Raw genomic sequence first — 72,089 nt, 5'->3', positions numbered from 1 at the left:
ATTTTGGACCTGTCAGAATTGACAGATTTATAGAAAATCGTGTAGTGTATGATAGGCACAGACTTTGATTGTTTTTAGCTTCAGACTATTTCAACCTGTCGGAGAGAGTGTTGTAATTGTTAAAAACAGAATTAGATTAGTTGTCTATTGTATTAAAAATAGAATTATATTATTTAAATAAATAAAGAGAAAGTTCAAAGGAACTAAGAAATAAAAAATAAATAAAATAAAAAATAAAAGAATTTTAAAAATGAAAAGAATTCAAAGAAATAAAATATCAGTTTTAAATGAAAAAACTAAACTTAAAAAAACAGAAATGAAATTTAGATTGAAGTACAAAACTGAAATAAATGCTAAATAGAAATATAAAAAAACTAATACAATGATAAAAGGACATGACAAAATCGCTAAAAATGAAAACTGAGAATAAAAAAAATATTCAAATATGTTCAGATTTTGAAAATTGTGTACTGTATTCCAGTTTCAGGATAACTTTCCATAAAATCTAGCTATGATATCAGTTATTCCAATAGGTTTACGGCTAACCAGGTAAGCCACATTCAAATAAAAACATTCAAATCAAGAGGATAAATCAAAGATTTTATAAGCTTTTCTGTGAGCAATGGCTTTCAGCAGGGCCGGATTTACTCATAGGCATTCTAGGCACGTGCCTATGCTTGCTCATGCAGGGGGGGCCCAAACACGATGAAGAGATATATAATATTTTTGTTATACTATGGGCTATCTACAACAGTAAAAGAACCAAAATCCCAGAAGACATTGAGCAAATAAATATAACAAACAATAGGGTAAAAATGACAAACTATTTCCATGTCTTCAACCTTTTTTATGTACGGAAATCACGCTTTCTTTCTCCCAGTCTCTCTCACACACGCACACACATAGACATGCCAATTTGTTTGAATTCTCAAACAAATTAAGAACCTACATTCGATTTTTATTGACTGAACGCAAGTGCTTATTGCGATAGAAAACACTGTAACGGTTTCCACTGATTAAGAAATATTTTTGTTTGCTTGGGTGGTAATATTAGGCCTATTATATTAATAGGGAAGGGGGCCCCAAAAATTATGTCACGAAAAGAGGTAAATCCGGCCCTGGCTTTCAGTCAAATCCGTTCAATTGTAGATGCTCTTCCATGTTTGTAGCCAACATTAATACATATAGTGATGGTTGTTAAGATTGGTTGGATAAGACTTGCTGTGGCCTGTGAATGGAAGAGACAGTAAGATGGTTTGTGGACTTCTTAAACTCTCATGCCCTGGTTCTTATTGTAATTCTTAATGACCAGAAGATATGCCTAATAGAATTTGGTCATATTATATACCATATTTAATTTGATGCCAAGTTTTAAAACCCTTTATTTTAGTTATGTTCACACTGACAGCAATTTGCAACAACTTAAAGTAATTAATCTCCAACGAGAGTTGAATTACTCCAATGATTTCTGAAGACATTGCTGAGAGCCAGCTCAGCTTTCATTCAAATGAGAAGCAATGCAGATTTAATCACTGTCAGTAATTAATGAATAAAGCCGTTTAAGCAGACTGTATTTCCTTCCCTTTCCCTTTTGTTGTATAAAAAAAGTCATACATTACGATTTATAGTTTTTAATGTAAAGTAATTGCTGCTAGCCTCAAATATGGCTGCTTGCCCTGGACTTTCCTCTGTATGTCCTCCTGCTACTAAACCGCACTGTTCTTTCCACCTCCGTATCCCACAAATCCTCTGTCCAGTATGGCTGCTGCTTCTGTGTGGCTGAACCGCGCTTGTGCTTCTGTGTGCTGGTGTCACAGAGCTGCTGATTAATTTACCTAAGTGTAGTTTACACTCGTATATTGGCTTACTGTGTGAATGTCAGGTATAGAAAGGCCTGTTTTGTGCTCTTGGAATCATATTGAAGAATATGTTCCTTTCTAGGCGCAGGCAAAAGTATGAGCACCCCACAGGACTTGTTCCGAAGCTCAGGTAAAGTATTCCTGACGCAAGCATGACTTACACATCGCTCCCTCACGCCTCCGAGCCCAGTGTGAGAGAAATGCCTGGGTTCTGAGAGCTCGAGTATGAATCAAACACAAACTGTATGGGTGAACAGCAGAGCTCGCAGAATTCATTTCTGAATGAGGATTAGTCTAGTTTAAGAAGGGTTATGTAACTGTGGGTCTGCAGGCATCAATATTTAATATGCTGCAATGTTTATTTTTATACTCTGTCCATCTAAGTTCTATAAATATCTCACTTGAGCCTCAAATGACCAGGAATATTACTTTTTAACATAGTACATTTGTTTTCTTAATATAGAAAGGATCAGTATCTGTAGTATAGCGATCTTTATTTTCCTAAATGTTCTGATTGTATTCTATTAGTTTTGTGAAAATTTCATACATCACATATGTAGTTTAAGTCTGTGTGAGACTTTTTAGGGTGTTGTGCAAAAGAGATTTACACTACAGTTCAAAGGTTTGAATTAATACTTTTATTCAGCAAGGATACATTAAAGTTTATAACATGTTATTAATGTTGCAAAATATTTTCTTTAAAAAAGCTGCCCTTTTTACTTTCTATTCATTTTAAAAAATCATGGTTTCCACAAAAATAGTAAGCAGATGTTTTCAACATTGATAATAATAATAAATGGAGCAGCAAATCAGCACATTAGAATGATTTCTGAAGGATCATGTGACACTAAAGACTGGAGTAATGATGATGAAAATTCTACTTTGTCATCACAGGAATAAATAAAATGTTAAAATATATTAAAATTAAAAAATATATTTTAAATTATAATATTTCACAAAAATGTTTTATTTATTTATTTATTTGCAGTATAAGATAAGAAGCTTTTGAACAATAGTTTATTTAAAGATCCAACAGAAAGTAGGTTATTTGAGCCTAAATGGTCAGATTGGATTTGAAGTCTCTTTTGTAGTCATTTGAGAAATATATTGTGTTACTAGCTGTGTCTGAATTCACCAATTAGTGAACTAAGTGGCATTTGCTATGTAGTCACTTACAACAAGTGAGTGAACCATTTCTTTCACAGTATATCCATGAACGTGTAAATACAGTAACCACAATGAGATGCCATGATGAACAAAACCTCCAGTTTCTGTCCTCACTTTCCACTTTCCACTTTGGAAAGTCCTCAGCTCTTGCAGAGGAACGTTTCTTAGCATCATGCTGATGCTTAAGTCGTTACTGTGGCAACCAGTATAGAAACAAGGAGATCCAATTTCAACAGTTCCAATTTGACAGTGCAAACAGTCAGTAATCAAGATCAGTAGACTTGAAAAACAGTTTGTAGTTGGGTGCAGTGTAAACAAAGCATAATTTTTGCTGTCCTGATTGGTGTCTGATTATGTCCATATTGTCCACCCGCACACAGACTTTCCTGACGGACACCGAAAGTTGGCTGTCAGCACACTGTCCCTGGCCAGTGGCACGTCGCCAGCTCGGAGCCCCGTAAACGGTGTAGCCGGAGGTCAGCCGCTGTCCCAGAGAAAGAGGTTGCTCAAAGCGCCTACGCTGGCTGAGCTTGATAGCTCCGACTCGGATGTGAGTGGGTTTTATATCTTCTATATTGCAAAAACCCTGCCGAAATATTCAAAAAGACAAAATACGATTGTTAACCGTCTCTTTTTCCTACTGTAGGAGGAACAAAACACTCGGACGTCTGACAGCAGCTCCAGCGTATCCGCCTCTCTGGTTGAGGACACGTCTCCAGAGTCCGTCATGGCCAAAAAAAGTAAGACCCGTCTTGAAATATCCAGAACTTTTTATTCAGTCCAATGAAAACCTGTCACTGACTGACAGTTCTTCTTCACCTCAATTTTTGTCTTCCACTTTGTCTTTTCCCAGCTCCTCCGCAGTTCCTGCCCATATCTTCTACCCCTCAACCTGACAAACGCATCGCTCCACAGAGGAGGCACTCCATAGAGAAAGAAGATCCCACCAGCGTACGGCCTTTCCTGCCTCCGTCTCGCCAGAACTCCAAATCTCTGGTAACTGCAACAAAACCTTCCTTTAGCTCCATGCTTCTGCCTACAAAGTTGTTTTTCCTTGTTGAACAAATCCCGGGACAGTAAATGAGGGTAATTTAGTGTTGGGCGGTCAATTGGCTGCAGGCTGTGGTCACACTTAACTGTCCTGAGTCTTGTGAAGGTATAATTAGATTCTCAGGATTCTGTCTAGTGCTGCAGCACTGCAGGTCTTTAGTGTGGAGAGAGAGAGAGAGGGAAATAAAGAAGAACTTGTGCTTTCATTTTCAATTCAGAAGCCTAATCAAAGGCTAATCTATGGCATACAGCAGTTTTTAATGTCATTCACATTCACACATTGACGATACAAGGAAACATTTTCAGTGAATAATGACTCGAATATCTTAAAAGAAGGGCAGTCTTGATAGATTACAGCTTGTTTTTGACTAAATCTTACATGAAGCTTCATTTATGAAGAACAGACTACTTCCGATTTAGACTGTATTTGGTCTTGCCTAAAAGGACTGTAACTGATCAATGTTGATTGCAAAACCTCTGAGGTCTTTGAACGGTTGTAAATGTAATAATCACAGAGCTCTTACAGGACAATTATTCTTAAACATTTCTAGATAGCGAGCGATACTGTAGTTTTATTGCAGTATAGATAGAGAGCTGTAACCGCTCTGCTTTCCTTGCCTGCCTTACACTGAAGCTCTCTTCGGACAACAAGGTAAAGCACACCATATTCCACATTCTCATGCCCACAGATTCTGGTACATTATGTTGGAGGAGTCATTTCATCACTATTTCGTCTGCAGTGGCTTTATCGGTCTTCCAGCAGGGCGGTTGCTTCATGTGTGTGTTGCACAATGTTGCATGGCCAGTAGGGAAAGCTGCTGAAGGAAATGGCCCACACTTAAATCACTTCAGTTACCCGTCATCAGAATGGTTTATGATCGAACGGAAAAACAGCTTCGCTCAACAAACTTCCTCCTTTTGAATCATGCACAAGTTATGTGCATCATTCAAACAATGCTAGATTTAGATAAGTAAGATTTAGATAAGAAGGTTTAATAAGTACGGAATAGTGCAGAGATAGCAGGTCAAATTTGCTAAATAATAATCATAATAAATAGTTATTATATTATATTTATTATATTATATTTAGTGCTGTCAAACGATTAATCGCATCCAAAATAAGTTTTTCTTTACATAATATGTGTGTGTGTGTGTGTGTGTGTTTATTATGTATATATAAATACACACACACGTGCATGTATACATTTAAGAAAAATGTTATATTTCTATATTAAATATATTTATGTATATGTAAATATATGTAATGTAAATATTTTCAAAATATATTCTGTATGTGTGTGTATTTATATATACATAATAAATATACACAGTACACACATATATTATGTAAAGAAAAACTTATTTTGGATGCGATTAATCGTTTGACAGCACTAATTATATTATATTATATTATATCAGTATTATATCAGAAATATCAGTGAAGAGTGATGCCTCATTTTCTTTTTCTTTCTTTTTTAAATTTATAATTTATCAATTCAATTAAAGATGTCCTGTCTGCTTTTTTAAAATAGTTTTTTTCTGAGCTTTGTCATTTTTTTAAATTAAATTTTTTTTTAAATATTGGCTTAGTGTTTGTTATATTTAGATAATATCTAAATCGTCGGTCATATTATATTATTTTATTTTAGATTAGATCAGATCATATTATATTTGTATTTGAAATACCAATGGAGAATGATGCCTCATATTTTTTTTTATTATTATTTATCATCAATACAATTAAAGCTATTCCTTGCTTTTTAAAAATAATTTTCAGTGAACTTTTTCCTTTTTCTGGTTTCTTTTTTAATACTATCTTAGACTTTTTGTCCCTTTAGAATATTTTTTACAGCATTTATTTAACATTTACTTATTTGTATAACATTTAGGGAGTATCAGTGACACTTTTTGTTTTTGTAAATGAAACTATACAGCAGTTATTTTCCAACAAATGCCAAAAAAAAAAACCCAATGTTGTTTTCTTTGGTCAGGCTCACGCACTAGGCAGCGGTCGTGCGGTACGTCCCATCAAACTACATATTACTGATACTAACACTGGGTGACAAGGGGCATAAAAGCCAATATGAGTCTCTTATTCTGTAGTTCACAAGACATGATGTGTCTTTTTAATAATAGTTAAGGTGCTTGAAGGTAAGAATTAGAGAAGTATTGGCTTTTATATGTGCTTGAATCAGTGTGACCTTTAAAGTTGGGTAAGGACTAGTCCTGGGGCGCCGTGCATTGTTTTAGCACAGAGCATGAACATTTCTACTCATCCTTATATGCAAATTTTGCCTGACCTATAGAGGTGAAACTTGCATAACGACATAAACAGACAGTTTACCATTCCTCATTAATGAATTAAATGTTCAGCTCTGTCTCCATTGCCATTGTGTTGTGGGTTCTGTTGTGTGTTTTGTTTGGCAGAAGGTGTAACCATTATCGCGATCTAGCATGTAATGGTTTTTCCATCCCTCATTCTCGGGTGTGACAGCATGGCATGTTTAAATATGCAGTGTATACTTGGCATGTTTGTGAAAGTGATATGTTGGTTTCAGGAGGAGTTCTGCTACCCTGTCGAGTGCCTGACTTTGACCGTAGAGGAGGTGATGCATATCAGACAGGTTCTTGTTAAAGCAGAGCTGGAGAAGTTCCAGCAGTATAAAGACGTCTATAATGCGCTAAAGAAAGGAAAGGTAAATGTACTCTTCACATTCATTGCCCACTCTACATGTATAGCACTATATACATTAGCCCAAGCTTATGTTTTGGGATTGTCTTCTTGTTTGGAGCACATGATGCTGTCTATATAAGCAGCTCACTAGGTTTTGAACATGCTAGGTGTGTAAGCAAGTGTTTGATTGTGTAACCCTTCCTCTCAGCTTTGCTTCTCATGTCGGACGAAGAAGTTCTCGCTCTTCACCTGGTCCTACACCTGCCAGTTCTGTAAGAGGTGGGTGGAGATTCTCATTTCAGACTTGAAATGAAGAAAGTAAAGTGATGTGCAGTGGAATCATATTTTTTCTTCTTTTCTTCTCACAGGCCTGTTTGTTCACAGTGCTGTAAGAAGGTAAATGTTACGTCCTTACCTTATGTTCACCAAGGCTGTATTTATTTGATCAAAAATACAGTAAAACAGTAAATAATATTACAATTTAAAGTACATGTTTTGTATTTGAATCGGTTTTAAAATGTAATTTATTCCTGTGATGCAAAGCAGAATTTTCAGCAGAATTTCTCCAGTATTCAGTCACATGATCCTTCAGAATTATATTGAAACATATTATCAATGTTGAATTTTTTTTTGATGAATAAAAACAGCTTTTATTTGAAATAGAAAGAAATCTTTTGTAACACTTTAAACACTGACTTTTGATCAATTTAATGCTTCCTTGCTTAATAAAAGTATTAATTTCTTATTGACCCCAGACGTTTGAACAGTAGTGTGCTTTTTTCACTTTGCTAATGACCTCATGCCCTCTCATCTCAGATGAAGTTGCCCTCCAAGCCCCATGCCAGCCTGCCCATCTCCTCTCTGGGCCCCAGCATCCTGCCCAAAAAGGAGTCTGCAGCGTCAGCCGCGACAGAGAAGCCCTCCTCCACATCCAGCCACAAGCGTCACAGCCTTCAGCGCACAATGTCCAGGTGAGCTTCACAAATGATGAGAGAGTCTGTATCGTTTGTACCAGGATTCATAAGGGAGATGCAGAGGGTTTGAGAGCATTAAAACAAGCATTAACATTAAAATAAACAAATGGGACTGTTTGTGAGAATGTAGTGTCATTTTCACATTCATATAATTTCCAACATTTTGGTGGACCAAAGTCTACAACATTTCACCAGAATTGCGCCAGAATAAAAGCTTGAATTTGAAATGTTAAAAGCTCAATTGTTTGAGCCAGTGTTATTTTGCTATCATTGAGATACTATACAGCATTTTATAATTTGAATCCGTTTTTATTTTTGTATTTTCTGTTTTCATTTTAATTTGAGTAATTTTGTGTGTTTGTCATTTTTATTAGTTTTTAAAAATATGTCTGATTTCTTTATTTCCATTTTAGTTGTAGCTATTTTAGTACATCAGAATAAACGAAATAAAAAAGAGCAAGATTGCTTTGGCAACTATTTAAATAACATATTATATTACAATATTTATTATAAAACATTTCATTTCAGTTAACTTTATTTTAAAATAATAAAAATGTTTTTATCATGCTTTTAGTTTTAGTTAACTATGATAACCCTGGTGTGAATGTTTGAAAGCGAAAAATTTAGGACATACATATTAGTATTATAACTTGTAGTGTAAAATTAAAATTTTATTACATTTTCTTTATTTTACACTACAATTGTAATTCACAGCGACAATGTTTCTGTCTTAATTTTTTTGAATTAGAGGTAAAACATTATTAGTATTATTATATTACATTATATTATATATTAAATTTAATTGGGTACCTAAAACACAAGAATATAATGTAGACCGAAACACAACTAAAAAGAGGATTGAGGTCACTTTAAAGTTCAGATACAAAGTTAAATGTTTATCATATCACAGTTGATATATGACAAAATAATCAAGTCATGCAGCCCTTTATATAAATAAAACTCAAATAAACAATCAAATAAAACCCTTACTAAAAGTTTTACTCTCATTACTTGTTTTTACTTTACTTGCATCAGAGAACCGTAAACATGTAATTGTGTCATTTAAATGATTGAAATATTTAATACTTCAAATCAAATTGGGTTCTAAAGGGTTCAGCTGACAAAACAGTTTGTGAACTCTTGATCTGTAGCGTGGTAATGGCTGCCAGGAAGATAATTTCTTGTGACGATTCCTCTCTCAGATCATCAAAGCACGCTGAGCGCTCGTCCTCCAAAGATGGGCTGGAGCTGCCGGAGCAGTTCACAGAGGACTGGAGCAGCATGGAGGTCTGCGTGGACTGCAAGAAGTTCATCAATGACATAATCAGCAACAGCAGGCGCAACCTGACCACCAAACGTGCCCGGCTGCACCGCAGGACCCACTCCGTCTACATGTCCAACACCAGCTCTTCCAACTACAAACCCTCAGAACGAACTATCAAAGAGGTTTAGGATGTTACATACTGTATGAAAAATACGCCCACTTTTGTTAGCTTTGTAACGTTCCTTCAATACCACTTCTTTTCCATTTAAAAAGTGCCAGAGGTGAAGGAATAAAGCCGTCCCTCTTCCAGCATGAGTCCTTAAGCACCAGCCTTCTCAGGAAAAGGTTTCTTCTGTGATTAAAGCTTTGGAATGTAGTTTAACACACTTTAAATTGACTTTGACCAGACTTTTCTCAAATGAACACAGAATGAAATGACAGTGTGATAAAAGATATCGCAAGGCTGCTTTGATCACTGAAAGACACAAGGCCTGAATGTACATTTTTCAATGGAGCTCAATTGTATGTGAATAGTTGCTGAATGCTCAGCCTAAATGTAAATAGGCATCCAAACTGACTTATTTTCCCCTTTTACGAAGTACTAGTCGATTGCTGAAAGACCAAGAGACTGTAGATTTATTCAGCCTCCGCAACAATTCAAGATCAAGTCTTACCAAATGTTTTTCTGATTGTTTGTTAAAATTGCTGCTGTGATTGTGACGTGATCCAAACGAATGCCGCTTTAGATAATTACAGAAAGTACTTACAGATAAATATATTTTTCCTGTCTGATGGCAGTGTTTTTGAGATTTTAGTCAAAGATGAAGGTCAAGAAGTGTTTTTTAAGAGCGGATGCTGAAAGCTGTAGTGTTTCTTAAAGTAGTGATCGGCTGTGCCAAACAAATCTCCACTATCTGAGCAATATGTGTCTTGGACCTGATGTACATAGTCAATAACATTTACCGGAGATGGTGACGGCCCAAAGGGGGGAAGCCAGTTCTCTCTTTTATATAGGAAGTGACTTTTGTAGGATATGTTTATGTACATGCTGTATATCCGAATCTCATCTGATCCACTTATCTATTAAAATAGGCTCTATTGTTATAAAGTGCTGATTTATATGATTAATAATGATTATTTTATTTTTCAGTGTCAAATGTTGCTTTCTTTTCATGTTCACTCAACAACTACAAATATTTTGTTATTTTTCAGCTGCACATTTATTTTGACGTCTTAAAACTTTGTAAATTAATTTATAATATATTATTAATTACCGTTCTGTGCAATGAAACACCCCAGGAGACTTTAAATATGAAGGTACTGAAGTCGTGTCAGGGTTTTTGGAAGGATTGTTTCTGTTTGTCCTTAAATTAAAAGAAAATACACACACACTTGGTATATGGTATACAGGCCTGTTCTTTTGTTTTGTGCAAAACTGACTGTACTGCCTTCCTCTGAAGAATGATTGGTGTGCATGATGAAATCTATGATTTTAAAAAAAAAATAAGAACTGAATTGCCAATAAATAAAGCATCAAATTTGAATATTTGAAATTGAATTTGATTTTATTTCACACTCCTCATCAGAACTGCATTGATATGCCAATGAAGAATTTTGTGCTTGCATTTATCTCATATGATGAAGATAACATTACTATGATGTATTAAAACATTTAAATTAGATACCCCAATGGAGCCATAAAAAAAGGCCTATCATCTGTGAGGATGTTAAGGACACCGGCAATTTAACATTATTTGCAAATGATATGAGATGTATTTAAGCTTCAAAACAATGCAAACTTCTCTACATATTCATGCCTTAACATGTAGCCTTTAATAATAGCCACATAATGTTTTTGTGACAAACTTATGGAGGAATAGACCAGGTTATACAGTGCGTTTAATGGATTGTACTGTTATTTAACAACAGATAGATTATTCAGATGACAAAAGTTTTAAATTTTAAATTGTGAGCTTTGAAATTTACGTAATCTAGTACTTTGATATAGTGTCATTGTAAAGACTAGTCTATCCCTCATAATCTCGTTTTTACCCGCGTTAAATTCAATATGGCGTCTAACCTGAGGCCTGTTGTATGGTTTCTAGGGTCTTTGGACGTTTGGCTTTGAAAAAAACTAAACTAAAGATTTCTGCTTATGATTTTGACATTTGACTGTCTAAATAGAGGTGAATGCTTGTCCCAAACTAGTGGGAAAGAGACAGAACTGCAATTCTCCACTAGAGGGCAGAAAAACATCACTTTCAACAGCTGACTAAAACTTCTGGCAAATTCCACATTTCTTAAACGGTTATGTATCATTTATATTTACATTTATTCATTTAGCAGACGCTTTTATCCAATGCGACTTACAATTGGGAATACATCAAGCGATTCATCTTAAAGAGGCAAATAGACACAGGAAGTGCTCGTGATACCAAGTTTCAAGCGTTGTTCAAATAAGTACAAGCTAGACAGGGAAAGATTAAAGAAAGGAAAAAACAAAGGGGTTATTTTTTTTTTTTTAGGATGAAGTCAAATAGTGACGAAAGAGATTAATTTTCATCTGTCGCTTGAAAATTGTCAGGGAATCAGCATTCCGGATAGGGTTTGGAAGATCATTCCACCAGCCAGCCAGCCATGTATCATACATAATCGCTCTGTAATGTTAATAAAAATCGTGTTAGTAATTAAAAATCTCTCGTTCCTTCTAAAAAAAAAGTAATTTTGAACAAAATAAATAATTATTAGTATAGTACATGTTTTTTTCTGCACATGTTGTGTGTGGTAAACTTTGTTCAGTTGAAGATTCTGTTAGGTCATCCCGGCCCAGGAGGACAGATTTGATATCATTACGTCATCGCGAATGACGTCAGTACGTTAGGGCGTAAAATAACAGATGAACCGGTTTTTTTAACCGGTTTATTGAAACGAACTGTCCGAAAGAACCGGTTCGCGGAAAAGAACCGGACTTCCCATCACTATGACAAACTGCTTCATTGTGCACTTTGACCCTGCTTGTGGCTCCTTTTCCATTACATGAGCAGAACATGGTGGTTATTGTAAAATGTTTGTGAAAAATTTAGTAAAATTATTAGTTTATTTATAAAATACTGATTTTTATGAGCTGTTTTCGTTCATTTCAGATATGCATAGCAATACCCATGACATTCAGATCAGAAATACAATTGCACAACAACGTAATATGTCCAAAATACAGTGCATAATTACTTAAAGTCTCAATATTTTACTTTTGATTTTTCTACTTCAGTTTAAAAAACACCACTTATCAATAAACTTCTGAAGACTTTTTTCAAAAGGCCTAATTACATAGATCATGCCGACTTATTTGCAAACAAACACATTCCCGCTGAGGTTCAGCTGAAATGGTTCAGCTTAATGGGTTTGAGTCTATGAGAGTGGACTGTATACTGAGATGATAGTGGCAAAACAAGCCTGTCCTGCAGTCTGATTGGTGGTTCCCATGACAACAGTTGTCAGAGGCTATCTAAGCTTGAGGGGTGTACTTTCTATCTAAAAGCTTGGGGCTAAAGTTAGTGGTGAGTTTTAGCTCCAGACCAGCTGTGCTTCCGATTATGCTGCCTCTCCCGCGGTCAGGCCCCTTTGTTATGCTCAGTATGTAGGCTAGTTGTTTACTTCTTGTTGCGTCCTGAAATGACAAAGTGCAGTGAAAACTAAGCTGAATCGATCCGTTTTAGAAATGAATAGCTTAGAAACCCTTCAATATTTCTTTCATTCAGTAGTGCAATTCAATAGAAAAACAGAGATGTCTTATATACCTCATTTTTGGTTTAATCATGAAAGGTAAGGTCAGCAGGCACAAAGTAAACCGTTTCCAAGCAGCATTAAATACTAGGAGGCAATGGACATCTTGACTGAATGTATCTTAAGTGATGTCAAGGCTCTTCAAGCCCATATTTTTTATTTGATAATGGAGTTTGTGGACAAGAAAACCTCTTCAAACCATAAGCAAGTGCACTTTGAGATCAACATAATGCAGCAAACACAAATCATTGCTAACAAGCACTTCCTGTTTCTGATTGGTGGTTCCCATGACAACAGTTGTCAGAGGCTATCTAAGCTTGAGGGGTGTACTTTCTATCTAAAAGCTTGGGGCTAAAGTTAGTGGTGAGTTTTAGCTCCAGACCAGCTGTGCTTCCGATTATGCTGCCTCTCCCGCGGTCAGGCCCCTTTGTTATGCTCAGTATGTAGGCTAGTTGTTTACTTCTTGTTGCGTCCTGAAATGACAAAGTGCAGTGAAAACTAAGCTGAATCGATCCGTTTTAGAAATGAATAGCTTAGAAACCCTTCAATATTTCTTTCATTCAGTAGTGCAATTCAATAGAAAAACAGAGATGTCTTATATACCTCATTTTTGGTTTAATCATGAAAGGTAAGGTCAGCAGGCACAAAGTAAACCGTTTCCAAGCAGCATTAAATACTAGGAGGCAATGGACATCTTGACTGAATGTATCTTAAGTGATGTCAAGGCTCTTCAAGCCCATATTTTTTATTTGATAATGGAGTTTGTGGACAAGAAAACCTCTTCAAACCATAAGCAAGTGCACTTTGAGATCAACATAATGCAGCAAACACAAATCATTGCTAACAAGCACTTCCTGTTCTTTCAGAAGTCATGATTTCATTTTTATCATCAAAGCTTTTTTGCTACAAAGGGGAAATAAGAAATAAAATACATGGCCAAAAGTATGTGGACACCACAGTTCATTCATTTACCTGTGTGTGTTTGTGTACACTGTGTTCCTATTTATTATGTTTGATGATCTCTATTCAGTTTTCTTAAAATATTAATTGTCTTTATGCCTTTTGCAAGACATTCATGCTTTTCATCTTCAGAAATATCTTCCTTGCATGAGAACTGTGACTTACTTAGGGTTTTTCATTTAGCCTAAGAAGAACTGACAAGCTATTTAACAAACCTGTCTGAGATTGATACCAGTTATCTAAAAAAAAAGTGAAATAAAACAAACTAAAATCTGTTTATTATTAATAATAATAATAATGTTTATTTTATTGAAATCCTACTGATATGTAACTTACATAATATGGAACACAGTGTATGCATGTATATGTATCTATTAGTTGTTATTATAATTATATATAGCCTAGTCACCTAGTTTATTTTGTCCATTGACCAAGTTTTATTACAGATATATATAGCCTACCTTTTTGTCATCAGACAAAAAATAAATAAAATAATATAAAATAAATCAAGCAATATATTTTGGTCATGGAAAAGGCTAAGAAGGCAATTGTCAACTAGCAGCTTCAGGTAAAAATGAAACAATTTTAATTAATCACATTTAATTATAGTTTAGTTCAGTATTAAGTTTGAATCAGTTTGTGAAAATGACATAGATCTGGATCACAGACATAACCCGTTTAGTGTACGGATTAATTGTGTATTAATTTTCACAGACTGTAATGTTGTATTTCTCCCATAATTAACCCAGTAATTAGTTTTTAAAATATACAGTAGTCAACATTTGAAGTGGATCAAAAAAGTTAATCAAAGTTGTCCTAAGATAAGAACCACTGATCTATAATGACTTCTAATGAATGTTCTCTATTATAGATCAGTGATAAGAACACATTTTGGTTTTAGGTTTTAGGACAACTTTGATGAAAGGTTTTGATCCTCTTCAAATGTTGACTAGTGTATTTTTAAAAAGATTTTTTAATATATGATAAAAATTCATAACTATACTTTGTGTTATATGGCCCTCATGATACAAAAACTAAGCACTGCTGCAAGGGGCTTTCTAAAGTTGTAAAGTTAATTGTTGAAACATGGTAGTTTATTGGTCCTCAAGCAGGACCTAGAAAACCTATAGGCCAGTGCTTTTGAACCCTGGTCCTGGTTGTGGCTTAAAGGGATATAGCTGCAGCTGGAAAGTAAGAATAAAATTAATTTGCTACCTATTAGATTGTGTTTCATTAACTTCTACACCTACCCCAACCCTAAACCTACCCCTTACAATAATACAAATACAGTAATTATTGTTGTTCAGGCATGACAAAAATTACACAATATTAATGTGCGCATGCCCAGTAGCCGCAGCTGTATCCCATCTAGCCTTAACCCCTGGTCCTTGGGAGCCACCACTCTGCCGATATTAGCTGTGTCTCATTTAGAAGGCTGCGCCCTCCGGAGGTCGAATCCTCTGGAGGTCGCATCCTCTGTAGGATGCATATACGAAGTGTCCTCAACCAAGAATTAAACGAGACGGCCTTCGTAGGACAGGCGGAAAAGGAAACGGGAAGTATCACGTTGTTATGCCAACACATTTAGAGCATCGTTGCGCTCTCACACTACTTAAATGAAGGAAAATTATTTCTAAATTTGGAAAGTAATTTGAAAAAAAAAATGCTTTTACCTGTTTTATTTTGTTCAATGTTTGAGGAGCTGCAGCATACGTACAGCAGACATCTGTTAAAGAAAAAAAGGAGGAGGATATTAAGAACAAAGTTTATCCGTTTTTACCCGAGGCAATTTTAAGGTAAGTTGTAAACATCACATCTGCGCTTGTGTGTACATCTGCCGGCGCCGGCATTTTTCAAATTAACAACGGTTGTTTACGGCGACGCAAAGAATTGTGGGTTATCTGTAGCAGTGAAGGATACACCTCATGCATCCTCCGAATTCCTGTGAAAGAAGGTCGCATTCGGAGTGTCCTACTTGCTTTTCTGAAATGAGACAGCCTCCATGACGTATGAAGCCTTCGAATGCGACCTCCGGAGGGCGCAGCCTTCTAAATGAGACACAGCTATTGTCTCACTTATTAAACACACCTGATTCAGATCACCAGCTCATTAGGCGAAAGCTCCATGAATTCAGCTGAGTGTGTCAAATAAGGGAGACATGCAAATTGTGTAGAGCAGAATTGAAAGGGGGTTGCCACTGACCCAGACAAACCTCCAGAGGGCCAACAGTAAGTCTTAAACTTATTTATATGTAATTACGGTAACTTGCTAAAATGCTAATAGTTGCTTCTCAGTTTAGGAAGGTCTTTGAATGCTGTCCCTAAAATAAGGTGGGACCTTCGCGTCAAAAAGGTTGAGAATCACTGCTGTTGATTTTTTTATTATTATTAACATTTTGCTGATGGAGCAATTGGAAATCCAAAAAGCATATTTGATTTGAATATAATCACCCTTGTACATCTATAAAAGTTTACCCCAGTTAATTTCCATGTTCCAAACCCCGAAATGGGTTCATTGTCATGCTGGAACAGAAAAGGGCCCCATACTGAAAATGTTCATCTCAGCAGATTGCATGGCTGTATGCTTGATTTTATGCATCGGTTAGATATGTGTGTGTAGCAGAAATAGTAAACCATGTTAATTAGAATCAGGTGCCCACATACTTTTAGCGTGCATGGTACATCAAGCATTTCATGATCCATTAGGTTCGTTTTTGGCATTCGTTAATGACATAGAACTGACCACACACCACAGCTCTCAGGCAATGTGCTCTTCACTTCACCGATTACTTCAACAAACAGTCATGTCCTTATGCTTGTAGATTTTACACTGGCTAAAAAGATGTCATATCCAATTATCCTGTTATTCCAATTAAATTCATGCTAACAAGCAGGGTGCGAACTACGGGGGAGCTAGAGGGAGCTCGGCTCATGTTTAGTACGTTAACTCAAAGATTCGTAGAAAAAATATAAACGCTGGACTCTGCGGTTGAGTAACTTTAACCGTTGTTCATGTGAACTCAGACAGCCTGATGCTTTGTTTATAGACTATTTGTGGGTGGCTGTTTGTTGTTTCACCTATCAATTCGTGTCGATAAAGTATAATAGGGTAAATCCTGTATAGTGATTTATCCTATATAGTGCTTGCATAAAGCAAGTAGTGCATACACTTGTAGCTGTTATGTATCTTTGTAAGTCATTGCAAGCCCCCCCCGTAATAAAACAAAAAACAAGTGGGCTCCCCCAAAGTCCACGGTATAGTTCGAACACTGCTAACAAGGCACTATTGACTAAAATTTGGCTGCTCAAGCCATTCTGAGAGAAGGAGATCATGATGAGAAACATCTGTCTGAAGATTTTCGGGTCACAGTTCTGCAAGGACAGCTGTACATTGCATAAGTCTGCCATTTTGCTCTGAGGTCCTGGGCTCACTCCCTGAGGTCCACTGTGACACTTGCGATTGCCAGCTCAAATCTCTTTTGATTTAAGACGGCACAGATGCTGGCGAGCACCAGCAGCATACCATCAAAGCCACAGCTGAGATGTACTCAACCCACAAACGAATGCAACCTTCCTCAGATGGTTTCCAGTCTCAGCTGTGGCCCCATATTTCTCATTTCCCTTAATGAGCAGGGGAGCGAACGGGACGCCCAAGCAGAGATGTTGTGTTCTCTGAGCAGTCATGGTGGGTTGGGGCGGTTGGAGACGCAGATCAGCGACAGTGAACCGTGATCAAACAGTTTGTACGGTAACGATCCTTTAGAAGTCCACACGTCTGTTTTAGGGTCGTAGCACTCAAAGCAGTCTGAGTCTTCGATGACATCATGACCGTTGAGGAAACGTCCTCCGGTCACATAGAGTTTGTTATTGATGACTGTGGCCGCATGGTGCATCCTTCTCTCCTTCATGTTGGTGCACTTCACAAATTTATTAGCTTTGGTGTCATAGGCAATCACTCTTCTTGTGTATCCTGAAAATAAACAGCAGTTTAATTAATGTATCAACTCATCAAATGATGCATAATGTTTCATGGTTGGATTATTGTGTGATCCTAGCAAGGGGCAAGATTTTCCCCTTGACCGTAGATGTCATTAAATTTCATCTAAACATTAAACATCATCATTATTTATCATAATATATGCCAAGTGAGTGAAACCATTCAATCTGAAATCTTTCCCTGCGTTCCATTCGGAAGGGCTCATCCCTATCCCCTCTGGAGTGAGAGCTTCGAAGAGTTGAAGGGTGTAGGGGACAAAACAACTGTTTCTTGAAGTGCCCACACGGAGGAGCCCATCACGTGCCCACATGGAGGAGCCGTCATCATGCAAAGAATCTGCGCAAAGGATCATGGGAGCCCGAAGTGTCCATCAGTTGTACCCTTCGAAATCCTTCATTCCGAAGGGCCCTTTGAAGGGCCAGTTTTGAGAACTTCGGTTTGGAACGACCCTTCAATATGGTGGCCATGATTGTTTTCACTCCGAAGTGTCCTTCGGAGGGCGATGTATCCCGTTTGGAACGCACCGATAGTCTATTCAACCGACCCTTCGCAGTGAGCTTGATTGACAGGCCATCTGACCATTCATAATGCTGAATCCGCCATTTTTGTCCAATAAACAAATCAGACAGGAGAGTAGACTAACTTCGGTGGACTTAAACTTGAAAAATGGTGTGTATTGATGTCTTTTCGCAGTTAAAATACCTTCAGATGTTCATTCACGTTTATTTTGTGCTTTAAGTAAATGTGAAAAGATGATTGGTTCACATGCCTCTTGAACTGCACATTAAAGAACCACAAAATGGTATTTATTGATTGAATTTCTTACAAAATGACAATTTAAAAGCTAAGACTGTTTCATACCAAAAGTAACCTGCTCTGTCTTGTCTGTCGGCACATTTTCAATTTTCTCTTTGTTCCGCAATGTATTTTTTACTGTGTGAGAACATGATGTGTAGTGTGAGAGCGGCATGGCTTGTCGGACGTATTTGCGAAGGGTCAATTAACTAACTAAATTAAATAAGTGGTTCTCAACCAGGAATCCAGCACCAACTAGGGGGCATGACCAAACTTCCAAGGCATCCTCAAGATGACTTAAAATGATTTACAAAAAAAAAAAAAATCCAAACCAACTAAAAATTAAGGTATTTCTTATTTTTTAATTCACCTACTCAACAACTGCTTTTTTCTTTTGTAGAGCCATGGTTCCATAGTTTTAAATATCAGATTTTCCATATTCTTTCTTACAGTTTAACCCACCTCCAACAATATAAATCTTGTCTTCTATCACAGCAGCAGGTGCGCAGACGTTCTTCACTGTCCTGGTTTCCAGTCTAGACCACAAGTTGCGGGAGATGTGATAAACCTTGGGGAGACAAAAGGCATTTGTCATGTGGGATCACACCTTGAGCGAAGCACAGATTATATTCTCTGAACGACTTTTGTTACCTGTATTTGTCTCACTGGATTCTGCAAGGCATCCTCGCCTCCAAACACGTAAATCCTCTGGTCGTTTGCCGCAACTGCAGGGTGAAGGACTGCTGTGGGCATCTGCGCCATGGCCTCCCATTGACTGAACATGCTGTTGTAACGCTCAAATGATTTACAAAAAAAAAAAAAAATCCAAACCGACTAAAAATTAAGGTATTTCTTATTTTTTAATTCACCTACTCAACAACTGCTTTTTTCTTTTGTAGAGCCATGGTTCCATAGTTTTAAATATCAGATTTTCCATATTCTTTCTTACAGTTTAACCCACCTCCAACAATATAAATCTTGTCTTCTATCACAGCAGCAGGTGCGCAGACGTTCTTCACTGTCCTGGTTTCCAGTCTAGACCACAAGTTGCGGGAGATGTGATAAACCTTGGGGAGACAAAAGGCATTTGTCATGTGGGATCACACCTTGAGCGAAGCACAGATTATATTCTCTGAACGACTTTTGTTACCTGTATTTGTCTCACTGGATTCTGCAAGGCATCCTCGCCTCCAAACACGTAAATCCTCTGATCGTTGGCTGCGACTGCAGGGTGTAGGACTGCTGTGGGCATCGGCGCCATGGCCTCCCATTGATTGAACATGCTGTTGTAGCGCTCCACCGTATTTGAGATCTGCTTATCCGGCCCTATTCCACCAAGAGCGAAGATGAAGTGAAGGTAGGAGACGCACTGATGGGCGTAACGTGGCTCCAGCATGGGCTCGGCGGTCCTCCACTGGTTGGTCTTCAATGAGAGAGTATAAACTGTGGCGCTAACTGCACTGTCTCCAGATACCAGACTAAGACTGAGGCCACCAACCACGTACAAAATGCTGTGAATACACACATACGCCGCCTTGTAGAGTCGCAGAGGTAGTTTGGCAAGCCACTGCCACCGTTGTGTCCGTTCGTCGTAGAGAAGCGCCTCTCGAGACGTCTGTTCGTTGTTCTTGCGGCCTCCAACCACCACCAGAGTCTCCCGGCACGTGTAACGACGTGGTGTGGTCCAAAGGGGCTTCAGCTCTTGAGTGCATTTGGCACTTACGGAAAACATCAGACGTCGCACAGACTCGATGATCTCGGTGCACAGCGTAGACGACTGGACGAGCGGATCGTTGGCGATAAACTGGAAGAGGTACGTCGGATGAATGTACCGCAGCCGGACCTTCTTAAAGAGGTCATGAATGGCTCCTCGCCGGGAAAAGGGGTCATGGTGGATCCAAGCAAGTAACGTCTCGAAAACCTGCTCTTCCTCCGCGCACAGTCGGTCGTCCTCCAGGTAGCACATTAGCTCAGGAAGAGAGAGTTCACAGAAGTCCTCAGAAGCAGCTACGTCCGAGAAACACCGCACAGCCATTTCTTTGGCTCTCTCCTTGAGGCTTTCGCAGTGAAGGATCTCTGAAAGCCGGATCATGCTCAGGCAGTTTTCCGGATTGAGCTGTTCCTGTAGGAAGGTGGAGCAGGCCTCGAAGAGCCTCCCGTAATGCAGCATGGAGGCCGCCTGCATCAGGGGCAGCACCAGCTCCATGGTGATGGTGATGGTACCAGTATAGATGTAATCCACAACACATTCGATGACCTCCGATGCGATGCCTTTCAGGTCCACTCTAGCCTGGCTGCTCTCCCGGAAGTTGCTGCAGAACATGGCTCGGAAGTACGGGCTACTGGAAACCAAGACGTTCCTGTGGCATGGGATCTCCTTGTCTTCGGTGCACAAGATCACATCGGTGAATATCTGCTCCTGTCTCAGTATGTTCAATTGAAACAGGAGGTGTGCGGGGAGCTCTTGGTCCTTGAATGGAAAGATCTCTGTTGATGTACTAGCCATGCTGCAAAGGGAAAGGATTGAGAGTTTACTGGTAAATTACTGTTCAGTCACGGTAAATAGGTGAAGTTATGGTTTGCTGTTGTCATGGCCACCACACAACCTTTCCTCCCTTTCTCCCTCTCTCTATTTTATCACCCCTGATGTTTAGTGCCAAGCCACGACGTTCTATTCCAGTGTCCCTTAAATCATTTTAATGCTTCCATGTGCAGAGCGCGGCTACATTTCCCTATCAAAGCTAAGTTTATCAACGCCGTTGTATCACTTGCCAGCTGTTTCTGATCCCCTCGGTAGGTTTGCCCTTGACAGTCTAACCATTTAGACGAGGACATTTCATGGGGCTATTATCAACGCTAAGTCGTCTAATCACCCCAGAGACGGCTACTTATTTTATTTCACTCCAGATCACATGGGCCTGTCTGACATCTATTTTGGGATGCTAATTGTTTTTTCTTATTATTATTAAACACCATTCTGAGACACCACAACAAGGCTGAAAGTATTTCCCAAAGATAAAAGATACCATATCATATTTCAGTGGCACTTATTTAAAATAGACAGCAAACTCTCAGTCGCCAGTGCAGTTGTGAAAATGACAGTAACAACAACTGCCGTAAGAAAATCTCAATAAATAAGGATTTCACTATCTTGACTGTAATTTTGCTAGATCATAACATGTAACTGCTTATTAGTATTATTAAAAACTTGCATTGCATTAGCAGGACAATTCAGAAGAGGTAAACTACTTTTTAAAAAGTAAATGCTCTGTCAGAATTCACAATCTGTACAATAAAGCATTTCCTCAATTAAATCCGGTTTCATATATTTTTAAAGTAGCTCTTGAACGCACCTGTTTGTTCTTTACACTCAAGTTGATGACGAATCAGGCACAGTTCAGCAGGATAAAAGCAAATACATTTCTCCCAGATTTCTCTCTCAAAGATGACAGAGTCAAAAGTGACATGAAGAAAGACACAAGGTCTCAAGTTTGGAGTCTGCCATGAGGTCGCTGTGTACATTCCAGTTACCGAGAATAGTCTGGAGGGCTGCTGTTGTCCAGGGCTCACATGTGACCCTCCCCTTGTTTGCTCCCACAGTGGTAGGCCGTGCACTATGCATTTTGTGTGTTTTCTATGGCAGTGACAGAGAACCCGGCTTATCCGGAGGACAGAGGAAGGGGTTGACGGCTTGTGCACACCCCTTGGCAGGCTTGTGTAACCCAGGAAGCTGGTAAATATAGTGCAGTGCTGATGGCTAGGATGAGTACGGTGAACAGCTGAACAGTTAGGCCCGGTTACCTTGGTTTGCATCTTGCTTGAGAAAATAAGTAAAAAAAACAACAAAACGGGCTGCTATTTACCTGCCTGTTAAGTTGCATTCACCTTTCAGAATTGTAAATATTTTGTTCTTCAAATCAAGCTCTAAGTCAAGTCATGGTTCAATATATCTATCCATTTATCTAGTTTCACAGGCTTTATGTTACATAGAGACCTAACATATCTTTTTATATATTCCGTCAGTGTCCTATAGTGATAGATTAGCAATGAATTGCTTTTATGTAAGTATACTAATGTATGTAATCAACATAAAAGAAAATGAAAAGGGTGGCCAAAGCATGCAAATGGAAAAAAAAAAAATCATATCAGATGAACTGAACCTTAGATACTGGTACATATACTCCTTACAGCCCTATCATCAGCTGCATGCTGGCCTGGGAGAAGATGAATTACTGTCATGTTTAGATTGCTGGAGAGGGAAAGAAAAACAAACATGCATCTAGGCAGATTATATGACAGCCCCAGAATGCCATGGAGTCTGGAATGTCAGCAAGGGAGCATCATCTTCAGTAATGTCACCTGTTCCCTTTGATGTACACAGCTGTGTTTGCTTTGCCTACTGCACTGCTTTCCTACCTAGTGGCTTGTAGGTGTGGTTATGCATTTATCTTAACAAAAACAGAAGATATTTGTATCAAAATCTTGATGGTGATAGTTTTATAATAAGGTGTGGGCAAAGATTTAGCATATGAGTTTCAATTTAAGCTATCACGGTTTATTTTGGTTACACCCTCACAACATTTGAATGCAATGCGTTTTAATGTTTGGTCTCTGCAGCTATGCCTGATTCGTGAATGAATCGTTCATTTGAGTCGGATGTTTTTCATGATTCAGTTGAACCCACTGAAAAAGACGGGACTAAATGTAAACTTATATTTAGGTTCTGATACACTATGTGCCGAATCTTTTTTTTTAATTTATTTTTTTTTATTGTATATGCTGAACAATTAACATTAAAAAGTATAACAAAAGGTTACAAACATGGTGTTCACGTTTTCTGGAAGAAAACAAAAAGAAAAGGGAAAGAAAAATAAATAATAAGGAGGGTATACATCAATAATTACAATAGAAAAGAGGAGTTTAGTTCTTTGAGCGTGTCCATAGTTCTGATTGCTTTCCGATTTGACAGACCTTGAAGAGTTTCTAAATAAATCCTCAAATCAACTTTGAAGTGGGAGATACTGGGCTTCCTTTCTGACCATTTACATTTGTGTATGTAAAACTTACCTAATAATATTAGAAGATTTAGCATAAAAATGTGACTCTTATCCATATCTTTTTTTTATCAAAATAAAATATAACATCTCTTTTTCTTACATTAATTTTAGATCCACTCAACATAGTAAATAAATATTCAACATCAATCCAGAAAAATTGAACATACATACATTCAAAAAAAAAGATGCACAACAATCTCTACATGCATTCCACAAAAAACACAAAATTCAGAGAGATCAGCTCTGTATCTCTTGAGAAACTGGTTAGTTGGATAAATTATATGTATAATTTTAAAGTAAACTTCACTAACTTTATTTGTGACACAGAATTTGTTATTATAAGTCCAAATCAATTTCCAGTTGATATTCTCAAAATGGTTATTCCAGAAGTACTTACATCGAAATGTTGCAGGGCAGTGAATCAAACATCTAAAAAATGTATTATTACATTTTCTATCTTTGATATCAATACCGTTTAATAAGATCTCTTTTTTAAATGTTGATTGCTTAGATTCACTAAATCCCTTTAAAAGCCTCACAAATCCTGCTGGTATTGCACCAATTACAATACTATATTCACGCGGAGGTATTGGAATACCAAATTTCTCTAAAAATTCAGTATATGTAAGTAAATATCCTTCATTATTTATCAACTGTGAGACCATTAGAATACCATTTTTAACCCAATTAGTATAGAAAATTGATTTGTTCTTATATTTAACATATATGTGAATCATGACTGCAATCTCCTTTCGTCACGCGCTGAGCGGAAGTGACGTACATAGCCAGAAGCGTGACAAAGGCTGGCTTAAAAATACAACAAGGAAGTGGACGTTTACTGTCAAGGCTAAAATAACATTCATAAAGGAGACATTTAATTTCCTATCGGTGTCTTATCACTGAATAAGTACCGGGAGGGTATAGTCATCTCGGACTTACCCGCAAGCCCGTGAGTATCTGTTTGAATAACAGTGGAGCTCGAGTCCAGCAATGAATACGGACGTAGAATTTCACATCAGGCAGAATTACCCGTGGAACAAACTGCCAGCTAATGTCAAACAGGTACAGTAACACACAGCACACAAACACCATCTGACTTGACTACCATCTGACTCCCATCACTGCCTGCCCTGCCTGCATAATAATTCACAGCATCAGCATGATTTCCAGAGATTCTGTCATTCATCTCATTCATTCAGTTATCCGTAAACACACACACACACACACACACACACACACATACACATACACATACACATACATACACATCATCATCATCATAATTATAGTTTCGTTTCTGTCATAAGATTCCTCTGCATGATATCTAATCATAAAAAACTGTAGGAATTGCATTTTTTATATATAAATTAATCATTGCATTAGTGTGTGTTTGTGTCGACTTTGTATCAGATGTTTCTTCTAAAAGTTATTAAAGCATGTGGGAATAAAATAGTGTAATGTTTATTTATGCTTTGAAATAATATGTACAATATATTACACTGAACAATATATTATTCAAATAATGTTTAGTTTTTATTGAATAATATTAAACAATAGTTCATGTTTTATTTTGCAGTGAACAAAATGTAAATGATCATTATGTATTTGTATTTATTGTTTTATAATTGTTTATTGATATTTAGAATTGATTGATTTATTTTAGTTTTTAATCAAAAATATATATTTTGAGAGTTATTTGTCCACTGCAATATAGAATAGAAGAATTATGGCTAGAGAAACCATGCATCAGAGGGTTAAAAGCAGAACAAATGAGACAAATGCAGTAGGAATAAATGTGGATAGCATAGAAATTTGATAAAATGTAGATTTTTTTTCAGAAGGAAATTATTTTTGACATTTGAAATCAGATAGACAAAGTCAGTTTCACATTCATAATATTCAATAATGCCAAATATTATGTGTTTGCATTGTGTAACTAAATCCATTGGAATTAAATATATTTGCACTTTCATTTCTGTTAAAAAGCTTTGCAGTGTTTTAATTGTCATCTTGCTTTATTTATAGAGCCTGGGAAACTCGCAGCGTGAATATGACAAGCAGGTTCTTCTGTACAGTATCCGAAACCAGCTTCGCTTCCGCAATAACCTAGGTAAGCATTAGATGAACGGAGAAAGTCTATTGCTTTTCTCTTCCATAACTCCTATTTTTCATTCTGACATTGTTCCAAACCATTTGTGTTTCTCACTCCACTCTGGCCGACCAACAAGCTCATTGTAGCTCCTGTCAGCAGATGTAATTAAATTGAAATAATGAGCCTCGTTTCTCTGATTTAGTGTCCCACAACACTGTCAAAAACCTCTTCTCTAACAGTCAGGCATGTGAAGAAGGATGAACGCAAGTATTATGAAGAGCTGTTGAAGTACAGCCGGGAGCATCTGATGCTCTACCCCTACCACCTGTCTGACATCATGGTCAAGGGTCTGCGGGTCACCCCCTTCTCCTACTACATCAGCATCATGGAGGTTCGGTCAAGTCAACTATTTGAATAACGTTTACCGTAATTGCTTTTTCATTCTTATTTATTATTGGGCTGGCATCCAAGCATTCAGTGTTTTACTGATCTAGTTTGCAAGGGTTTTTCTTCCTTTAATGATAGAGGCGATAGAGAAGTATTAACTCATAAGCTCATTACAGTACAAGTTCTGCATTCTGATAATGCTTCAGACATGTTTGTTTGCTAGACGTTAGTGTTTTGTTTGCGCATATGAGGATTACTGTAAATGACTCATGCAGAGTGTCAGCTTACCATATTTTATCGTATATAACAACAGTGTCTGCTTTCTGTCTGTGTGGCTTCTGGTGTCACTTATGCAAATTCATTTACCGGTGTTCTTAGTACGTTTTTAAATAATGCTCTGAGAGCATTCAGAGGGAAAGTTCACTATCATTATTTACTTATTCTCATGTTATTCCAAACATGTATGTCTTTCTTTTTTCTGAGAAAGGAGAAGTTTTAATGCTCTCTTCCATGCAATGAATGTGGATGGGAACCAGGATGCCAAACTCCAAAAAAGAAGAAAAACACAAAAAAAGCATCCAACAAGTAGTTTATTGCTTTGTGTGAGAAAAATCAGTCATCATTCACTTGCATTCTATGAAAAATTGCAGCTTGGACAATCTACTGTAAACATTTCTTTTTGTTTTCCATCGAGGAAAGAAGGTCATATGGGTTTTGAAAGGCACGAGGAAGCGTAAATGATGACAGAATCATAACTCTTAGGTGAAAGTATTGTTTCATTGAACTTCATTTGATTGCAAGTGCATGACCCAATCTCTTTCTCCTTCATTCAGGACATCATGAACTGTGAGAAGAGTTATGATTCCCTGCCCAACTTCACTGCTGCTGACTGTAAGTTGTTCTCTCTCTGTCAGAGCTGGGAATCGTTATTTGTTACTGTTGCTGACTGCTCATGCACAATAACGAGGCCACAAGCCACTAGAGACGACTGTACATTGCTCACTCAGAATGAAGCGGCACATAATTACTCTGACTAATAGTGAATGTAAATATTTTAATGAATGTACTTTGCTAATTCTTCAGAAGAAATATGGCATTGCTTTCTTGATGCTTTAAATGTGCCATATATTCTACAAAAAGATGCATTTACTGTTTAATGCAGCTCAGACGTGGCATACATGCATTTACTAAATAATGATTAGTGAAATAATATTTAGAAAATGTGAAATATATGAATATACAGAAACATGGGTTACATTTTTATAATAAGGTTTCATTTCTTAACATTAGTTAATGCATGAGGTTGATTTAGCTTAATATTATTTTTTGAATATACTAATGGTCATTGTTAATTTATTATACATTAACTAATGTTAATTTATAACTGAAATGTTAAAAATGTATTAGTATATGTAGAAATTAACATTATGCTGGAATAATAAATGTTCATTGTTAATTGATTCCTAATACATTAACTGATGTTAATGAATTGAACATTATTGAAAAAGTGTTAACAAAGTGAAATAGTTTGTGAAAATGCCACAGCATAAAAATGAAATATGAAGTAGGATTATAAAATGTATTCATGACAATGGTAAAGTTACATTAAATGGTGACATTAAAATTACATTAAATAATGCTGTTTTAAAGGGTTGCTGAGGTTCAAGTGTAAAATACTGTGTAAATAGACAGACATTGACATAAAATGTATTTAGACTTTGGACTGCGGCATTTCGTATGGCTAGTTGGATTATTCATTTTTGCAAATGAATTTTGCAATCACCACAAAGGAGCAATATAATAGTGTACAAGCACCTGACAACAAGACAAACCATCACATATTATTTTGTGGAAAAATTTAGAATTAGATTTTTAGAGTATCATTGCATTTTACGAACCCCTTATATTTACCCATATGTCTTGTCATTATTCAACTGAAAGAAATGTGCCGGCGTATCTTCGGCGAATTGATGTCAACACTCTTATGTGAATTGCAGGCAAACATTAAAGTGAATTGTGCAAGGCTGTACAGTCATATATTTGTACCCCAAAGCATCTGGGTACAAAATCATTGGCATAATAGCACATCATTAAACTATGTTATGAAACAAATCATTTGTAATTGGCCCATAATAGCTGGCTGTGCATGCTCAGAGATCTCACAGAACATGGTCTTTGGGTTGGGTAGACAGAAGGTAGCCAGCAGGCTATGCATGGGTTTCTCGCTCTAATCTCTTTGTCTGAAGTGAAGCTGCACTCCTGCCCTTCACAGCTCACCCCACAGCCTTTGGCATCATGCCTGGCACATCGTGGTCAGGCCTGGCCTTCTCTAATGATCCCAGACCCCTGTGCCTTTATGCATGGTGAGGGACAGGCTGCTGAGGCCCCAGGAAGGTAGGATCTGGGGCATAGAGGAATATGTTAAAATCACAGAGGTTCCTCCAAACACTAAAGGACATTTATGATGTCCTACCAATTGCATGCATAAGTGGTCAGCGCTCAATAGAGGTGAAAACTGGGTCCAAAATGTTCTGTGAACCTCAAACCACATTTGGAGATATTCGAAAACGCGTGTAAGCATGTAAGTGTTTGTAATGCTGCCTGGTCACTTATCAATTATCCATTGTGCTTTAAATGCACATACATGTACATCCGAAGTTTAAATAATGATTCTGCTCAAAATTCAATTTTTATTCATTTCAGTTCACATTTATTCGTATAGAGCTTTTAATGAGACCTATTGTTTTAAAGCAGCTTTACAAGAGATGCACGTTTCTACGTTACAATTAAGAGTAATTTGTTATCAGAGCTGACTGTCGAAGTAATGTCCATATGGCAGAAATGTACAGTTCTATTATAATAAAAATCATGCAGTTAATGACGCATTCAAGCAGAAACAAAGAACACAATTAAGGCAATGATTACATGTTGTGATCATAATGATTACAATGAATCAAAAATTTGTTTAAAATTTGGAATCAACAGTGTGCAGATTTTTTTGCTTTTTTTACACCAACGTATAGTGAATACTATAGACTTTTACCAATCAAATTTTATTAACATCTTTACACTGCAGAGGTAGAAAAGAAGCTGCTTCTGACATGGCATTTATGTTGACAAATGTATTTACACAATTACAAACAAAACAAAACATTACAAATGGTCCATGACTCCCATTATAAGCACTGAAGCGGTCTTACACTGCAAAATCAACACTTCAATCAAAAAATTTTCGCATTTGACTCAAAATTGATTTAGTTTAATTTTTTGTTCTTTTGGTGCCCTTATCTTGAATTTTTGTCCCAAGCCCTCGTTAATTTCCGATCCTGGTGTAAACAGGGTCATAGATTGCAGATTAGGTGTCCATCCATAAAATATTTGGTAGTTAGTGTCCATTAGCGTATTTATTGATCTAACTGTTGATCTTTCAGGTCTGAGGCTGCTTGGGATTGGCAGGAACCAGTACATTGACCTAATGAACCAGTGCAGATCTTCCAAAGTAAGTCGCTCTTGGTTTTATGCTGTAGATCAATTAGGATGTTACGGTTTACTTCCATAGAATATCTTCTGGGATTTCAAGATGATGTTCATTAGATGGTTCTCAAATCTGGATGGTTTCATTGCTCCCTTTGAAGATGAAAGATGTAATCCATAGAGAGCAGTGCTTTGCACACACGGTGATAACCTCACACTGTTGCTTAAGCAGCATCTGTCTGTGGCTAGAAATTCTTCCGGAGGAAATCGGCTCGGGATCTCCTGCCAGCAAAACCTGTGGAGATCACAGTAGAGCCCTGGTGGGTGGTACAGACCGGATATATCACCGAGGATGACATCAGGGTAAGGCGGATTAATTTAACAATGTTTCTTTAGTCTTGTTCATAAAATTACATTAGGCTTTTGGAAATGGAAAAAGGGAAATAATATTACTTCAAAGAAATGGAATCAATGAGAATAGAAATAAGTTATTCATTTAATATTTCTTTTATGGTGTAACTGTGTTTTCAAACACACCATTAACAGTTATGTAATTTTTAAACAAAAAAGATGAGCAAAACATCAAAGCAAAGAACCAAATTATTCTCAACAGCTACATTTTCCCTCATATTTCCCACATGAAACTATCAGAGTTACAAAATGTCTTCTAGTTGCTCATTTGAAGGTTTGTAACTGGAGTGAAAAACCTCTGGCCTTTATTGTTTTTGTGCTGGGTTGATTCTAGATCTGCTCTGTGGCGGAGAAGGCGGCCATTGATAAGATGATAGATTCTGGACCCCAGCTGACTGGATCAATGGAGTACAACGTGGTTCTGAGTGAGTGTCACTGAGACCGTTTCAGTTTTTTAGAAGACCACTTGAAATAAGGATGATCAAACCAGGTCATGCTCTATGCATAAATACAAGTCAGTGTACTCATATTTTAGCATTAATGTAATAATGTAATGTAAAAGACTTTGGTTTGATTGTCATCCTTTTTCAGGACTGCATATGGTGGAACATACTGATTTGCTAGCACTGGTGACCAGGCCTTTAAAAAAATAATTGTGACATTATTATTGTATTGCACCTTGTATTACCAATGATATTGCATATTTTGACCCATAAAAGCATGTTTTAATGATATAATGGTCCAGAATTTGACAACTCTTAATTATAATTTTTATTTACACATTTTATATAAGCATAATTTTGATAGACTTTAACTTTTTAAACTTTGACAGATTGAAATGGGACTCCATAACTGCCACGGTGAATAATAATAATAAAAAGATTAAAATAGTAAAAGTTATATTCCCTCACTCCACTAATTATTATATTAATATATTATATTAATAACATAATAATAATAATAATAATAATAATAATAATAACAACAACGTAATATTTACTGAATATTTAACATTTCAGCCAAACTGTCATAGTCTGCATCCAGTCTGTACTGGTCTGCGCAGAGCTGTCCATTGGCCTGTGCAATTGATTGGTTTCCATGCAGAGCAGATAATGGCAGCGCACAATCCAAAAGTGTGGGGCAATTTTGAAGTCAGACCAGTATGACCTCTAACAAAAATGTAGTCGCACATGCAGGAAAAGTGTTTGGAAAAAGCCACCATTTAGTCACAGTCTGAAACCCTGTGTTTTTATGGGTGGTACATTCAGTACAAGAACTTTCTATTTATTTATCTTCTCCATTTTTTCAGGTTTGTACAACCGGGGCTATATATATCTTGATGTGCCCATATCAGATGACAGCTGTATATCAGGTAAGCACTGCAGTTTATCAAATGGGCTTTAATTTGAACCTCTTTGGAAAAGGATTTTGCTCGTCCATCGCCACAGATTGTACGTAATAGTGGATGGGAGAATCATTGATCAAAAAGTGTTGATAGGATGATCACAAATCCATTTGGAGGAATAGCAGAGAAAACATCTAGGTTACTCTTCTTGGTTTTCATTTTCAGTGCCGCCGCTTGAGGGATTTGTCATGAACAGGGTCCAGGGTGATTATTTCGAAACGCTACTCTACAAAATCTTCGTTTCCATCGATGAGCAGACTAATGTGTCGGAGGTGTTTGCAGTGCACTTTTCATTTCTTTTTAGTGATTCTGCTTGTCTTTGAGAATCTCATAGCACTTTTCTGTTTGTCATTTCAGCTGGCTAATGTACTGGAGATTGACTTGGGCCTGGTGAAGGTACGTGTCATGCAGGGATGAAAATGGAAGGCCATTTACATGGAATGTTTGATATGAAATGATGCCTTTATAGCTGACTGGGAGAACGGTGAATTCAGGATGCACCGGTTCTGGAATTACCGCCGCAAAGGCAATTTTCCAAATTCTTCTGCCTTTTGATGGGTTGTGAAATGAGTCCTTCTTTGAATGTATGATGCAGAATGAGGACAGAACCATTGTGTTCACACATTTCCTTTGTAGCTGTTTAGCACCATTTCAGTATCTGGCAGAGTGGAAAACAAGCTTATTCATGAGCTCCGTCATGAAAATCCATAACTCCTTATTAGAAAAGCCAACTCTGATGTGACTCAAAGGACACGATCTTTAACAATGAATTTATTTTTACACAAGTATTCATTTTCATTATCTCTTTGACATTTTGCTAAGACAAATAGAATGAAACGTTTCCTGCCATCCTATTAGTGAAAACCTATTCATTTAGTAAATGATGATGACAGAGTATATTTGAATAGATCCATTGCCGTCAGTGTTTGTGGCAGACATGGCTCCTTTTGATAGCGATGTGCCTGAAGACAAATACTTTCATTGGAAAAGCTTGAATATTGAACCTTATTTTTGAAACATGAGACATTTTTTTCTCTTTTCTTTTTCTTCTTTTTTTGTAAATAATTTATAAAGCCAATCAAAGTATCCATTTATATAAGAATAGTTTTATGAACTTTATTAATGAATGATTTATACAGAATTTAATTCTGCTCATCTTTTACGAATGACTTTAAAATAACGAACACTCTCTCACACACACTCCCCCCACACACACACGCACGTACACCGTGATATTTAAATTCAAATTTTTTTCCCACCATAATTTAAAGTACAATGAGGGAATATAGTATCAGGCTGTATGGAGCCCAAATCCTGACCTACTTTCTCCAATACTATTCAATCTTTCTCAATAGCTAACAGAGTTTTATCTTCATATGTGACAGTACTGCAATTTTCTTTTCTTTTCCACTTCACCTAGAGCCATTCTGAGTCGTACTTATGGCCATGTAGAGAATAACCTTTGGAAAAATAAGGGAATATGTATTCATAACCTTAGCTTAGTTGGCCTAGCTGCAGAATCAGTTGGATGCAACAGATTTGATGTTTCTTGTTGTCAGGTGAAAATATTCATGGATTATTCATGAAGATGTGTGTGTGGATGCTTTCCAAACATAATTCAGAGATTGCCTGACTTCCTCGTAAATTAACTGTGCTAACATGCTATTATAGTAGTTAATAATCATCACTGGATTGCGTATGAATATTGGACTTTTTTTTCTATTGTCTTCCAGAATGCAGTGTCCATGTATTGTCGCCTGGGGTTCGCTATCAAAAAGGGTCAGGTGATCAGCCCGGACCAGCTGCACCCCTCGTGGAAGAGTGCCCCTTCGGTCAATAGACTCAAGTATGAGAAGACATACCTGACACTGATGAATAGGCTTTTAGTGCTGGCTCACGTCTGAGAAACAAACAAAACTCTTGCTGCTCTAGAAATCTCAAACTCCGGGCTGTTACACATTAAGAGATTTTATCTGTGTTATTGGTCATAGTGGCCAGTCTCACTGCTGGACGCCCGGAGTTTATTGGTGGGCTGGCCATATCATAATCTGGCCATACCATATCATAATCACAAATATGACTAGGATTACATCCTTCCAATTAATTGAATATTGATTCCTAAAATCCTAGGATTGGTATTTTAATTGATGCATAAACATGTCTGCCAAACATAATTTGTGCCACCTCACGTCTAGCAGATGTCGCTGGGTTAGTGGTGGATAATTGTTGACACCGAACACATGCAGTACTCCACCTCTATCATATATCTATTCACCATGCTAGCTATTTATTTAATTATCATGCTAAACATGTTAAATAATAATACTTTAATTTTTAATAATAATTAATCATTTTTGATAATGTAATAATTCAAAGTAATGAATTCTTCAATAAAATAAAAATCTTTTTATTATATTGTTGTAATTGTTATGCATTATTATTTATTAATTTCCCATAAAGGAAAACCTTTGGTTTTTTTGTGTTCTTCATAGTGACATTATAACAACTCTTCATTCAAAATCTGGAAAAATCGGAATAATCTTCTTCTCTGTACCAATGTCTTATATTAACTTTGCATCTAATGTCTAATAATCTTACAATTTGTAATGGCTAAACTATTTGGAAACGTGAAAGGAAAAATAAAGAGAACCTGTAGTGTTATGTGGTAAGTAATTGTTGACATTGTAGCATGAATATTCCCAAATGATTCACTAACAAATTGAAATCAGAATTAAATCAAGAGCTTGTGATTGAGAATCAAATCAAATCAGAATGGGAATGTATAGCCGGTTAAAAAATCTCATTATAATGTGACCAGCAGTTGCTGTATGTGTGAATGTCTCTTCAGTCTGGTGTTTCACTGTGTTTTATATCTGAGTGTGTTCTCACGTTTGCCAGAGGCACTATGGACCCTCAGAAGATGCTTCTGTCATGGGAGGGTGGCAGTCCAGTGATGGAGGCAGGTTCCTCAACCACTGATACAGACACCACCAGCCTGGAGGACCAGGGTGAGAGCACAGCAGCATTCATTAAATCATAAACCGCTTTCCACTCATCCGTTAGACACTAGCTCACTTTACTTCAGTGTATTATTAAACATTAGTCTGGCTCCCATCAGTACAGAAATAATAATAACGTGAATTAAATTGACTGTGTGATTTTTCCCTGTCCTCTAGACACTGCAAGTGTGAGCAGTCTAAGTATTCCAGTCGCCCCGACTAAGAGGATCGCCTTCCTGTTTGACTCCACGCTCACCGCCTTCCTCATGATGGGCAATCTGTCCCCTGTTAGTGTCTCATTCACAGATTTAAGTATTTCTGCTTTACAGTTGACATTAGTTGAAACACTACATGTGGCTTATTTTACTGTGTATTTTAAAGGGGTCATGAACTGCCTTTGTTTTTTATTTTGTACTGTTCTCTGAGGTTCACTTGTTATCAAGATTTTTACATAAACTCATCAGAGCGCTCTTTTTGAATAGGCGTGGTGGATTGTAGACTATGAAGTAAACACCCACTGCTATGATTGGCTAACAGTTGTGAATGTTTGACAGCCTACATCCTTCTTAAATGGACGCTGCTGTGTTTTAGGTTAAAAACGCATAAATACTCAGTACATATCAAATGATCTGTAATAACAGACAAAGCAATAGTGATCACGTAATGAAAACAGTTACTCACACTTGTGTGGTGCGACATCGGATCCAATATAGTTTGCACAGCATCGTCTTTTCGTTTCAATCTTTCTGAAAATCCTGCGCTGAATTGTGCCTTGTTTGTAAACGAATCCACGGTAAAATGAAGTGAACAAAGGTCCACGTTTTTACTGACGCGGTCTGGAACTTCAATTAAAAATGAAGTTCATCAAATAAAGTTTATCGTTTGGTTTCTGCGTAGACCTGCGTTTGCTGCTCTTGTCATTTACCTACTATGTGCGCGAGTCAGTGGGCGGGGCTAAACATGCAGTGATGTAGAAGCAGGCGTTGATCATCTTCTGCGGAGGCGATGTTTAGCCACACTATTATATCACAAAGTGGCACATTCCACAAGCTGTCGTTTTGGCAGATTGGCTTCAATACTTCAATTGACCCCTTATATATCAGAAGTTCAAGGGATTTTTGATTTCTCAGTTTATGACCCCTTTAAAGGTGTTTGATAATATTTAGTGCACTGGTTCGAAGTTGGTGGGTTGTGACTGAAAACAGGTTGCAGACAGGGTTGCCAAGTCTGTGGTTATACCGTGGAACTACTTTTAAACTGTTGCCACGGGTTGGTTTTTAATTTTTTTGCCTTCCTGAAGGTTAAAGGTTTGACATATTACATAAATTGTATTTGACTGAAATGCTTCAATTGAAATATTTTTTCCCATTTAACATTCTACCAATGATAAAACTATGCTTAATAAGTTTTGTGAGGGAGTGGCACTGGTAGGGAGCCTTTGAGCTCCTCATGATTACAGTGTTATAACAGTTTTATAACACTGTTATAATAACCGTTATGTTGATGATTAGTGCTGTATAGTGATTTTCATGCTAAACTTGTGTATAACACATAACATAGGAGTAGTATATTTTGAGTTTTGATATTTGGCAACATTTGGCTAGTTATGGGCTGTTTTTGATTGAACGTTAGACAACAGCAAAGGTAATCTAAATGTAAAAATAAGGGAAAGAAGAATGCATTATTAAAGAGCCAATATGTCCCTTTAATGATAAATTTAAGAACTCTCATATCAGCCTATATCCGATCTTACTGATACTTATGTCGGGCATCCCTACTACAGTAATTGTCCTCTGTGGTATTTAGATGCCAATTCATTGGTTACTTGGTAGAAGCAGCCAAATGAAGCAGATGCCAATATGGGCAAGTTGTATGACATGCATTTATCCTAAAAAACATGAACAAAACTACTTAAATGCAACCCAGAATATGTTAAATATGAGTTCACTTGCTGAAAAGACCAAACCTGGTTTGTGCCCTCCACAATGTGTTTAATGTGGTGAATTATTGCCTGCCGAGAGCATGAAACCAATCGAAATTCAATTTTGTACTCTAAACCGTTTTAGTACTGTTGTGTCACCACTTGAAGTCCAGTGGAAAAGCTGGACCCTGAAGCTAAACCAGTTGAGAACTGCTGATTTAGTGAACTCAAGGGTTTTCCAAGATTGTCAATCATCAAATATGTTTAGTATATCATCTATAAATATCGGGATTTCATGTGGTGTTTTTCGTCTCAGAACTTGAAGAGCCACGCCGTGACGATGTTTGAGGTGGGGAAGTTGTCTGATGAGACCCTGGACAGTTTTCTCATGGAACTGGAGAAGGTAATACCCTTATTATAGGACACAAAAGAAGCTGAGGGACACACAGTGGACAGACAATCTCCGTCTCTGTGCTCGTGTTGAAATAGAAAGGGGCCACCGCCATGGGCTGATTATACAGCACACACACTCACATTTTTCACTTTGGCACTGCTGTCACATCTCTTGCGCACACAAAAGCATAAAGGCTATTGCATTTCTCCCTTAATATCTCTCCAACTTTTAGTTATTCTTTTCTTGTTTGCACACGTTCTTTTACTCACTGACATAATGACTGTCTTTGTGTGTTGAGCTTGATAAGGATGCTTTTATGTTATAAGGTTGAGAGCACTGCTGAAGGAGAGGCTCAGAGATATTTTGACCATGCGCTGACCCTCAGGAACACAATACTCTTTCTGCGCTACAACAAAGATCTCACGCCTGATCAGGGCCCTGATGTACCAAATATAGGTATGTGTTAGTATCTGAGGGCTTGTATATACTAGACCTGGGTGATCAATAAAATATTTATGTATTAAATGTTATATTGTTTCTTACAAATTAAATGTTTGACAACTCTTGTTCAACTCTTGTTTCAATTCTTTTGAATCATTTTCATTTTAAAAATGTTCATGGATGGATTTTTAACAATGCAAAAAGGATGCAATAATCATTTACCCTGTTTTAGTTCTTACATTTATTAATAATAGTTTCTCTTTCTTAATTTTAATTAAAATTAATTTTTGAAAAAAAAATAGAAAAATTAATTTTAAGTAAATTTAGTAATTTCAGAGCAAAAGCAAATACATCAAATATACTATACATATTGAGCATGTGAAATCTAACTATACATCATAAAAAAATATACACAGGTGGCCAAATTTTTGGAATATTTAGGAAATTTAAATGTATTTGAAAGATGTCTCATATGACCACCAAGGTTGCATTTATTCAAAAATACAGTAAACCATATTATTGTGAAATATTACAATTTTCTATTTTAATATATTTAAAAATATCATGTATTCCTGTGATGCAAAGCTAAATTTTCAACATCATTACTCCAGTCTTCAGTGTCACATGATCCTTCAAAAATCATTCTAATGTACAGATTTGCTGCTCAGGAAACGCTTATTATTATCAGTGTTGAGAACAGTTTTTGCTGCTTAATATTTTGTGGAAATGATTCTGATGGGTAATACACGTCATTATCAGTGTCCTTATTTAAACTGTATCACTGTGATCTTTATTAAATTAAATTTTCTTTCAATTATGGAGCGGTACAAGTAGACGCATGTTCACACGTCCAGGTTGGCACTGATGTATGTTTGTGTTTCTCGCCAGGCCTGCCTCTGGACCTCCTCCGCTGTGAAAGCCTGCTGGGATTGGACCCTGCCACCTGCAGCCGTGTGTTGAACAAAAACTACAAACTGCTAGTTTCCATGGCGCCACTCAGTAACGAGATACGGCCAATCAGCAGCTGCACGCCTCAGGTAGCCCAGGAGACTGTAGTCAGACCCGTAGAGAGGGATGTGTGAACGCTGGGAGTTACGAGACTGTGCACGTGCTCAGTGAGCAGTCAGATCCTTGTCCTCTTGAGAGTATCCTTGTCCTCTTGCCTCCGGGTTTCTTTATAAAAGCTGCACCGTGTACAAAAATGCTACCCACCAACTACATCTCTGCATTTCCATAATGATCTTTTACATGCTGTTTAGATGTCTTTTGCAAATAAGGTCAGCATTTGGCCTTGGGAAGAAGTTACGGTGTGCATTTGGAATAACTTCATTTCACTACACTTCATTACATGTTTTGTCACTAGGAGCTGTTGGTTGGAAGTTGGCCATGTATCTTAGAGTAGCTATATATGTGTCTGATGTGTCTCTTCCAGCACATTGGTCCAGCCATTCCTGAGGTCAGCTCCATCTGGTTCAAACTGTATCTGTATTCTGTCACTGGTCAAGGCCCTCCTTCACTGCTGCTGTCCAAGGGATCCAGGCTCCGGAAGCTGCCAGAGATCTTTCAGGTCCGTTTCAGCAAAAAAATATTTATTTCATTTTTGTTTGTACTTTGTATGTATATATGTATATTAGGGGTCTTAAGATTTTTTTAAAATGTTTTTGAAGAAGCCTGTTCACATTTCTTATTATTATTATTAATATTGAAAACAGTTGTGTGCAAAATTTTCTATCTGGAAACTGTAATGCATTTTTAAGCATTCTTTAATTATAAACATTATAATTGTCTTTACTGTTGATAAATTGAATGCATTCTCACTGAACAAAAGTATTAATTTTAATTTTTAAAAAAAACTTACTGTCCCCAAAAATTTGACGGCAGTATATGCATTATAAACATGCTAAATATCCTGTTATTATCTATATATATATACTTTTTGTAAGTAAAATAACTTTTACATAATCATTTGATATGTTACTCAGGCCTATGACCGACTGCTTATTACATCTTGGGGTCATGACCCTGGGGTTGTCCCGTCATCCAACGTGCTAACAATGCTGAATGATGCCCTCACCCACTCTGCTGTGCTCATCCAGGTAATACAGGGAGACCCTGAACACCCAATAATTCTCATATCTAACACCTTCTCAATCTAATCTCATTTTAATTTCATTTTAAAACATTTAACAAAATCACTCTTTTCAGGGTCATGGAATGCACGGTCACGGTGAAACTGTCCATGTCCCATACCCATTTGACGACGAAGACCTTAAAGCAGGTAAAGTCTTAGTTGTGTATACATATAGTGGCCCAGGGTTTTTTAGGGTCACTGTAGATGTGTTTAGTACTCTGAATAGCCCAGTCTTTCTAACTGGCCACTCCGATTTGTGTTGCCTCTCCCAGAGTTCTCATATTCCAATATGTGTGCGCACAAAGCCCTTAAGATCCTGCGGGACAAAGTGGATCTGGAGCACCAGTGTGGCTACATCACCATGCTCAACCACAACAACAGACATCGCAGACGACCCAGTGACGCCGACGGTGGGGCTAATTCTTAATTCTAACTGTCCATTTAACAGATCTCTGAAATGCCTGATAAGGACAGCCCCTATACTGATCATTAGCCACTCCAGGGCTGTATCGATAAGTGCTGCAATTAGATTAGAATGAGAGCAACCGGTTCAAGCTTTTGCCAGTGTGTTTTATTAGAGCAGGTCTCTAATTCAATTAATGTTTTAATTGCAGTCCACACATTTGATTGCATCACTAATCAGAGTGAAACCTGAACGCTACCTGCAGGGTCTCAAAGGAACTTGAGATTCACTCTCTTTGCTTTCCTCACAGGAGACCCTGAGCTTAGCGGAGTGCTTGATGCCAGCGGAAGCAATGAATCTTTTGAGCTGGTTACGGAGGAGAATAACGGAGACGGCAGCAAGAAACCGGGAACAGAAGGTAGGTGTTCTTTGAGAGCCAGAATCTGCAGATTTTGTTTGAGAAATCATGCAGAATAGAGTTAAACATGTGTTGTGGGTACTGATAATCAATCGGGTCATGCGACCGAGTCAGTATGAGGTGCTCAGAAAATCCTGTTTGTTCACTCTCCCAGTGTCGTCCAGTGAGGATGAATGGGTTCCTCTGGAGCTTTGCTTTGGGATGCCTCTTTTTAGCTCGGAGTTAAACCGCAAAGTGTGTCAGAGGATCGTCTCCCACAAACTCTGCAGCAAAGACAGGTGACAACTTGAACAAATGTCCCCTTTTTTTTTTACTGTGCCTAAGAGTGCTTAAAAATACTGTGTTTGCAGACATGCAGTGGCATATTGAGCGGTGATGAGCACCATAGCTTAATGTGCCAATGCATGTCTGCAAATATTTCTAGCAAAGCAAAATTGAATCCATCCCAATATTTTACTGATCCCTGTTCCCTGTTTTGTTGTTGTTGTTGTTGTTGTTAATGCATTCAGTTCCTTTTCCAGAAATAAAACTAAATTAAATATGTAATGATATAATTAATCTGCTGTATATAAGTAGTTAACATTCATGTTTGTACAAATGACAGTTTGTTGAGCTTTCATTATAATTAGACATGTTATAACATGCTATAAATAAACATCTAAATAATCATACACATAGAGTACCAATTCTATGTATGCATTCCAGATCAAAAATATAAATAGTTCACCTTTGGCACGTTTTATTATCATCGCTGGCTTTTTTTGAAATATTATAGCCCCTACCACAGTGACAGATAACACTAAAATTGGTGGTGTGAGAAATCACACTCGTCTCTGTGATAGTCGGTGACTGGCCTCTTCTTTAATCAGAACCAACGTCTCTTGAATGAATACATTAAAAGAAAAATGAAGCATATTTAATTATGTTCGTTTTGACAGTTTTAATTACAATATATATGTTAAAACCGGACTAAAGAATAAAGAACACACTCTTGTTTCTTTTGCAGTCTTCAAGAGTTACTACATTCCAGTCGAAAACTGGCATTAAAAGTTCTCAGTTTTGTTCATTCATTCCAGGTAAATCTTCACCAATTTTATTTTGTTCCGAATATAATGTGGGTTTAGTTCATAGGAGCAGTGCTAATGTCTTATTTCAAAGATGTCATTCAGCTGTATTACAGTCATGGAAAACCAGGAAGTATCAGCAAGTTTTAAAATAGCTATTTCCTACAGGAATTTAATGAAATCTTATAAAGTCATGGACATTTCTATAGTGGATATATTTTTTTCTAGTCATGTTCTGCTCTAAAATATTTCCTCTATGAGAGTACAATCTCTATAAAATTGGGCAAGAAGTGAGACCCATGGTATTTTTCACTGTCGGGTGTTCTTTGTATGTGTCTTGAGTCGACTATTTTTCACCGTCCCTCACAGGATGGAAAACAGCCCGCGGACCCTGACAGCGGGGTCTGGGGTCCCCTGAGTCAGCCCCCGGCAGAGTCTGGGGTCCCCCTCCCTGCAATCAACCTGTTCTTCAAGGACGGCGAGCTAAAGGAATGGAGCGGCCGAGCGCCGCCCTCCCTGCACTTCTCTGCCCCACAGAGAGATCAGCCCACATAAAACACTACCCTCAAAATAACCCTGTTCAGATCCACACCATACACCGCTTATGTCATGAGTTACCATGTTACCTGTGGCACTCAATCACACACAGCCATCAAGCGCTGCTGCCGCCATCCGTCACGTCTGGATGCGAGCGTCCAGAGTAAAGTCCCGACGGCTTCAATCACACGTCCCATTCACCCAAACAAAAACTAGAAAATCTATTTACAAAAAACCTTTTAATGTGTATATAGACTTTGCTTGGAAAACATAGGACCAATCCATTCATCCAAGGATGAAGTCGCCCTATTCGTATTACCATGTTTTGTGACCTGATGCATGATATCACTGCACAAAATCTCAAAAACTACTTGACTGAATCAGCAGGGTTTGAAAACACAAAGTTGAGGTTTACGTTTTGCACAAAGCCTGTGGATGACATTCAGGTTTATTCAATTTTTTTCTTTTGGAAATCAAGACCTTTGTTGGGACTTGATTACGGTTTATTAGGTAGTATTCCAGCTGGAAATCTTGTCCGTCTCAATTCTGCTTGGCAGAGGAGCGTTTCTGCTTCACTGAGACCAAAGACCAACTTGTTTTATGTTGATTTTTACTATTATTTTAATTTGCGCTGCCTTATTTGCTTTGTGCCCATTAGACTACTGTATCACCAAATGCGTGTATTCAACTAGGCCAGTTTGAACATGTTCCCACTATCTGCTTTTGTCTACAAACCTTCAAGTAGTGACAACAAGGTCATCGATTATCCCTCAGTACCTAGATGTGTTGAATATCAGAATAAGTTTAGAGTTTATTGTGCGAATATGCAGTAATACAGAATTAAATTCCCCTCAGTGGCCTGATTTTTTTCCCCTCACGCCTTTACTGAGGGTGCTGCCAGTGTTTCCCCAATCAAACCTTATGGTAGTGGTGTATGAAGACCGATTAGAGATCTTGGTGCTGCATGATGAGTGTGTAGAGTCGTTGTGTGTATTGTGCACCATCCTCTCCTCATCTCTTTATTTCCCCTTTCCATTCCTTCCTGCATCGATAGGACCCAAAACAACACCGGCTCCGTGCCTGACCCTGTCACAGTGTTAGGGAAAAAATAACCGATAGTTTTATAAAGTCACCCTGCATTGTAGGAACGCTCTGTTGTAGTGTGTTTGATGGGACTGTGAACATGCTCTTGTAATTAAATGGGTACAGAAGTTAAATTTTCCCCTCACTCCATCCCATTCTCCAAAATATATGTCATAACAAATGAGTATGTAAAAAGAATATGAAAGTACTAATAAATATGTTACAAAAACACCCATTGCAAGTGTTAGCATGGAGTTTGTCATTTAAAAAGCTGTTTTCTTCAGGTTGTTGATGGGTCGGCTACAGACAGGCTGGCTCCCCGGTGACTGTAATTACTATAGCAACACAAATTCAGGGTGTCACCAGGGGGCACTGAGGCTCTGAAATGGGGCATGTCATCATAGGAATAGCACAAACCAGAAGAAGAAGAAAAAAAAAGCATCTGATGTTGCCTGTCAACAATTCATATTGAGATGCTCTTTATTTTTCATCCTACAATATGCACAAGGCCAGTGTATGTAGTGGTTTGACTTTCTGTCATTTAATTTTATAATTAATCTTGTAGCTTAATAATTAAAATTTGTTTTATCTGGAGGCTTGCTCTTTAAAACTAGGTCAGTGACTATAGTCAGAAACTTTCAATATTTCAAGAAATGTGTGTATGGGAGGAAATTTGACACAGCGGGTGGCTACCCTATCCATTTTTATTGTAGATGTGCTGCAGCCTATGAAACTTTTACACAGAAATACAGACTTGTACAAAAGGAATATAACCTTCTACTTCAGTCTCTCTGTATTTTCAGGCTTTCATGTTTCTAAGCAGTGCATGTAGAAAAACAAAACTGGCATTATCCATGTAATTAAATATATATTGGATGTTATTTTTCACTTAATTGGAAGGGTAAATACTTTTATTTACAGTTTAAATGACTGTAAATAAAGTCTTATTCTGAATTATTAAATTCATAAAGCTCAAATTCATGGCGCACAGCCCCAATATGTGTTGCCATATTGATAGTCTTTTGTGATATTGTTTCATATTGTGTCTTTACATAGAGTACAGAGCCATTCACAACCTGTACGCAGATGGTGAATTCACACCAAGATTGATAACTAATAACTATCAGCATCCACACCAACAGATGAAACCATTGTGCTTATTATGAGCAAGCTCTGCAGTTATGTTGTCTGTCTTTAAATGCTCAAGCTGTTCATTAAGGTGGAAAAAATCATTCTGAATGTGAGTCCAATATCTTTACCTCACAATTCAGAATTTTTTTTTTTTTTTTTTTGAATCGTGAAATGTTAACTGAGAAACAAATAAAGAATTGTGAGACGTAAACTCGGAATTGTGAGAATAAAGGTTAGAATTCTGAGTTTATATCTAGAAGAAAAGTCTGAATTGCAAGTTCAAAAATCCACAATAACCTTTTTGGATTTTTATCCTGTGCCAAAAACTGGCTTCCATACTATTCTTATAGAATGAGAACAATTATTAAAATATTGTAATTATCTTTATCGTCCTTGGTGTAAATGGGCCTTATTTGCTGACAAATGATAGAAGACATTTGCAAGTTCTTTCATCCAGCAGTTTTTGATTTTGGTAGGCTATTTTGAAGTATGCCGTTACTATTTTTGGGTAACTGTTCTTGGTCAAGTTAAACTAAGTGGAGAAACTGCTGCTCATTGTACAAGTGAATGAATCACATTCAGACTATTTTGACCGATTAGATCAACAGTGATTGATTTGCGAATCTGGCAATGCTAGTTCTGATTCTAACGGTTCAGAAAACAAGAATGACATGATTGCTGGAATATTACGGTATAGGCCTACGTAAAATATCTCAAGAATTTATCAGTAAAAAGAGTCTAGCGACACCCTTATTTGTGAACAAATTGTAGGCTACTTTATATGTAGGCCTAATTAACTAAATTATTTTATGCATTATTATGACATAGGCCTAAGTTATATGTTTTTGTTTGCTTGTTGTTTACAGTAGTTCTTGTGGCTCCTCTAATATGATTGGCAGAGCAGCACTGCAGTAGGCTACTGTTAACAGGACAGCCCTGAGTGAGCTACTTTATCATATTAATACTTCTTAATGACGCAGATCTAACCTGCTTTACACCGTGTTGTGCTTTTCCAGCGATGTCTCTTTAAATGTGTGTGGCTGTGGTTGGTTTTCTTCAGCTCTGCCTGTTAGTTCGCGTAATATCTGATAAACCCGAGCAACGCGCAGCAGGTGCAGTTCAAAACACAGAGAACATTTTGACAAACAAACAGAGCGCTTTACGTTTCTGTAAGGACGGAAATAACGTGTTTGTCATTCTATTCGGATACCGGAGCAACATTTTATTCATTTCATCACTGTCAGTGAAGCTTTGAAGAACTTTATGCTCGGAAACATCAGGGGTGATAGGACTACTAACTAACTAACCGCCCGGAGCAACAACACGAATCATTGGACACACAGACTGGATGTAACCTCTGACTTATCCCACACAATAACACGTAACTCTTCTTATATAAAGTGCTTTGTTTTGGTCTGTAATTGTGATGCGCGCGGATCTGGCATATGCAGCTTTAGTAAGCAACTATCTGCGCAGACGGAGCATCGCAGTGAATCTACTTCCAGATGTCCATCTCTCTCTGCTCGTAACAGGTGGAGCTCATTTCACTCCATCTGTCCGCTGCTGAAGTGGCATATATGGGCAACCAGGTTGACAAACTGTCACACCTAAGTTACGCCGAAGTTCCCACGACCGACCCTAACGGACTGGACACGGAGGAAGACGGCCCGCGGATCGGCGTCTCCTACATTTTCGCCGCCGACGACGACGAACTGGACGATAACCATCATCAGCATGTCGATGGATCGGAGCAGAAGGAGGAAGAGAAGCGCTACAACGAGCTGGACTGCGCGGTTTACCACCGAGACGAGTGCATTTATGAGAGGAGTAGCAACACTACGGAACTGGAGACGTTCAGCCCGGAGAATTTATTGAACAAATGTAAGCCCGGGGATGTGCTGGAGTTCGTGTCCGCCGGTCAGTACCCGCACTGGGCTGTGTACGTGGGGGACTTCCAGGTGGTGCACCTGCACCGGGCAGAGGTCAAGAACAGTTTTCTGACCGATGCTAGTCAGGGCAGGAGGGGCAGGATCGTAAACGAGCTGTACAAATTCAAGCCCCTCAGCCCTGACATGGTGGTGCAGAACGCGATGGAGCAGGTGGGGGCCAAAGACAGAGAATTAAGTTGGAGAAATTCGGAGTGTTTCGCCGCATGGTGCAAATTCGGTAAACGGGAGTTCAAGATGGGAGGGGAGATACGGATAGGAAAACAGCCGTACAGATTAAAGCTCTTCTTGCCTGACAAACAGTTTCATGTGCTGGAGTTTCAGAGTTTGGAGGATTTGATCATGGAAAAGAGGAGAAATGATCAGATCGGTAAAGCGGCAGTTTTGCAGGAGTTGGTGCATCATTTGAGCAACAGCGGAAGTGAAGCGAACGTTCATTGACGTGCAACAGGTAGCGGAGAGAAATGTATCCCAGCATAACATGTGCGTGATTCTCACGAAACCCGTCCAGAACGTTTAACTGCAAAATTAAAATCAATTGTTTTAGTTCAAAGAAAATTACAAAACTGGGACAGATTCTGATTGGTCAACTCCATGATACAGTACCAGCTTTTCATCATATCACTGCGCAGCTCCCATAGCAGATGTTCTGTCATGTCAGGGACTACATCTTTTAGCGGAAGGATATTACTTAATTAATTTAATAATGATAATAAAAGTTTAAATAAAAAATGTGTCCTCGATATTTTTAATTTGTTGCAACCGTCTTTATAAAAACAATAAATCATAGGCCATGCTGCATTGTGAATATAGTAATGGCTAAAAGAATCAGCTAGTGTCCCCATATTGACAATTTAGAGCACATGATGGGTTTATTGGTTAAGATGTTTTGGATAGTAACTTATTGTGAAGCGTTCTTTTCATAACAATTAAGCAAAATTCCCATTGCTTTAATGCAAAAATATGTTCTTATAGACTCTGTAATATGGTGAAAATATATATCATAGTAGGCTAGTATTACCACCTTAAATTTATGTTGATTTTAATAAAATAAAATGCATTGAAAATAATGGAAATAGCAGCCTAGACGTAAGCAGGCTGAATTATGGTAATGAGAATTGGGTGGTAAAACTTGCTAAATTGTCTTAAAAATAATGTTACAATGCAAAACATCTTAATTGTCATAAATGTATAGGCTTCATTTACTTTTAGCAAAAATATATTTTTTCTTAATTTTGGGGCTTCGTGAGATTCATCTGTATGTTGGTATCTGACATCACATATTATGATGACAAATTATGTTAATTTTCCTTCTGTTGGAAATCGAAATAATTTCACACTCAGACTCAGTTATTAAATATTTTAAGTTGGGTGGTATTGTTTTTCAAATAGATTGCCTCTCAAGTTGTAAGCTGTTCTCTATAATGTCTAATCAGGCTCTCTGTGAGTTGCAAAATAGCCATAAATCATCATATGTGGACCTTGCTTTATACAAGTTTTGGCACACATGAAATTACAGCAAGTAAACATTGACTGAATCCACCTGTTTACCCTCTCTCTCTCCGTTATTCTTGCTTTCATCATTACACAATCTGAGAACATATCTGACCTCACATCATGGTCTTTACGTCAGTATGGTGCATTTATAACGCATATGTATGTAGTTTTGTGTATTTTTGCGACTTTGGAGCTCCTACAGTTAAGTGAGTGGAATTCACTGTCGTAAATATAGCAATATAGCTGTACGTGTGCATTTGTTGCTGCCGTAAAGCAATCCGCTCTTTTCACGGAATTTCGCACCCTCTCATCAAACTACTGACTTCCAGACAGATGTTTGGCGGGAAGCAAGAGAAAGAAACAGAAGTCATTCAGGGTAATGATTTTGAAACTGAAGGTAAAAAACTTACATAAATTTGCTTTAATTAACTGTACGTTCATTATACTTTTGACATTAGTATCCACATTTTTCCTGAACATGGGAAGTCGCACATGATTCATACCGGAACAATGCTTTACATTTCCGGTTTCTGGTGTTTCTAGTCAATTTTTCCAAATGGATAATGTAATGTTAAACCTATGAAAATAGTTTAAGAATAGAATGTGGCTCCATAGTTTAATCACTTCACAGTGTCGCAGTGACTGACTTTTTGCAGTGGATCACCTGAAGTTTATGACATGAGGCGGCCAGAACTTATTTTGAAAAGTTTTTTTTTTTATAAATTCAGTAGCTCTTTTAACCCTGTTTTAACATGGGTTTTTAAAGGGATAGTTCACCCAAAAATGAAAATTCTGTCATTAATCACTCACCTCATGACGCTCTAAACCCGTAAGACCTTCGAACACTAATTAAGATACTTTCTGACCCTGCATAGACAACAATGCAACTACCACTTTCAAGGCCCAGAAAAGTAGTAAGGACATCATTAAAATAGTTCATGTGACATCAGTGGTTCAACCATAATTTTATGAAGCTAAGAGAATACTTACGTCTATAATAATGTCTTTATTCAACAATTTCTTCTCTTCCGTGTCAGTCTTCGACACCTATAACGATGTCCTTACTACCTTTCTGGGCCTTGAACGTGGTAGTTGCATTGCTGTCTATGCAGGGTCAGAAAGGTCTCGGATTTCATCAAAAATATCTTTTGTGTTCTGAAGGTGAACAAAGGTATTACAGGTTTGGAACGACATGAGCAATTAATGACATCATTTTAATTTTTGGGTGAACTGTCCCTTTAATGAGACTGGAGCATGGAAATCCATCATGACAGCACTCATTGGTTAGAAAAAGATGGACACAGGTTCTGTTTTTTCCATATGTTTATATATTTTCCTTTTTTTTATTACCAGAGGCCACGTAATATGGTGGAGTTGGAAAGCTACAGGTGAAAACATGAGCTTGTTTTAAAAAAATCTGATTGAAATCATTTGATGTAGTGTTTTAATATTCAGAATAAGCTTTAATCCTGGGCCTCTTCAATACCCTGCAAACTCTCCACGACTTTCATTTGCAAGGCTGCCAAAGTTGGCTTACCCTCTAATTGTCCTCCCACTTGTGAATTTTAATACAATATTCTCTGAGTGTGTGAATTGAATTTGATGATGTGAAGCCGTAGAAAAGAAGCTGAAAGCAACAGTTTGCTAACACTGGGTTAAATAAATATAGCAAAGGCCAAGGCATAAAATGCCACGTAGGTAGTAATTTATTAGTCTCTGCTTCGAAACTCTATAATAAGAGCCCCAACAAATGCCACAGGCAGTCATAGCCATTCAGTCATGAGATCATGAAGCAAATGCTTCATCCAAACTAGACTTTGACCTCAAACTTTGCCTATGGGAAAACATCAGGTGGTCAGACTTGAAATGCATGGACAATCCGAAGGGTCGAAACACAATGTCACAGAAACTCGGTGTGACTTATCTCTCTGAACAGGAGCCGTGCCTTTGAGATACGTTGCAGATGACGTTTTTTGTTACAGGAGGAAAGGGTGTTTTATGATTTGAGCCCAATCGCACTGCCACAGGGCCACTCTGAGTAAACACGGGATGCTGGGAAACAGGGAAGTAATTACAACTGCCATACTGTGAGTGAGTAATGGCTGCCCACAAAGGCAACAAGACAGTCTTTGTGAATCATTGGAAAGTCAACACTTTTGCCAGCTTGAGACAACAGCCCCCTAATGAACACTTAGTCGTGATGTTTTGAATGTGATCTGACTCTGTGACACTGCTCTTTGTGCTGTTCCTTCAGCTGAGCCGTGTATAGTTAGCAGTTTCCGCCATAGAGCAGTTTTTAGTTTGTTGTGCAAAAATGCTGAATAGAATTAATATGAGAAATTCCTGAAGGAACCCATGACAACCTCCGGGGTTAGGCAACACACTGACCTCTTAATTAAACAGTTCTGTTGGTTTGAACTACGAAAGTATAATAGACCATGGATACTGGAGAGAACTTTCATGTTTCACCGAGATCTTTGAAATTTTTAAAATGAAAGCAAAATTTAAATAGTTCTAGCCAGTGACATTAATCAAATCCCCTTGTCCTTTTCATAGCTGTATAGAATCTCTAATTAAAAATTTAAATAACAGAATAAGAAATAATAATAGTGCAGTCAAACAATTAATCGCGATTAATCGCATCCAAAATAAAAGTTTTTGTTTACATAATATATGAGTGTGTACTCTGTATATTTATTATGTATATATAAATACAAACAAATGCATGTATATATTTAAGAAAAATATGCTATGTTTATATATTAAACATATTTATATATAATATAACATATAATAATATAAATATATAAATGTATATAATATATACATGTAAATATTTTCAAAATATATAATGAATGTGTGTGTATTTATATATACATTATATATATATATACATAATAAATAAACACAGTAAACATACATATATTATGTAAACAAAAACTTTTATTTTGGATGCGATTAATTGCGATTAATCGCTTGACTGCACTGAATAATAATAAAAGTAATAATTCGATAATTAAGTTTGTGATGGTCATCAAATCCCAGTGTTCTATATAGCTGCATAAATTCTCTAATTAATAGAAGTTGAGAAATTAAATTAAAATAATTGAAAATTAAAATAATAAAATAATTAATAATTGAATAAGTAGTCCAGTGATGTCCTTCAAATCCAAGTGTTTGTCATCACTGATTAGATTTTCTAAATCAAACAAAATAATTAATTTAATTAATAATGAATAATTTAATTAAAATAATCCTTTTTGTAGCTGCATAGATTTCCTAATAAATAAATAAATATTTATTAGAGAATTCCTCAGTGTAGCTGCAGATTATCTCAAATTAATAAATGAAAATTGAAATAATTTGAAAAGTGACATTCATCAGATCTCAGTGTCCTTATTGTTGCTGCAGAAATTCTCTAATTCCCAAAATAAATAAATAAGGAAAATGGAAATAATTTAAAAAGAGTATTAAATCCACTGAATCTCAATGTTTTTATTGTAGCTGTATATGCTCCCAAATAAGTAAATAAATAAAAAAGACAAATTAAAATATTTAAAAAGAGTAGTCCAGGGACATTAATCAAATCCTAGTGTCATTATTGTAGCTGCATATATTCTCTAAATAAATAGATAAATAAATAAATGATTTAAAAAGTATCATTCAACAAATTCAAGTCTAGCTGCAAAAATTCTTAAATAAAAGTTAAATTAAAAAAATTATTAAGAAAGAAAGAAAAATACAAATATTTGAAAAAGAGTTATAAAGCATAAACATCCTAATAAATAGATACATTGAACTATTTAAAAAGTGTAGTCCAGTGACAACAAACCCAGTGTCCTTATCATAGCTGCATGGTTTTCTGGCAGACCTTTACTTCAGATGACCTGGGTTGAGGTGAACTTGTGAAGCTCATTTGTCAGTGCTTAAATAGCTTATCAACTTCATCAAACATGCTTATTTAACCACAGCAAAATCTTTTCCTTGCTTCTCATTATCTCATTATCATACTCTTCATACCTGAGTCATTATGTAAAAAATCCACTTTATGCTGTAATGTCTGAAGCGTTTGATAGCCTTTCATAAAATAACATTTAATTCATATTATAAATGTAGTCACAGTTTTCTTGCAAATTACCATGCAAGTTAAGAGCGTGTCCTTTAATGACATACCTCTGATATCCTTAGGGCTTTACAATATGCCTTTTAAAGCCATGTTTAAATTATGCTAATATTTCAGTGAGATTAAGCCTCAACCATCCTTTTAACGCTTGCAGTAGGGACACTATACAAGGCCTCTCGTTCACAAGACATAAAAGGCTTCAGTTTTAACTGCAGTAACGAGGAGGAAGGAAGTTACTTGCAGTCAATTTGCTTTCTCACTTCTTGTACTCTGTACTCTGTTGCAAGCAGTTGCAGTGTGTAGTTTCAGGCCTGTTTCAGCTTACGTCATATTTGGGGGGAGTTTTATTTTATGAGCCAAATATGATTTGGGAAGAGCACGATTATTAAACAAGCATTAAAATACAATATTTGACAGAAAATGCACCCCTCCTCATTTCCAATTAAATTTCCTCCCCCAACAACTTATTTATGAACCAAAAATAAATATTTATTGAAGTACAGTGATGTCTCTGAAATTAAAAACATATTTCCCACTTACAAAGGTACCTTTCTACTCCCAGGTAATCTTCTTGTGTTTGTTTGAATGTCACACATCTTCATTAGGAATTTGTACTTGTTCTTCAATGCAAATTAGTTCTGCTAGATTACACGAGAGCGTCGGTGGCCAGCAATTGTCGAGTCTACCAAACATTTCCGATTGGATTCAAGGCTGGCTCTAGCTGCAGCAGTTCCAAGCCACCCTTTTATCCTTTTTGTTGTGTGCTCTGTGTCATTGTCCTGATGGAAAACCAGTCTTCACCATGTGGATCTCTGGCTAGCTGAAACAGGTACTCCAAGGTGAAAATCTTTACAGTATGGTACTGTGAAGTGTATTTGGTTTGTGCCACATATAACACCTTACTCTCAGGCCAAAGAGCTCAATTTTAGTCTCATCAGTCCACAAATTGTTCCTCAGAAGGTGCTAGATGTTCTCAAACTCCAGGAATGATTTAATGTTGGTCAGAAGTGTTTCCTTCTAGCCACTCTCAGAGTCGTGATCTGTGAAGTGCTGTAGTGTGTGTTGATATCTGGGCTGTTTTTACTATTTCTGCCAAAAAGACCTACAGCTCTTCTTCTGGGGGTTGTAACCTGCCTCTTGGTCATTTCTCTGAAAGCTGCCCTTGTTCTCAGTTTGAAAGTCTTCTTGCATCATGGTTCAGAGCTTTGACAGACTTCTCCAACTTCATCTCAACGTTAAATTGAAACCGTTTTTAAGCAACTGTTTAAGTTGAGACCTCACACAGTCAGCAGCATTTGGAGAATATTGTGTAATTGGGTTTTCAGTAGACAATACAATGTTTAAAGGAAAAATATAAGCAATGGATTTTGATTCTTGCCAAAAGTGGCGACAAGTGACTTTCTATATGAGTGAGTCATTTAAATCGTTCATTCAGCCAGTTTGCTCAAAAATACTGATTCTGGATTTTTTCTTTTATGAGTAACGTCCTTATGGCATTGCATTGTGTACGGTCATCAGTAATTTTTGCACATTTGTCAGCCGCCTCTTGTTCACTGGATGGAGTCATTGGAAATAAATGAGAACAATTCGTTAACCGAAAAGATTCATTTAAAGGGATGATACATTGATGTGTAAAGACACAAAACGATCGGTCTGTGCAAGAAACTGAACAGTATTTATATTGTTTTTTACCTCTGATTCACGCAATGTCCGAACTGTCTGTCCTGAGCGGTGGTGTGTCCTCCTGAGCGCATTCTCAACAGCAGGCGCGTGAGGAGTCTTCTTCTTCTTCTTGCTTTAAGGCAGATCGCAGACTTATAAGTGCATTACCGCCACCTATCTCTCAAATGGACCATTGACACCCTATCTACAATCTCAATTAGGAGTGTCAATGGTCCATTTGAGAGATTTTACAATGTATCGTCACGAGCCGCAGGGTTTAATTTGGTTTTGTTTGTGCATGTTTTTTTTTATTAATGGTGCATACAGTTATTTCTTCTTTTAAAAGGTTTGTTGTAATTTTGAAAAATGACTGTTATCAGAAAGATAAGGCAAGGCCTTTCTGAATGCTTTAATCCTTCCTTACTATGTCCTAAAAGAGACAGTCTGTATGAAACCTCTATTGGATCTAGAGGCAAGTGGCTTTGAAATACATAAAGACCCGTCAAGCTTTTCTATAAGAACTAGTTATTGCAACTAGATATTTGATGTGAAAATAGTCACTGACTGAATAATTAAAATGTGAAGTGTTGTGCTCAGAGAGAACTAAAATATTTTATTTAAATTTGTATATTATTAATTAAATTAATATTTTATTTAAACTATTAAAATACTTAAAAAGATTTGAGATAAGTGTTAATATAATAACTACCAGGTGAAATCTGTGGAGTTAATAATAATAATAATAATAATAATAATATTAACAACAACAACTACATCAATAAAAATCTATCATTATAAAAACAAAAAAAGTGGCTGAATATAAACTTATTTAATTTAGTGAATTGTTTAGTATTTTATTATTATTATTATTATTATTATTATTATAAAATGCAAAATATAGTGGCTGGATTTAAACCTGTTTAGTTCATTTAGTGCTTATTTTATTTTATCTTGTATTTTTATTATTATTACTTTGATTATTGTTATAAATCTATTATTATAAAATGCAAGAAAAGTGGCTGAATATAAACTGGCAAATTTAGTGCTTATATTATGATTTGCTGTTCAAAAAACATTTATTATTATTATTAATATTAATATTAATATTATTATCAATATCAATAACAGTTGAGTAAATTTTTTTCAGGATTCTTTGATAAATATAAAGATCCAAAGATCAGCATTTATTTGAAGTAAAAAGCTTTTGTAACATTATACACTAAAGGTTGGAGTCAGTATACATTTTTTTTTGTGTGTGGGGGGCGGTGAAATTATAGAAATTAATGCTTTTATCTAGCAAGGATGCTTTAAGTTGATCAAAAGCGATGATAAAGACATTACAAAAGAGAAACCTGACAAAAATATACTCAGCTGTTTTCAACATAATAATAGTAATAATACATGTTTTTTGAGCAGCAAATCAGAATATTAGAATGATTTCTGAAGGATCATGTGACTACAGTAATGATACTAAAATTTCAGATTTGAAATCACAGGAATAAATTAAATTCTAAAAATATATTCAAATAGAAAACAGTTAGTAGTAATAATATTTCACAATTTTACTGCTTTTGCTGTATTTTGGATCAAATAAATGCAAGCTTGGTGGGCAGAAGAGACTTCTTTAAAAAACATTAAAAATCTTACCGTTCAAAATCTTTTGGCTGGTAGTGTATAATAAGAGTTGAACAAATGACTAACCAGGAGTCATACGGTATTGTTCAAAAGTTTGAGGTCAGTACAATTCTTAAATAAATCAGTACTTTTATTTAACGAGTACACATGAACTTGATCAAAAGTGACGGTAGTGACATTTATAATGTTACACAAATGTATATTTCAAATAAATGCTTTTGAACTATATGAAGCAGCACAACTGTTCTCAGCATATTAGAACGATTTCTGAGATCACGTGACACTGAACACTGAAGTAATGATGCTGAAAATTCAGCTTTACTATCACATAAAATTTCTTATTGGAACAAAGCAACAGAGAAGAGCTTCAATATCTGTAACCACTTTACCTGTTACAAACAGATAATATTATTAATTGTGGGTTTTATCTGTTACAAAACAAGACAATGGTCAAATTTACTGCACTTAAAATAATAATAATAATAATAATAATTCTGTGATAATTTACATTATTTTTTCTCATGTTGTTCCAAAGTAATATATCCCAAAAATGTTTGAAAATATATAAAATAATAACAAAATATTCAAACTTTGCACATCACATGGTTATGAGACACCAGAGACAATCAGTGGTGTTTTTTTATTTCTAAATTGGCATTTTGATCAATCTAGTTTCAGTATATGCATATGCAAATTAAATTTGATAGTAATGGCAGACTGAACAATAAAAAAAAAAAAAGGACTTCTTAAAATATTCAAAATATTATAAATTATTTAAAAAAAATATATATATATTTTTGAGATTTCTAAACTGGCATTTTGATCAATCAAGTTTTAGTATATGCCTATGCGAATGAAATTTGACGGTAATGGCAGATGGACCAATTTTTTTGAAAAAAATTACTTCTTAAATGTTCTTAAATTAAAATGACTTCTCAAATTATTTAAAATATTATAAATTATACAAATTTTAAATGAGAAATTAAATTAAAATTTAATTTAAAATTTCAGTCTGTTCCTGACACAACGCTATGATAAGGCTTCAATATTCTTGGGATATAGCATGAGTTATTTTCTTTGTCCCTTTAAAACCTTATGGCACTTTTATGCTTTTGTAAAACATTCTTTAAAGTCAAGATGAAACAGAAGTGTAACAGATCCGAGTGTAATAGATTATCAAAAAAGGAAAAGGATGAAGACTTGGGGCTTTTTTGGGATGAGGACCTGTGGATGCAGATGAACAGGAACATGACTAATTGATTGGAGAAGTCCAGCATATGTCACCAAAGAGAAGTCTGTCATTTTCACCAGGTTTGACATTACAAGGTCAGAACATTTAAAAAAAATAAAACAACCTGTATGCACAGATGAATTGTTCACAGTAAGACCTATAATATGCGTTTAGAAAACAAATAGGGTGAACTCTCATTTCATGCCAACTTTATAGCTTCTTTGAAAGAAGAAATGAGGGTTAGTGATGATGACAGTATTGTTATGTTTGGTGAACTATCCCATTAACTTGACGTAAAAGCTTTAAGTGATTTAATTGTTGTTGGAAGTTTACACACACGCACACACACTCTTGACATTACTCAAGCAGCCATAACAACATTTGACATGACAATACCTATGAGTAGTTTGCTGGGAAATGAGGCCCATTTAGACGCCACCGTGTTTAAGGGGAAATTAAATGGTTGCCAAGATACAAAAACCTGTCTGACACCAAACATCTGAGAATATGAGTAAAAAAGCTTTATTTTGGCTGTGGAGAAACGCCAATAGTCACATACTCCAGGCTCTAATCAAGCCTTCACTGATGTATGAATTCACTGGGTAATCTGCTTTGCATTTAATTACATGGTTCCAATAAACTGGAGCATATTCTCCCTCCACAGCTTGTTTCTTAGTCACTTGTTTCACACTTGTTTCAATAACAGAATGAATGAAGGAGCCGCATAAATGATGCTGTCTGTGTGTTTGAACACTGTTAAAATGAGTGCTTGAATCAAATGTTAGGCTCTATCAGTCATTGAGAGAGCTTTTTCCAGTGTGCATCTATGTCATTTTAAATTTGGCTTTTCAATTAAGCCTAAGCAATATCACAACAATGTTGTTTGTCTGTATATCAGCTAATCACAGTCCTGCTGAATGTTCAAACCAGCAGCACAGTGTGATATTGCTTTTGGAGGCCTACAACAGTTCAATAAACAAGATGTTATTATTGAGCAACTTATATTTAGACACAATATTGACAGTTACATTGTCTAATTTTGTTCCTCCAATGAAAAAAGTTCCAAACTAAGTCAAATTAATCTCTCTAAAGGTCCATTCACAGCAAAAACAATAACTATAAAGATAACTGTAACAATAACTATATTAGTGTCCACACCAATGGACAATAACGTTCTGTTTATTATAAGTGGGTTGCAGTTGTATTGTCTTTTACTTTAAATGCTCAAGTTCTTTAAAGTGGGGTGGATTCTGATTGACTACCCCTACCAATATTTTTATTGTTCATCAGCTAGAAAAATTGTTCTGAAAGTGATTCCAACAATGTTGTTCCTCTGTGTCATTATCTTTATAGCTGTGGTGTGGACTTCCCTATAGAGCATTTTGGTGTTTGCAAAAAGTCATGAGATGTTTTGTGGGCAGAGCCGACATGGTGGCAAAAAAAGGCAGTTTTTAGGCCCCCAAAACTCCATTGTCATGTAAATGAGTGGTATAAAAAGGTTTCCATTTTTAGTTGAAAAAGGTGTCATGTAAACACCCCTTAAACATGCTGTAACTGGAGGGCTAATACATTATGCCCTCTATAAACTGCATAGGTAAATATAATGTAGATCTATTGTTTACATCAAATTCAACACTGTAGTAGGCTAATCATTGCAGGATAGGGTCGTCTGTTTAATGGCTTGCAACCATAAACGTCTGTATTTAGCTTCAAACGGCGTCTTTGAAAGATGGTATTATATAATAATAAAGACAATCTTTTTTGCATTCTGATTCTGGACACAAGAAGACATTTTTTATATCCACTCCACTGTGCGCACGCAAAGTGACGTAACTATGTTGTCTACAGTATTTCCAAATTGTCTATTCTCATAGAATTAAAACTATTATTAAAACTTTTGAGTTATAGTTATCATCCCTGGTGTGAATGGTCTTGACCACACTGTGGAATGTTCCCAATCTATCAGGGTGTGAGCAATACACAGTAGTGACGTTTCCTTCCTGAATGAATCACTGTTTTTGAACAAACCAATTAAATGAATGATTCAATGACTTATTCATAAAGACAATCGCTGCTTTCATTGCTGAATTAATCAATGTTTTTAAATGAAAAGGCTGAATTATTGATTCATTGACTCACTCAAAGATAGTTTCTTGTTGTCTCCTACTAGTGTAATGATGTAACCTGCAGAAAGAGTTACTGCACAAAACCAAGCTGAGTGATACAAACAGTAAAAATACCAGAACTAGCTTCTCTGTTTTAAAATCAAATTTTAAGTTTTCAGAGTGGATTCTATTCATAGTTAATGTGATGAACTACACCTGTGTTTACTTTCCTAGGACTTCAAGGGAACTGACTTCATCCACTAAAAATGATCCTGGGACCAGGTGGTTAAAAATAATTAGAATATGTTTGGTTCTGGGAAATAGTCTAGCATCATTTGTTTGCAGATGCCACTTGGTTTATCAAATGCAATGAAATTAGTGTCCAAATTCATTCTGCGAACATTTTATTTCCCTGTGCAAACAAGACACTTAATATCACGCCTACCACCAAACAGTGTGCAAGTTGCTTTCACTGTTTACCCTGTCTGACTGTGTTTTGATAGCTTTCATTTTACTCTCTGAATACTCAGAAGAATGCTAGAGCTAGTACTGCAGACTACCTGCAGGGCAGGCCAATTTCCTTTGATCGGTATTGTGAAGAGAACTCCAGGAGCCACTGTGACAAACACCAAATGCTGAATCATACATTCCTCGGTTATACCAAATGCAAAATCTCTTCCAATTTGATTTCATTCATTGCTGGTTCTGCAGGTAAGGCCTGAATGATCCGATCACTGCTTCTGTTCACTTTACCATGGGCTGCCTGAATGATTCATTCACAGCGCCTTACTGGTGCCCATCGATGATTGCCTCGGATACATTTTAAGTACATCAGTATTTGGAGCACTGAATACAGCATGCTCAGGGTCAGAGCTATCAGAGCGGAACGTTAATTTCACATCCCAGCCTCCTCCATGTGCCCAGTAATGTCAAAGAAACTCATGTGGGGGAAACCATAAAGCTTGATGTCTAATATCAAGTCTAATATTAACTAGTAAAACACTCTTGTCTAAAGAAACAGAACGATGCCGGGGGCTTCAAAAAGCCATTTAGCTTTGTTGAAAGAACAGTCTGTTTGATATTACTGTCAGGAGTGATACTGAAGGCATTTGTTCAAGATGTATCACTTTTAGTATCAGTGTAGACATGCAGTGGTCCCAAAGACTATTTAGACTTGTAAGCGACATGTGCAGATATATAAGTGTGTTTCTTTACTTCGGGAATTTTAATGTCCCAGTGGGGGTTATATTTTATTAACACTCACAGAATTTTTTTTTCTTTTTTGTTACATAAACATCACATTAAAACTATTTTGGAAACGTTTTACCAGGCCTTCATTAATTTTTCTACCTTTCAAATGCCCTTTATATATAGATTTTAATATGTTTACTGTGCGTCATTCCCAATCAAGTGTTATTTTTAAAATTATGTAAATAAGTGTTAGAATATAATTTAGTTACATGTATTTAGGATACACAAAATTCTAACTTAGCTTTAGCAAGACAAACCTACCAGCCATTTTTGTTTCCAAAAATGTTAAAAATTCATTTCCACCACTATTATTTTAACCACAGAACGATATATTAAATATGTTAAGCACAAAATATAATTTCAGATAAATGTTCTAGCCTATATGTCCACTGCTGGATATTGTTAGTGGACAAATTAGTCTACAGGATTAAAATTTGATTACACATCAATAAATCGCAAAGCAATAGATAACAAAATATTAAATACAAACAAAAATGTATTAGGTAAGTTATTGAACAACACAAATACTGTACTGTTCAAAACAGACTAAACGTATTTGGACACAAAATGCTATGTTCATAGTTAATGAGAAGAATTAAAACACCTGTGGTTCCTCTGTTAACCTGAGGAGAACTGACACCATCTACTTTAAGTCTATTAAGTTATATTCAAACAATAAAGTCTTGGAATATGAATAGTTTCTGTTCATACTGTATCTCCAGAGCAAACCCTGGATTTATAGTGCATAACAGTATTTGCCTTGAGAGCATACCTCTCTCAGGAGATGGGAAGTGTGAAGCACCTTTCAGTTTGATGCCAACTTGGAGACAGAGATGCGAGTGATCCACTCAAAACTCTGCAGCAGCTGTTTGAAGCCTCCTGTTCACCCAGAGGGTGAAGGACCTTCAGTCGACACAGGTGAAGGGAATTGTGGGATATGGAGCTTTGGACACTGCTGGACATCAGTGAACACCTGCTGCGCCCTGTGGTCCAGTTGAAAGATATTGTGAGACATAAGAGGGTAATCTAGATGAGCAAGAATTGGCACAAGCACTGCAACAGATCATCATCTATAGATACATATAAATAACAAATAACTAACAACAGAAAGTCTCATGTTCCATTAGCTTGGTTGATTTTGGATTTTTCTTTACAACATTTATATCACAGCTTCATGGCTGCATATTTGCTTGTGTTGAGCCTTTTTTATAGCATAGCTGCTTCTGGCTGAAAGGATGAGTCACATAAAGAAGTTCTCACTCTCCCATTCTCTAAAAAGCTCCTTTTATCTTTGAACTCAATGAGGCCAATCCACTTCTGACCAACTTTCCACAGTACTTAAAGAGATGGTTCACTCAAATATAAAGATTCTGTCATTATTTACCCTCAAGTCGTTCCAAACCCTTTATGACCTGTATGTGTGGCAGAAAGTCTAAGCTGTTCTTTGCCATTCAATATGTGAATTGGGACCAGGGGCTGTCAAGTTTCAAAAATTAAAACCAATTTAAAGCCAAAGTGGTCTAAACAGGTAATGCTCTGTGCTGTAAGTGTACTAAAGCCATATGATAGCTTTGTGTGGAGGAACAATTAAAATCTGTCATTCACTGAATAGCTTACCCTCTGCCACAACTGTTAAATCTCTTTCATGTGTTTAGTCTGATTCTCACATAAAGCTATCGCATGACTTCAGAAGAATTAGAAACTAGCGCATGAGCCATATGGACTACTTAAAGGAATAGATCACCCTAAAATGAAAGTTTGCTGAAAATGTACTCACCCTGAGGCCAAAATGTAGATCAGTTTGTTTCTTCATCTGAACAGATCTGGAGAAATTTTGCATTACATCACTTATTCACCAATGGATCTTCTGCAGTGAATGGGTGCCGTCAGAATGAGAGTCCAAACAGCTGATAAAAACATCACCATAATCCACAAAAAAGTGACATGACATGTGGCCAAGTATGGTGACCCATACTCGGAATTAGTGCTCTGCATTTATCCCATCCAAAGTGCACACACACAGCAGTGAACACACACACACCGTGAACACACACCCGGAGCAGTGGGCAGCCATTTTTTGCTGCGGCGCCCGGGGAGCAGTTGGGGGTTCGGTGCCTTGCTCAAGGGCTCCTCAGTCGTGGTATTGAAGGTGGGAGAGAGCGCTGTACATTCCCCCCCCCCACCTACAATCCCTGCCGGTACGAGACTCGAACCCACAACCTTTTGGGTTATGAGTCCGACTCTCTAACCATTAGGCCACGACTTCCCCTTCCGACAAGTAGTCCACATAGCATGCACAATTTACAAGGGAAAACAAGTATGTTGGTGGATTAGTTAAAACACCTTAAAGGGGTCATATGATGCGATTTCAAGTTTTCCTTTCTCTTTGGAGTGTTACAAGTTGATTGTGCATAGATAAGATCCCTGAAGTTGCAAAGACTAAAATCTCAAAACCAGGCGGGGCATAGAGGTCTTACAATAATGTACAGTATTTGAAAAATAATGTGTTTTTTGAACATTAAATCATGTCAACATATTCTGTTACACCAAATACACAAAATATTGATCTTTAAAAAAGCATCATATGACCCCTTTAATGACAGATTTGTTTCTTAAAAACACATATTTTTACTTCACAAGACATTAATTGATGGACTGGAGTCATGTGGATTACTTGTGGATTATTGTGATGTTTTTATCTGCTGTTTGGAATCTCATTCTGACGGCACCCATTCACTGCAGATGATCCATTTGTGAGCAAGTGCTGTAATTCTAAATTTCACTAAATCTGTTCCGATGAAGAAACAAATTCATCTATATCTTGGATGGCCTTAGGGTTAGTACATTTTCAGAATTTTTTATTTTTTTTTACTTTAATGGTTTAATTTGTGTTGCACAAGAATCCTACGTGTTTGGAGTGACATGAATGTGAGTAAATGATGGCAGAATTTTAATTTTGGGGTGAACTTTAATACATCTCACAATTTCATGGCATTTCTTCATACAGTCTTCACGCTGTGCTTTTTACGGTGCAGTTAATAAGCAATTTGCTCCCTGCACCATGACATTTAACACAATTTTACATTCATTCCATGCAGTTGAAATTAATGTTGATGTTGAGAGTCAATGCAAGTTAATGCAAGATAAAAGAAACAACAGAATAGTTATAACTGAAATAAGAAATACATGTTTACCTTATTTGTCCAGTTATATAGCTGGAGCAGTTCTCATCAAAGTTTTTTTTTCTTCTCCTAATGCCAGTAGATCTCCGGAACTGCTTTGTGTAAGGCACTGACATGGAAAAAGCTATCTGAGCTTCTTATAATTACAGCCTGACAGCACACAGAGTCTCTACAAAGGTCTAATAATCAGAAGGAGATGATCAGAACCATGGTCTATGCCTCTGAAAAGCAGCACTGCTGAAATGTAATTAAAGTAGCCCAGCTTCTCCAGCAGGAGGTCATACATACCACTCTCCTCCTTTACTTCACCCGCTGACATGTGAATCTCACGCTGTTACACATCTGTACGGGTCACGGCTTTTAATGCAGCCTCTGAATGTTTTGTCCATTTTTATAAAACATTCTTTGGTTTCTGATAATATAATGTCCTTCGTTGCATTTAGGGCAAATGGCCTTTCATCATACACTAGTTCACAATCCACTACAGCATCAGAATGACAGTTCATGGTTTCGGTGGTGGGTGGAGGGAGGTGTGCATAACCACTTTACACCCTGGAATCAACCACAAGAATGGGGTAGCTATCATTAAATACCTTATATGGGCAATAGCGCTTGTGCACTTTGCAAGGAGTTTAAAACAGGAGTTTAGAAATGCACAGTCACAAAAAGTTGAAACTAAAATGTTCCTTTGAAAGATTTTGCAAGACACTGTAATTTAAAAAAGCAACAATAAAAAGGCCATGCAAGGTTTTTCTGTGTGGATGGAGATGTTAATCTAAGGTTTTGCATTCTCCCTGACATAATAATGAAACAAAACTTTTTTTTCTCATCATTAAAACAATGCACTGACTCACTCCTGCGGTCTTTGTAAATTGCTTTGGTTGGAAGGCATTTGCCAGATGCATATGCAAATATACACACTGCATACATACAAGTAGTTGACGTAAATATGTGGTTCAAAAAAAGCATTTTAATATTTTTTGTGATAATTAATGACAGGTTTGATTACAAGCATCAAATGTGTTCGGCTTAGCATGTTACCAAAATATCATAAAAACCTGTAATCTTGACCCAAGACAGAAAAAGTTGACCCAAAGACATTGAATAAGGATAATTTAAAATAAACTAGTGAAGGCAAAAATGTCCAAAACATGTTCTATTTTAAATACCCATACACCAATATTACTATTGATCAAATATATAGATTTTTTTGACAGCTGTAGAATTTTCACAAGGAAATTGTTTGGTATAACACTATAGGCCTACATAATGGCAATGAACTTCCTCACTTTAAATTTATATCCCCATAGCTTCTCTATAGTTACTTTTTTCAGTCAGAGTTTATTTATATTCTTGTTAACACATCCCATCCCCATAGTCGTATAGGGAGAACAACCAGCAAGGCTGCCAATGAGATGGCTGATCTGTGGGATTTGAAGCGAACACAATAGGTGTTATGTGCTGAGAATCTAATCTTGTTGCTCAAGCCAGGATTTTCTCTTCTGTGGCTTTACAGAAGGCTGGGCGTTAATTAATTTTTACACCAAAAAATGCACAGCTTCCTTACCAAAAGCGGCCTGTGCGCTTGGATATAATGGTCAATTTTTGGAAAGTGCAGCTAAGCCTCTCACAATGTGGTGTAAGTCTGATTAGAATTAATCTTTCTGGCTATTTTGGGTGTTTTTTTTTTCTCCAAAAATGCTGATTGGGTATCTGCTGATGGAGCCTGGAAGATAAGCTACTTAGGCCTCTTGCTCCACTGTGTCACATTCAATACACCCAACATGTCCAATTTACTCTCGATAAAGAGCACACTATTTGAATAAAACAGCAATATTTTTGAAAGTTACTACTGCCTAACAAGGAAAAGTTCTATGCTACAGAGTGTTCCTGCTTTAGTGCTCCTTGTGTCCCTCTTTAAATATTAAAAACATCCTTTCTTTTTGAATTTTATTTGATAGAATAACATGTTAGGAGCACACACTGTTTTCGTGCTAATAAAACTGTACATAATTTCACCCTCTCAAGTGCTAATAGCCTACATCCCTGAGATAAAAATCAGTTTCCCAACATTTTTTCACTAAAAAAATGTGCTTTTTGTAGATTGGTTACACATAAAGCAAGTAGGTTACATCAACATAATTTCAGAAAGATTTGTTTTCTTTGTTGCTTTAAATGCCCTCTCAGTCCCATTAGAGACATTCAAATACTCCTTCATCAACACCAAATCAAAAATATGTTCCTTCTAACTGTTTTTAACCTATTATGTTTATTTTAACCTACATATTATCTTAAGCTTGCTAGTACTATAATGATTCACTGTTAATATAAAACCAGTCGATGTTGTGAGTGAAAACAGGCTCAACAAGTAGCTTCTCTGTTTAGTGTTACCATCTCAATGATGTACAGACTACATGATTTCCAGCAGGCCTATTAACAGATGTGATGGCTGATGAATGACTAAGCAGGAATGAACATGACATTTAGAGAGAGCGGTAATAAAATGATGAGTGTGACTCAAACGTCATTTGTCTGAGCAGTTTCGAAATTATGGCTCTGAAAGTTTCACTTCCATCAGGAGGGGTAATGATATAACCCAGCAACAGAGCTCTGACAAACCCGTGATCTCATGAGGGAGAGCAAGCGTACTGCAGCTCGCATTCAGAACACCATAGTGCGATTATTAAAAGATTAGCTCTCTCTCAGATTTGTTGCAACATTCCCCATGTTATTTGTCACTTGCAGGAGACAAAAGCCTTTTGAAATGTTAAGGAAGCTGGTTCAAACCTGAATCATATTCTGTACAAAGCAGAAAAGGATAAAAATCCTGAGGAAACACCACAAGGACAGAAAAATAGCTTTTTTTAACCTCTACCTCAAGATTTTTTGTCTCTACAAAACTTTTTGTCATTATGAGTTGGCCTGAAAACTTTCCCAAAATTTGCTAGCAAAGCATTCCAAGTGGTTGGGTGTTCCTATGGTGTTCTAATAGGCACATGACTTTGTTTACATTGTATTAAGTTGAATGGGGTACAAAACGTTTTGAGGTTTTTCACTTTCATTCACATTCGGGAAAACACTTGAGACCACATTGCATTAGTGTAAACACTCATGTGGTTGAATGGGGTTTGAACGCAATGAAGTACCGCCCCTTACCCGACAATCAACCACGATGCTACACAAGGCCTAAACTTTGTACTGACGGTTTTGTACAAAGGAACTATACAGTATGTCTGATATGAGCATGCGGTGAGAGACCATTTGAAGCACACCTGAAGTTCAATTAATACAGGTACTTCACTAAAGGGTAACACTTTATTTTAATGTGTCCTTGTTACACGTTACACGTAGGCTACTTATAATAACAATCAATTATGCATAATTATATGCAAGTAACCCTAAACCAAACCCTAATCCTAACCCTAACCATAGTAAGTACATGCAGTTAATTAATATTACTCAGTACTTAAATGTATAATTACACTGTAACAATGACACCTTAAAATAAAGTGTAACCCACTTAAGTAACTGACAATTCTGCTCGTAACGTCACGTTTGTGGTAACATCCAAGTATGTTTGGGAAAAACGGGGCGTTTAGGATTAGATACACACTAAGGTATTTTTAAAATGTATAACCCCGTGAGTCATAATTACGGTAATCTATATTTGGCAAGCTATTAATATTGACAGGAGATCGAATGACTTCTCTTAGATGCCAGTTTACAGCGTAAAGCGTCTCATTTTGTGTGAGTGAACGGCCGAATGTTTTGAGCTCTGATGTAGCTTTCATACTGAAACAGACCGTGAAACAGATGCTTGCACTTAGCATGGAGAACCATCAAACCATCTGTTCAACAGGCCTGACAACAACTTTATCAGCTTTTGCTGAAATACTGGCCTCTGGTGGTTAATAATTGCCATGTATAATAAGACGTGCAGGCTTTTTGTGTATTTTAGCAATATGGAAATGCATGATCTGAAACATGCTTGAATTATTCTGTGAATTCTAGTGATTTTTCCTTCCTTTAGCCAATTTAATTATGTTCCTGTTTTCCAGGAATACATGTTTTTCTTTGGGAAAAGTAATTGTTGCAGTACCAAACCTCTCCACATGAGTGTAACATAACACTAATAATCAAATATGAATGGTTCTAGTAAATATTTACCTTTACTTTTGCTTTATTATAACGGATATGTGGAAATGTGCATAAACCATGGTCGACAGTGTTGTTGTTGTTAACTAAACTAAAACGATTAAAATCGTTTTGGTTAACTGAATAAGCTAAAATAAAATATAGCCTAAATATTAGATGAAAAAAAAACAACACTTAAATTAAAATTTGAAATGCTACCCTTGCAACTAGCTGAAATAAAATAAGTTTAAGTAAATTCATAAAACTAAAAACTGAAATAAAAATAAATTTAATCTAAATAGAAATGTTTAAAAAAAAAAAGAAAACTAATACAAATGACAAAAGCATTACAATTACTAAAACGTAAACTAAAATTAAATGAATACTGAAAATATAAACATAAAAGCTAATTCAAAAAATGAATAAGTATATAATAGTATACAAATATGATTAAAAATGGCATGAACTAAACAAAAATATGCTTAAAAATGGCTTGAAGTCTACTATGGTAATGAACAATACAGACATCCATAACAGACGTGTACTTGGCCTCTGACTGATACTGTGAACATATTACAAATAACGTTCTTCAACTGATAATCTTTTGAACCCTGTCAGCCCTTTCCCTTGACCTCAAATTAGTGTACTTTTGAAATTAGTGTTGTAAAGTTGTTTTAGATGGAAAATCTTCAAAATGATGCAATACGAAACAATTTGTTTGCATTATTTTTTGATCATGTGAACTTCTGCTTCTTATTTATGTGTGGGAATGTATACTCGGCAATGTAACTGACAGTAATAACAGCAATCGTGATTTAGTATCTGTGTTTAAATGGTACTGTCAAAAGATGAAATGCTCTACAGTGATAAGCTGAGCATCATAATGGCTCCTGGAGTGTTCTTGCGCTTGTAAATCTTGAAATCAAGTCTTTAGAGGCTTAAGTTCATGGCTGATGGCATTACCTTCACTTGAAGCAGATTAATAGTCGGTGCAGTTGACATGTTGTGACGCAAGTTGCTTACAGAGTCACTTTACACCCCTTTATCTAGCATCACGTCTAAAGCTTGACTGCATATCACAACTAAGCTGCTAACAGGCCCTTAAATATGACCTTATCCCATCCCATCACATCATCTTTTGATTTGGAGACAACTTCATACACTTGGTAGTGACTCATAATGTCACTCAGAGAGACTAGTGTCAAGACAATATGGGTAGTGCAAGCACAGTGGCGCTTTTTATCAGAGCATCACCCAAGGCCGGCTCCGACATGTTTGGCAATTGCATCCTTGGCGTGCAACGCTGCCTGGCAGCCGCCCAACAAAAGAGACGCTCCAGCTACTCTGTTGATACCCAATCAGCCGCTTATGCAAGCCTACGTGAGGTCATAACAGAGGGCGGAGCTACCTGACTCTAAATGCACATTAAGCTTTCTCTTTCAGCCTGCCCTGAATTTAGCACAAGAGGACATGTTCCCTTGTGAAAAAGAAGTACACTTTAACATACTTTAAAAAAAGTACTTATTACAGAAATAATATGCTTTAATATGTACTTAAGTGCAAACTAAATATAATGTTTTCATAATCTTAATTGCAATAAAATAAAGTTACAGTTTAAGTTTATATTAAATGCAATTAGCTGAACTTTAGTGGGCTTTTTTGAATCATGTATTTAAATAATTTTTAATAAATGACATTTTATTGTAATACTTTTAATAATGAAGTTGCAATTTTGTACATTTAAAATAACCCTGCAGTTAAAATTATATTTAAGGACTTTATTAGTTATTTTTAATGTTTTAGTCAGCGCATCAAAATAAGTGTTTAAGAGCACAATGTAAGATTTGTTTTTAAAGTGCACTTAAGTGTGTAAAAAAGGTCATGAAACTATACTCTCTTTAAGTACATTTTAGTGGCCTTTTATTTCATCATTATACGGGCAAAGCTGGGTAGATTACTTACAAATTGTAGTCCATTACTGATTCCAAATTACATGACAAAAATTGTAAGAGTAACGTAATCCATTACATTAGGCTTCATTATAGGTAATATAATCAAACTACTTTTAGATTACTTTTGACCGATTTACTTTTGACACTTTTGATTGATTTAAATAGGAAAATCTTGAATCATATTGATATAAAAATACAAAGAGTAAGAAAATATATTCTATTCGTTGTTATTAACAACAGGAAGTGCATTAAACATTACAATATCAGGGTTTCCCAACTGGGGTTCCTGAAGGAACTGCAAGGGGTTCGAAAAGCTAATAATTCATTAAATCATAAAAATGTAAAATTAAAATAATTTCAAAGGCGCTTACAGCCTAAAACAGCAGAAGAACCAAAACCCACAACAACACTGACCAAGCTAATAAATATAGTAAACAATACGATAAAAACGACAAATTATTTCCATGTTTTATGCCACAAAATTACATTTTCATTATGTACGGAAAGCACATACTCTCTTTCTCCCGCTCTCTCTCTCCCTTACAAATGCACACACATACAGTACAGACACACACACACACGGAAACATACATGCACAGAAATGTTTTATAAGTAAAAAAGCTTAGCAACTTAACAGCTACATGACATTTCTCACTAGCGAGGTTATAACGCCGCTGTTTTTGAAGCAGATGAACTTAGTTTCGTGATTAGTAGATGCTGGCTGCTAACGAAAACTGTTGAGAGACGCACAGACTCAGGTAAATCACGCACGCTTAATCTCACTCTGTCTTCCTCTCTCTTTAATAACTTCATTATTAACTGCCTTAGGCTCAAGCCTCCATTGCTAGGTATAAAATGACGTTCTGGAATTAGCAATGAAGGTATTGGATGAGATGCATAAGAAATTAATCCTACTTTTAATGGCAAAAACCTGATGAATGTCTTTAAATACAGCATCTGAAAAGTATTTGAGCTGTGGTAACAGTACCCCGGTCCGCTGAATTATTCGAAAATAATGCACACCCAAGATAGTATAATTGTGTCGTGGCTGCATCACCACCTCAAGTGTGCATTATTTTTTTGATAATTCAACGGCCCATCGTCAATTACTTCTTACATATTATCTTCTGCAAGTACAGTTATATAGCCTACTTAAAAAGTATAAAATGTACTTTTAATAAAGTTATATATTGTTATATAGTGACATCCTGCAACTTTAAGAAAATTATTAGTGATTTCTGATGGTCTGGAAATGTAAAAAGAAAGAAAGGAATTACATGCAATGCACTGTGCTACACTAGAGAGATGTATTTCACAGAATGCACCAAAGATGTAAATAAGAAAGAGTAATCTTTATTCAGTTTTGTTCACACACTTAAGATATACATATTTACAAATGCTCATTTGTACAATGCATTTTAACCGTTAAACCCTCGTAGTCAAGCCTTGAGGTTTGTGTCACAAATACATAATTCACAGTGCAATATGAACTCTGTGCACTCGTGTCAGCTTTCCCCATGTGTTGCATACCCTCCAGCCTTCGCTTATAAAGAGCCTTTCAGAAACCATAAACGTCACGTATCACCATTATGCCTGGATTCAGAGGTAACATACAACCCCCAACACGAGGGCAAGCAGAAAACAGACCTTTATAGGACGCTCTACCCTTACAGTAGTCCTATTGTAGTACTGTCCTCCTTTCTTTAACGTGAGAGTAAAGCTACGCATATGTAGTCATACTGAGCGCACTAATCTGGGTTCATAGCCCTTTCCTCTTCGTTACACCAACGCCCAGCTGTTGAGTCATCTTATATCTTACCCGCAGTATGAACTGGCCTGCCATACTGAAGCCTCATGCTTTTATGAGGTTGCTTGGATTCAAGTAAGGAAACTGTGACTAGAAGAACTAGAGAGATCAGGATACAGCAGAAAAAAATGAACACTTTGTATCAGTCTGTAAGAAGCTCATCCTGAACATTTAAGAATCTGTATGTAACGGTGACCCCTTGGTTGTCACAGAGTCTTAAAGGTCAAGTGACATTTAACCTTTGAACGGCTCTTCTGTACAGTTTGGCAATTCTGAGAGGCAGAAGTCAGAATAGCACACAGTATCTGTGATTTAAAACAGCTTATAGCATGTAAGACGAAGTGCCACCTAAAAATTAAGTGAAGAATTAAATTATCAATTTATTACATTGATTAGAAATGAACAAATATAGACTTAATTACTAGTATTTTATTTAAATAATGTTTACTATTTTAAATGTAACAACAAAATATTTCTTTTAATTATTAATATAAATAATAAAACAATTAAACTTTTAAATTTTATATGATAAAGCATTGGAAAATAGCTTTTCTTAAACCATTTGCCAATTGTTTTCTTTATCCTTTTGTCAGTCAACTTCGAAAATATCATTGGATAGTTTATAAATGGCAGCAACCAATGAAATTTTTATAGAATTTTAGGATACACACCTTTGACGCACAATGGCTGCCAATGTGTAAAGAATAAAGAAAAGCAATTAGTTGTTGTTTTAAATGCTTTAAAAGAAAAACATTTGCATTTAAAAACTATTTATCAATGTATCATCTATTGTTATATTTAATCACATTTCTAAACATGAATTAAGTTAATGTGTATTTTAATTTTTTTTATTGAAATTATAAATGTTTTTAAATTAAATACATTGATAATTGTTTCTTCGTTATATTTTTTAAGCTGCACTTCTAGTCCTCCATATGTATGTATGTGTCAGATTCCTCTAGGTTTTATTCTCCTCCTATTAAAATAGACATGTACCTTTGGGAGCGCAGTATTCAATTGGTGAGTCAACCTACATGTTTCGTTTTGACAGTAATCTTGAAGCCACCGGTCTGGCCCATCGGCCGAGGTTAGTCACCAAGCCGACATTCTCACATTCTCTCATTATCACGTGACCCATAATGCCCAGCCTCATTCACTTCATACAGCACAAGAATGGTTCACTAGCAAACGACTGCAAAATACACTGGCTGTTGTGCACACCGTCCTTAAACCTGACACAGATGATACAGTACTTTGAGTGAGTATTCACTGAGAGTCTACTTCTGAATCTATTACAAAATCCATATAAGAAACCAAATAATAAAAACAAAACACCAAGAAAACCAACAGTTTTGGTCCATATTCAAGCTATATTGGTTTCCTCAGGAGAAAAGATCCTCGTCCTGCTCCATTTCTATCTGGGGCACAGTCTGTTCTCTGAGGCTGACTTGCTGTTCTGCGTTTCCTGTGTCCTGCGTGTTGCAATTGAACCACGGGTGAATGAGGACCTCCGCTGTGGTCAGTCTTTCGCCCGGGTCCTTTCTGAGCAGACTGCGAAGTAGGCAGCGTGCCCTTAAAGACAGCCCATCGGGGAGGCAATATGTGCCCCGTCGAATCTTAGAGAACAGGGTTGCGGGGTCCGGGTCGTGGAAAGGGTAGCGGCCCACCAGCATTGTGTACAGCATGACGCCGAG

The 72,089-nt window shown here is 36.6% G+C and overlaps 5 protein-coding genes across 6 annotated transcripts in view; 3 read left to right on the top strand and 2 right to left on the bottom strand.

Annotated features, from left to right (window-relative positions):
* LOC107724269 (protein spire homolog 1-like) overlaps positions 1-10,481 on the top strand; it is a 50,140-nt gene extending 39,659 nt beyond the window's left edge. Inside the window, exons 9-18 of the mRNA XM_016533110.1 lie at positions 1,942-1,989; positions 3,407-3,576; positions 3,673-3,766; positions 3,880-4,022; positions 6,068-6,094; positions 6,635-6,772; positions 6,959-7,029; positions 7,119-7,146; positions 7,567-7,721; positions 8,927-10,481. Of these exons, the coding sequence (XP_016388596.1) occupies positions 1,942-1,989; positions 3,407-3,576; positions 3,673-3,766; positions 3,880-4,022; positions 6,068-6,094; positions 6,635-6,772; positions 6,959-7,029; positions 7,119-7,146; positions 7,567-7,721; positions 8,927-9,176 (1,124 nt within the window). The 3' untranslated portion in view covers positions 9,177-10,481. The remainder of the gene's footprint in view (positions 1-1,941; positions 1,990-3,406; positions 3,577-3,672; positions 3,767-3,879; positions 4,023-6,067; positions 6,095-6,634; positions 6,773-6,958; positions 7,030-7,118; positions 7,147-7,566; positions 7,722-8,926) is intronic.
* Positions 10,482-15,809: 5,328 nt separating this feature from the next.
* fam91a1 (family with sequence similarity 91 member A1) lies at positions 15,810-42,968 on the top strand. Of its 2 annotated transcripts, none has more exons than XM_016533247.1 (24): positions 15,810-15,959; positions 25,605-25,689; positions 25,911-26,062; positions 26,892-26,949; positions 29,490-29,557; positions 29,782-29,895; positions 30,278-30,368; positions 31,253-31,315; positions 31,514-31,620; positions 31,706-31,744; positions 33,082-33,194; positions 34,247-34,356; positions 34,525-34,634; positions 36,585-36,671; positions 36,989-37,118; positions 37,992-38,140; positions 38,536-38,670; positions 39,086-39,199; positions 39,309-39,381; positions 39,507-39,644; positions 39,948-40,055; positions 40,210-40,333; positions 41,062-41,131; positions 41,489-42,968. In XM_016533247.1, exons 3-24 carry the CDS (start codon positions 25,979-25,981, stop codon positions 41,672-41,674), a joined length of 2,271 nt encoding a protein of 756 aa, XP_016388733.1. In that variant the 5' UTR covers positions 15,810-15,959; positions 25,605-25,689; positions 25,911-25,978; the 3' UTR covers positions 41,675-42,968. The 2 variants fall into 2 exon arrangements, with proteins under 2 accessions (XP_016388733.1, XP_016388732.1); XM_016533246.1 differs by lacking the exon at positions 15,810-15,959 and adding an exon at positions 24,358-24,641.
* On the bottom strand, positions 17,029-22,122 carry klhl38a (kelch-like family member 38a). The gene is made up of 4 exons (XM_016533248.1): positions 21,876-22,122; positions 19,673-21,029; positions 19,484-19,589; positions 17,029-17,700 (listed from the first exon to the last, which is right to left on the bottom strand). The coding sequence occupies exons 2-4, from the start codon at positions 21,026-21,028 to the stop codon at positions 17,411-17,413; spliced, it is 1,752 nt and encodes a 583-aa protein (XP_016388734.1). The 5' UTR covers position 21,029; positions 21,876-22,122; the 3' UTR covers positions 17,029-17,410.
* Positions 42,969-44,979: 2,011 nt separating the features above from the next.
* On the top strand, positions 44,980-46,501 carry lratd2a (LRAT domain containing 2a). Its single transcript, XM_016533201.1, has one exon. The coding sequence runs from the start codon at positions 45,448-45,450 to the stop codon at positions 46,255-46,257; it is 810 nt and encodes a 269-aa protein (XP_016388687.1). The 5' UTR covers positions 44,980-45,447; the 3' UTR covers positions 46,258-46,501.
* A 24,796-nt stretch (positions 46,502-71,297) lies between these two features.
* trib1 (tribbles pseudokinase 1) overlaps positions 71,298-72,089 on the bottom strand; it is a 6,889-nt gene continuing 6,097 nt past the window's right edge. Inside the window, exon 3 of the mRNA XM_016533191.1 lies at positions 71,298-72,089. This exon is cut by the window's right edge and continues 154 nt beyond it. Within this exon, the coding sequence (XP_016388677.1) occupies positions 71,778-72,089 (312 nt within the window). The 3' untranslated portion in view covers positions 71,298-71,777.

This window comes from Sinocyclocheilus rhinocerous, unplaced genomic scaffold, assembly GCF_001515625.1.
Source record: "Sinocyclocheilus rhinocerous isolate Xijiao unplaced genomic scaffold, SAMN03320098_v1.1 scaffold574, whole genome shotgun sequence".
Taxonomy (NCBI): Eukaryota; Metazoa; Chordata; class Actinopteri; order Cypriniformes; family Cyprinidae; genus Sinocyclocheilus; species Sinocyclocheilus rhinocerous.
Note: the sequence above shows the minus strand (reverse complement) of the source record. Positions and strands in the feature narration are given on the sequence as shown.

What these genes read in the sequence shown, in the direction of transcription:
- klhl38a (XM_016533248.1), bottom strand. Translation starts at nt 21,028, where the DNA reads ATGGCTAGTACATCAACAGAGATCTTTCCATTCAAGGACCAAGAGCTC. An exon ending in ATCCAGTGAGACAAATACAG is followed by an intron (nt 19,590 to 19,672) that starts GTAACAAAAGTC and finishes TGTCTCCCCAAG; the next exon opens with GTTTATCACATCTCCCGCAA. An exon ending in CAAGATTTATATTGTTGGAG is followed by an intron (nt 17,701 to 19,483) that starts GTGGGTTAAACT and finishes GTTTATTTTCAG; the next exon opens with GATACACAAGAAGAGTGATT.
- lratd2a (XM_016533201.1), top strand. Translation starts at nt 45,448, where the DNA reads ATGGGCAACCAGGTTGACAAACTGTCACACCTAAGTTACGCCGAAGTT.
- fam91a1 (XM_016533246.1), top strand. Translation starts at nt 24,570, where the DNA reads ATGAATACGGACGTAGAATTTCACATCAGGCAGAATTACCCGTGGAAC. An exon ending in ACTACATCAGCATCATGGAG is followed by an intron (nt 26,063 to 26,891) that starts GTTCGGTCAAGT and finishes TCCTTCATTCAG; the next exon opens with GACATCATGAACTGTGAGAA. An exon ending in CAACTTCACTGCTGCTGACT is followed by an intron (nt 26,950 to 29,489) that starts GTAAGTTGTTCT and finishes TTGATCTTTCAG; the next exon opens with GTCTGAGGCTGCTTGGGATT.